This window comes from Myotis yumanensis, unplaced genomic scaffold, assembly GCF_028538775.1.
Source record: "Myotis yumanensis isolate MYYU_CA2020_CCGP unplaced genomic scaffold, mMyoYum1.0.hap1 SCAF_1, whole genome shotgun sequence".
NCBI lineage: Eukaryota > Metazoa > Chordata > Mammalia > Chiroptera > Vespertilionidae > Myotis > Myotis yumanensis.
The window spans coordinates 117,424,274-117,486,681 of NW_027223752.1; the positions used below are offsets into that span (position 1 = coordinate 117,424,274).

The 62,408-nt window shown below is 46.7% G+C and overlaps 1 protein-coding gene across 4 annotated transcripts; it reads left to right on the forward strand.

Annotated features, from left to right (window-relative positions):
* The first annotated feature begins 8,035 nt into the window (after positions 1–8,035).
* Positions 8,036–44,249, forward strand: CELF6 (CUGBP Elav-like family member 6). Of its 4 annotated transcripts, XM_070430887.1 has the most exons (13): positions 8,036–8,349; positions 12,028–12,110; positions 20,742–20,790; positions 34,750–34,878; positions 34,987–35,066; positions 35,235–35,378; positions 35,495–35,627; positions 35,729–35,875; positions 36,091–36,153; positions 36,420–36,497; positions 36,582–36,725; positions 37,346–37,501; positions 38,325–44,249. In XM_070430887.1, exons 1-12 carry the CDS (start codon positions 8,088–8,090, stop codon positions 37,471–37,473), a joined length of 1,440 nt encoding a protein of 479 aa, XP_070286988.1. In that variant the 5' UTR covers positions 8,036–8,087; the 3' UTR covers positions 37,474–37,501; positions 38,325–44,249. The 4 variants fall into 4 exon arrangements, with proteins under 4 accessions (XP_070286988.1, XP_070286997.1, XP_070287014.1 ...); XM_070430896.1 differs by lacking the exon at positions 36,420–36,497; XM_070430913.1 differs by lacking the exon at positions 37,346–37,501 and having other exon boundaries at positions 8,177–8,349.
* Positions 44,250–62,408: the final 18,159 nt, after the last annotated feature.

Sequence of the window (62,408 nt, forward strand, 5' to 3'; positions counted from 1 at the left end):
CAGTCACGCTCAGGGTAGGGTCGATTGGGGGGTTGGGGCACCGCCCCGTCACACTCAAGGCAGGGTCGATGGGGAGGTTGCGGCGCCACCCCCTGTCACTCAGAGCAGGGCCAATCAGGGGGTTGGGGTGCTGCCCCCCGTCACGCACAGAGCAGGGCCCATCAGGGGGGTTGGGGCTCCGTACCCTGTCATGCACAGAGCAGGGCCCATCAGGGGGTTGGGGCGCTGCCCCCTGTCACGCACAGAACAGGGCCCATCAGGGGGTTGGGGAGCTCCCCCCTGTCACGCACAGAGCAGGGCCGATCAGGGGGTTGAGGAGCTCCCCACTGTCACACACAGAGCAGGGCCCATCAGGGGGTTGGGGAGCTCCCCCCTGTCACGCACAGAGTAGGGCTGATAGGGGAGTTAGGGCACCGCCCCTTGTCACACATAGAGCAGGGCGGATCAGGGGGTTGGGGCACCGCCCTCTATCACCCACAGAGCAGGGCCGATCAGGGGGTTGGGGCGCCACCACTGTCACACTCAGGGCAGGGCCGATGGGGAGGTTATGGCTCTACCCTGTCACACACAGAGCAGGGCCTGTGGGAGGGTGGGGGGGTGGGGCGCTGCACCCTGTCACACACGGAGCTGTAGGGTGATCAGGGGGTTTGGGCGCTGCCCCCTGTCATGCTGATCCGGTGCCAGGAGGCCTCTGGGCTCCGCTGATCCTGGTGCTGGGAGGCATATTACCCTTTTACTATATAGGATAGAGGCCTGGTGCCGGCTGGTTTGCCCTGAAGGGTGTCCTGGATCAGGGTGGGGGTCCCCACTGGGGTGCCTGGCCAGCCTGGATGAGGGGATGATGGCTGTTTGCAGCTGGTCACACACCCTTCAGGGTGGGGGTCTCCACTGGGGTGCCTGGCCAGTCTGGGTGAGGGGCTGAGGGCTGCTTTCAGGCTGGTGGTTGTTGACTGAAGCTCCCAACTGCTCCTTTTTTTCTTTTTTCTTTTTTTTTTATTCTGGGCCAGCTTTAGCTCTGGCTCTAGCTCTGAGGCTTCAGCTGCTGATTGCGTTCTATAATCGAAATAATGTATAACTCCAGCTCTGAGACCCCGGCTGGCTGAAAGCAGGTTTCTGGGGTTTTGTTTAGCTTCTATATTTGTTACAAAGTTTCTTAGAGTTGCAGCTCAGAGGCCGGCAAGTCAGGCGGGGAACGTTGGAGTCCGCAGTCACTGGAGCAAGCAAGCCTCATGTTTGCTTCGAGCTGCCTGGCTGCCAGCCGCCATCTTGGCTGACAGTTAATTTGCATAAGGATATGCTGATTAGCCAATGGGAAGGGTAGCGGTCGTACGCTAATTACCATGTTTCTCTTTTATTAGTGTAGATAATAATAAAAGCGTACTATGCGAATTGACCGAACAGCAGAACAACCATCCAGATGACCTTCCGGACAACCGTGCTATGACACGCACTGGCGCCAGGCCAGCCAAGGTGGGTGCGATGCGATTGGTCAGGGGGCCCGGCCATCGCCCCACAATCGCCCCCTCTGCAGGGTGATAGATTGGGGGGGGGGGTGTCCATGGTCTATTGCCCCAAAGAGGGAGACCCAGGCTACCCAGCCAGTGGCCACAAAGGGAGGTCCAGGCCACCTGGCTGGCAGCACTGCAGTGGGTGGGTGGGGCCTCTCTCTGTGAGGTGATCAATCTGGGGCCCCACGATCGATTGCCCCACAGAGGGAAGCCCAGGCCAACCAAGCAATCACACTCCATGCCTGTTGCCTGCAGAGGGAGGTGACTGGTGGCAGGGGGGGTGGGGGGCAGCACTGCACAGATGGCAAGCAGTGGTAGAGGTGGGGGTGGGACCAGCTGCTGGAAGCCAGGGGAAGGAAAACCCTGATAGGCCCTGATCACCAGCCAGGCCTAGGGACCCTACCTAAGGGGTCCCAGATTGTGAGAGGGCGCAGGCCAGGCTGAGGGACACCCCCCCATGCACGAATTTCATGCACCGGGCCTCTAGTAGGATTATAAGAAACAAGTAACCCATAGGAAGGCAGAAAAAATAAGACAGAAAAATGAACAGAGGGAAGAAAAAGAAAAGAAAACAAAAAAGTGTCAGATTTAAGCCCTAACATGTTGATAATTATAATAAGTGTAAATGGCCTAAATACAATGATTAAAAGGCACAAATTGGTGCCCTGATTTTTTTAATGACCCCATCACCCAGCCAGTGTGGCTCAGTGGTTGAGCATTGACCCATGAACCAATTGGTTTGGTTTCCTGTCAGGGCACATGCCTGGGTTGTAGGCTCAATCCCCAGTAGGAGGCATTTAGGAGGTAGCTGATCAATGATGTTTCTCTCTCTTCAGTGTTTCTACCTCTCTCAGTCCATTCCTTACTCTCTAAAAATCAATAAAAACATATTTTTAAAAATGACCCATTATATGCTGTCTACAAGAAACTCATTTTCAAATATAACAGTATAGGTAGGTTGGAAATGAAAGGATAGAAAAAATATACTATGCAAACATTAACCAAAAGAAGTCAGGATTGGCTATCAGATAAAATAGATTTCAGAGCAAGAAATTGATCCCAAATTCAGATTAATATTATAGTATAACTAGAGGCCCAGTGCACGAAATTCATGCACGGGGGACAGGTACCTCAGCCTGGCCTACACCCTCTCACAATCCAGGATTCCTCTTGCAATTTGGGACTGCTGGCTCTTAACCACTCACCTGCCTGCCTGCCTGCCTGGTCACCCCTAACCACTCTGCCTGCCTGCCTGATCGCCCCTAACTGCCTCTGCCTTGGCCCCCACCGGGGTGGCTTCATCTGGAAGGATGTTCGGAATGATGTTTGGAAGGTCATTCAGCCGTCTGGTCTAATTAGCATATTATGCTTTTATTATTGTAGATGATAAAAGAAGACATAGCAATCCTAAATGTGTATGCACTAACCAACAGTTGAAAAATATATAAAGCAAAAACTAATATAACTGAAAAGAGAACTAGATAAATTCACAATTATAAATTCACAATTATAGACTTCAAAATCCCTCTCTCAACAGTTAACAAAACAACTAGACATAAAGTCAGCAAGAATATAAACCTCAACAACACCATCAACCAACAGATCTAATTAGCATTTACTGGTAAGAACACTCCTCTCAACAACAGAATATATATTCTTTTCAAGTAACAACAAAACATTAACTAAGATAGATCATATTCCGAAGGTCGTAAAACCTCAACAAACTTAAAATAATTGAAATCATACAGAGTATGTTCTCTGACCATAATGGACTCAAACTGGAAATCAATAACAGAAAGATAACAGGAAAATCTCTAAAAGTTTGAAAACTACAAATACATTTATAAATAATCTCTGGGTCAAAGGAAATTTCAAAACATGATGAACTCAATGAAAGTTAATTAAGAACTAACTTTTATTACAAGTTTAAAATAAGTTTTTAAAAAATCACAATTTTATTTTCATTTGATTGGTCTATGGGCAGTTGTTATTTCTTTACCTCAACCAGTGTTATTTAAAAGTTGGTTCCGGAGAACCAAGATGGCGGCATAGGTAAACACCGGAGTTTGCTGCCTCGAACAACCACTTCAAAAATACAACTGAAAGGCGGAACGGACATCATCCAGAACCACAGGAAGGCTGGCTGAGTGGAAATCCTACAACTAGAAGGAAAGAGAAAACCATACCAAGACTCAGAGGAGGTGCAGTGTGGAAGTGAAATACTAAGGTGCGGAGGTTGCATGCGGAGTGGGCTGGCGGCTGAGGGCGCGGTTGTCGTTTTCAATCGGGAGGGAGTCTCAGGCTCTGAGCTCCAGTTCCAGGCGAGTCTCTAGGGACCCAGACTCAAACGGGAGAAGTGGGACTGTCTGGCATCGGTCGGAACTCGAGGGCAGCTTTCTCTCCGAGGGGCTTGCAGTGATTACCGGGACATTGAGAAGCAAACCTCTGAGGGCAGGACTCAGAGGAGCCATAACTGCTAGCCTCGCCCTGTTGATCCCGTGGGACCCGCCCCACCCCGCCAAAGCCCTGCAGGGAGGCTTTTGCTGAATAGCCGCAGGCAAAGGCTAGATTAGCACCTCCCTAGAGATCCAGGAGCCAGGAAGCCCAGAGGTCAGAGTGGGACCATCCAGTTTGCAGCTCTGTGGAACCATAAAAGACATACTCAGGGGGCAGACTCAGTGAGCACCAAAGCCCCATTGAAGCAAGTCTTGCCCCAGAGGGGTGTCTCCAGCACAGAAGTTCTCCCACTGCTGACACAGCTGATTCTCACAGCCTATTGGCCTGGAGGTCAATTCCTCCCAGTGATAACTACAACAATCAAGGCGTAACTATAACAAGACTGTGCACAAGCCCACAAGGGAGTGCACCAAGAGTGTCTACCTCAGGTAATTGGAACACTTAACACAGAAAGGCACTCTATCGACACAGCGAAGCATAAAAAATGCCAAGACAAAGAAACAGGACACAAATGACAGAAATGGAGGAAAGCAAAATGCTGGATATAGAGTTCAAAACTACACTTTTAAGGTCTTTAAAGAACTGTTTAGAAGCCAACGATAAATTGAGTAAGGCCCTCGAAAAGACTGGTGAGACCGCCGATAAATGTAGTGAGATCCTCAAGAAATCTAGTGAGACCCTCGATGTTGTGATAAAGGACCAACTAGAAATTAAGCATACACTGACTGAAATAAAGAATATTATACAGCCAAAACCGGTTTGGCTCGGTGGATAGAGCGTCGGCCTGCGGACTGAAAGGTCCCGGGTTCGATTCCGGTCAAGGGCATGTGCCTGGGTTGCGGGCACATCCCCAGTGGGAGATGTGCAGGAGGCAGCTGATCGATGTTTCTCTCTCATCGATGTTTCTAACTCTCTATCTCTCTCCCTTCCTCTCTGTAAAAAATCAATAAAATATATTTAAAAAAAAAAAAGAATATTATACAGACTCCCAACAGCAGACCAGAGGAGCGCAAGAATCAAGTCGAAGATTTGAAATATGAAGAAGCAAAAAACACCCAACCGGAAAAGCAAAATGAAAAAAGAATCCTAAAATACGAAGATAGTGTAAGGAGCCTCTGGGACAGCTTCAAGCGTACCAACATCAGAATTATAGGGGTGCCAGAAGAAGAGAGAGAGCAAGATATTGAAAACCTATTTGAAGAAATAATGACAGAAAACTTCCCCTACCTGGTGAAAGAAATAGACTTACAAGTCCAGGAAGCCCAGAGAACCCCAAACAAAAGGAATCCAAAGAGGACCACACCAAGACACATCATAATTAAAATGCCAAGATCAAAAGACAAAGAGAGTATCCTAAAAGCAGCAAGAGAAAGAAAGTCAGTTACCTACAAGGGAGTACCCATACGACTGTCAGCTGATTTCTCAACAGAAACTTTGCAGGCCAGAAGGGAGTGGCAAGAAATATTCAAAGTGATGAATGCCAAGAACCTACAACCAAGATTACTTTATCCAGCAAAGCTATCATTCAGAATTGAAGGTCAGATAAAGAACTTCACAGATAAGGAAAAGCTAAAGGAGTTCATCACCACCAAACCAGTATTATATGAAATGCTGAAAGGTATCCTTTAAGAAGAGGAGGAAGAAGAAAAAGGTAAAGATACAAACTATGAACAACAAATAAACATCTATCAACAAGTGAATCTAAAAATCAAGTGAATAAATAATCTGATGAACGGTATGAACTGGTGATTGCAAGAGAATCAGCGACATAGAATGGGAATGGACTGACTATTCTTGGTGGGGGAAGGGGTGTGGGGGGTGCGGGAAGAGATTGGACAATAATCGTGCACCTCTGGATGAGGATCGTGGGTGGGGAGTGAGGGCTGAGGGTGGGGTGGGAACTGGGTGGAGGGGAGTTATGGTGAGAAAAAAGAGGAACCAATGTAATAATCTGAACAATAAAGATTTAATTAAAATAAAATAAAGTAATTGTTGATAAATATGAAAAAATAAATAAATAAATAAATAAAAGTTGGTTCCCCTTCCCTCCCCCAAAAAAATCACAATTTAGCCTGGCCGGTGTGAGTCAGTGGTTGAGCATCAACCTATGAACCAGGAGATCAAGGTTGATTCCTGGTCAGGGCATATATCCCGGTTGCAGGTTTGATCCCCAGTGTGGGGTGTGTGAAGCCAATCAATGATTCTCATTCATCATTGATGTTTTCATCTCTCTCTCCCTATCCCTTCCTTTCTGAAATCAATAAAAATATATTTTTGAAATCACAATTTATTTTCGAGTTTGAATTTTGCTGTGATAATATTTTGTTGATTCCAATCCTACTGCTGTTCTTGAGAAGTTTCTTAAAATAATCAGTGGACACAGGTTAGAAATTTTACTTGAAAAGAAAGGCAAGAAAACATTTTCTAAAATAAATTTATGTAATATATAAATTATTTATCTTGATCATATTATTCCTCTGCCCAAACATCACTGGCCCATCAAGAGAATTCTCAGACATGAGCAAGAGTAATAATATTCCATCAGCTTGAATATTTTGCCAACTTTGTCATATAAGAAACAGCTTTATATATTTTTTCATTTTTATTATGAATGCGTAATTGTAAAAATGAGAGACAAACATTTTAACTTGACTTTTAAAAATCCTCACCTTAGGATATATTTATTGATTTGAGAGAGAGAGAGAGAGAGAGAGAGAGAGAGAGAGAAACATCTTGGTGTACTTTTTTTTTTAATCCTCACCCCGAGGATATTTTTCCATTGATTTTTTCCCCCTTTTTTAGAGAGAGTGGGAGGGGTGAGAGAGACATATCGATTGGTTGCCTCCTGCACGACCCTCCCCCCCCCCGCCCCCACACACACACACCAAAAGTCCAGGCGGGGAGGAGCCCGCAACCGAGGTATGTGCCCTTGACCAGAATGGAACCCCGGACCTTTCAATCCGCAGGCCGAGGCTCTATCCACTGAGCCAAACCAGCTTGGGCATCTTGGTGTACTCTTCAACCAATTGAGCCACCCAGGCAGGGTGACAACTTTGAAACATGTAAACACAATTTGTCTGTTTCCATTTCTTCTCTTGCCCTGGGTTCAGCAAATCTTAGGGGTGGGCCTGATCTAAATCTCCTTCACTTTCAGATCCTCAGCTTTCTTGTCCAGAAAAGGTAAATAGCACTCTTTAGTTCACAAATTTGGAATGAACCAGGTATCTGATCATATGGCTAATATAAGTTCCCTCACTCTCCTGAGGAGAAATCGGTGTTCAAGGAGTGTTTTTGCTTTATTCAACTTTTTTCTTTAAAATTAAAAAAAGGGGAGGGGGAGTGGGGGAGAGATGCAGGGAAGACAAACGTGTTTGACGCTCGTGGGTAAGGAAATGGTTGTAGACACCGAAGAGAGGTGTGATGGGGTGGAGTAGGATGGCTCCGAGGAATTGGCCTTGGCAGTGGGAATGGAGAAGAGTAATAACCATCCACCCCTCAGGTTGTGTGCCCGTGTGTGCCAGAGTGTGAGGAAGGGGGTAACTACGACTCCCACAGACATCACCACGCATGACGAAGCTACTTCCCCTCATGCGGTCCAAGGCGCACACGCGCGATTCACGGCCACGCCCGCTCACACTCACAGGGAATCTGAAGGTCTGGTTGCCATGGCGAGCAGGAGCGCGTGAGTCCAGCAGCCCCTTCGCCCCCAGCAGAGCCTTGTCAACTCCAGCTCTGATTGGCCGCTGTTGCCTTATTATGCAAATTATTTGCGTAGACTCCAAGGACTGCTGCCTGACGTCACCAATCACGAGTGTGGAGCTCAGGGCTCGGCTCCGGGAAAGCTCGGGCGGGAGCCCAGAGAGCTCGGGACCCGGACCTCAAGCCAGACCCCGCGTCCCGCCGGCTCATTCTGGGCCTGCCCCGCCCACGGCCCCGCCCCCCTTTATTCCGCCCCACCCTCTTTACGCCCCTCCACCAGGGACCCCGCCCCCTGTGCAGCGTCCCCGCCCTCGCCGCCCTGGCCCCGCCTTCTCCCTCCTGGCCCTCGCCTCCGGTCCTGGGAGGGGACGGCGGGACCGGCGGGACCGGCGGGACCGGAGGGAGGGAGGACTGGTCAGGGAGATGGCCGCGGCGCCCGGAGGGTCAGCGCCGCCCACCGGCCCCGTCCCGCGCTTGGGTTTCAGCACCGCGGACAGCGGCGTCGGCTTGAGCGGGCTAAACCCAGGTCCTGCCGTGCCCATGAAGGACCACGACGCCATCAAGCTCTTCGTGGGGCAGATCCCGCGGGGCTTGGATGAGCAGGACCTCAAGCCGCTGTTTGAGGAGTTCGGCCGCATCTACGAGCTGACGGTGCTGAAGGACCGGCTCACCGGCCTCCATAAAGGTGCGCGGGGTCAGCCCAGCCCAGCCCAGCCCAGCCCTACCCAGCCCTACCCAGCCCTACCCAACCCTGCCCAGCCCTGTCCAGCCCTGCCCAGCCCCAATCCGATTAGAGTTCGGCCCAGCCCAAACTCCAGCCTCAACCACAGCCCCAACCGTAGCCTTACCTAGATCCAGTCCTACACTAGTCTAACACCAGCCTCACTTCAACCCACTATCCTCCCCAGTTCACAGAGCCCCGAACCCAGAATTTTCTCTGACATGCTCCCTCTGATCATCACTCTGGTTCCCTGACATGTTCTGCACTCTAACCTCCAACTTCCTACATCCCAACAGTCCCCGCCTTTCAGTTGGATCTCCCTCCACCCCTCTCATCAGACATCCCAAATCCTGGAATTTGGAAACTTATTCCACCTTCTTGGTCTCTAATACCCTCAATCTCCCAAATGCTGGACCAAATCATTCCTGAATATCCTCATCTGGTGCCACCCTACTCAGACCTAACCATCCACGCACATATCTTGGACTTGTACCACTCATTCTGGCCTCCAAGCCCAGCCAACCTCCAGAGCCTTCTTTTGACCCTTAGACTGCCAACCTGAAATGCCACAGGTCCAAACTCGACCCTTCTTCAGAACCCAGGCCTAGTTAATTCACAAAATTCAATCCCCCTCCTAGCTCCAAATTCCACCCTCATGTTTAATAGTAAATCTCTCCAACCCCTGCCAGAATTACAACATAGTGTTCTTCTGATTTGAGTCCAGAACCCTAACCTCAGCTTGGAACTCGTGCTCCCTCATCTCAGGTTTTCTCTCAACTGAACCCACACTACTTTCATGCTCTAATCTCCCCAGTTCTATGCCTCATCTTTGTCCCTCCACAATCCTCCTATAGCATTCTGCTTTCCCTCCCTTACAGTCTAGTCCTGGACCAGAGCCTGTGGACCAAAGCCTTAGGGTGGGTCAGGTTGAAGAGGCAGAAAGGGTCTTTTCCCTGCCCTTGCTAGAGAGACAGAGATAACATAGTCTTGTGCAGCCACACCCCTTTCTTCCGTAGAGAGAGGGAGGAGGCTGTTTACATGCAGACAAGTCTGTCCAAGCTAGCTGGAGTAAGAGAGTCAGAGTCACATGTCATACATGGGTGGGGGAAGGAAATGATATGAGGAGAAACACCTTTATCTCTCCTTACCTTCACCATATTTGTGGTTTCAGGATTTGGTGAGGAAGGCAGTTTTACCTACTATCCTCCATGATCTTTTTAGAAAAGAAGTTGTGGGCCCTGGGTAACAGCTAAATGTACTTTCCTAAGGGCTGAGAGCTGTAATCAGGCTGCCGCCTCTTTTCCACTGGGACACCTTGGGGAGTTCCTAGGCACACTAATATAGGGGCTTCAGTAAAATAAATGCCCATAGAAGCTCTAGGACCAGCTAGGTAGCAGTGTATCTTCTACCTTTTGGGCTGAGGTTATATTAAATGGGGCATAAAAGGACAAGACTATACCACCCAGATTCCTTCTAATTCAATCCAGCTGCCTGGCTGTCCATATACATAGCAATTTATTTTGTTATTTTCTAGACACTTATATTAGTATGTAAGTTCAAGCTAATCTTTTAAGGCCACCTTTACAATAAGGGCAGTGTATGGAATACCTTTAATTCTCACTCTTCTCACTCTTTTCACCATCAGAGTCTCTGACTATTTCCTTATCCTCTCTCTCCCTCCCTCCCATTTTTCCTCCCTCCTCCTTTCTCTATGTAGCTCTAATTCTTCCTGCTTTTCATCCATCTGTCTTTACATGCTTTCCTGTCTTTCCATCCCTCATTCTCCCATCCCCATCCCAGTAGTCCATATAGGCTCCTTTAGGCCACAACTGGGCCCCTGAACCTTTCAGACTGGGCCCCAGCCCTGCCCAGTTCCGATGTCAGCTGATATGGTGTGTTGACAGAAGATGGAGCAGAGATGTAAGCAGAATTAGGTGTTTGGTGATTTAGCTCCCAACCAACCTGCAACTCTCCAAGGCAGGGTTGCCTTGCAAGATGATCAGGGGGGGTCTCCAAGTCAGCATCTTCCCCCACCCTCTCCCCAGCAGTAGTGACGTCCAAAACCAGAGTGACTCATTTTCCTTTTGGTGGCTGGTACAGAGGGAGGCAGCCACAGTGCTTTGAAAACAACCTTAGCCTAGGAGTTAAGAGACTCCAAATCCAATCCTGCCACTGACACACACTCTGGGCTTCAGTTTCCCTATTGATACAATAAGTGTTTGTCCCAGGAGTTCTCTAAGGTTCCTTTCATGCAACAAATGGCAGATATCCACCCACCTTAAGGGGCCACCCAAATAGAAGACATAGGAGAAAATGTTTCCATTTGCCTTTCTAGTCTGCTGAGATCTAAGTGGAAAATTGCACCAAGCTCCTTCCTACATCTACTTTCTCTTCCTTCAGTCTTCCTCCTTCCTACATTCAAAGACTCTCTCTAGAAACATATCTTATGTCACAACACTGCTTAAAACCCTTTAGTAGCTCTCTACTGCTCCAAGGAAAAAAAGTTCAAAATCCAGACAAGATTATAGATGACCTGATCCCTGAATACCTAACTGGCCACTCTGCCCCCATTACCAATCTTCAACCATACTAGCCTTCCATCCATTTCCCCAACACACTGGATTCTTGACTGAGTTTTTATATGTGCTATTTCCTCGGTCTGAAATAATCGCCACCCTTCTTGTCATCTGGTTAAACTCTATTTATTGTTGAGAACTCGATGTACTCTGAGATACTTCTCAATTCTTTGGACTCAGATGCATGCTCCTCATGATCCTTTACATTATTCCCATGAGGGTGGAGAATGTGTCTGTCTTGTTGCCACTTTATCCCCAAGTCCATCGTAATGTCCCATCAAAATAAGTGAGTGAGTGCTCAATGCCTGTTGGAAAGGAAGAGATCCCCAACCCAATGCTTCCTAGCAGGTTAAGGTTCTGAGGCTGAACAAAGAGGGGTAGGACCGACCCTTTGGTTCAATTCAGATTCCTCCTCCACCCTATTTCTACTGGCCGTTTTAAAGAAGTCAGATTTGAGGCACAATAACCCTTTAAGAGGCCCTATCTTGAAGACTTGGGAGAAGTAACAAGATCAAGCTCCTTGGATAGGATGGGAGAGCACTGGAAGTTTTTACTTACAGGAAGCCCTTAAACCAGCCTCATCTTCCAAACCTCAAATTAACCCATTCCTTGGCTTCAAACTAGGAGGAAGGAAGTGTTAAGAAACTGTGAGGTTCTGGGCTTGGATCCCAACCCTCCTCCTCCTCTTCTGCCTCCTCTCATTGAAAATGAGTTGGGAGACAGTATGATTCCAAAAAGGAAAAGGAAGGCTGGGGTTAAAGCTGAAGGCAAAGTGGCCTAGTGAGGTTTAACCCCAGCACGATTATGGCTGGAGTGGTGAGGAGAGATGTGGAATTGTATAAGCATGTGACTGGGTGTGAGTACACATGTTCCCTAGGCCAAGAGAAAATGAGAAAGAGTCAGAGGCACATGAAGCCCCTCCCTTCAGAGAAGGTAGGAGGCAGAGAAGAAGCAGTGTCTTTGGTTAAAGGAAAGTGACCTTGAGTTTGTCAATTTAATGGGGTCTTTATAGGAAGAGTATTTGGGGGTTTCAGGAAACCCCCTGAGCCAGCCTCTTCCTCCCCAGGCTGTGCCTTCCTCACCTACTGCGCCCGGGACTCTGCTCTCAAGGCTCAGAGTGCACTGCACGAGCAGAAGACCCTGCCAGGGGTAAGTCCACCAGCACTTGGGGGGTGGGGATGGGAATCACCTCAGACTTGGGACATGCCCTACATGCATGTCAAAGCAGCATGTAGGAGCTGGATTGGAACCAGAAACTAGCAGCAGCAGCATCTTTGTAGAAGAGGGCTTACTTGTGCCCTGAACAGCTACAGGTTCTTTTTTATATTCAGTCTTCTGGCTCAAAGAAATGAGCTCAAGACCCTTGCCTCAAGTGTCCCACTCCATCTTTTAGGAGAGGCATCAGTGTTGTGAGCCATACAATTTGTCCACCTTGGCTGAAATCATGGCTTCTAGTGACATTTGTCACTGGTGTGAACATGGATGCAGATACATAAGCAGTGGCTCTCAACCTTCTGGCCCTTTAAATACAGTTCCTCATGTTGTGACCCAACCATAAAATTATTTTCATTGCTACTTCATAACTATAATGTTGCTGCCGTTATGAATCGTCATGTAAATATCTGATATGCAGGATGGTCTTAGGCGACCCCTGTGAAAGGGTCGTTCGACCGCCAAAGGGGTCACGACCCACAGGTTGAGAACCGCTGGTTTAGGGGCTCTGCTGGGATGATATTCCATGTTCTCCAGTATTAGGATTCTTGATGGCAGGTCCCTCTGGTCCTCTTCCTGTAATTTTTTTAGGATACCTTGACTCACCAAGATTGCCTTCCCTCTATACCTTAAACACTTGGCTAAAGTTAAGAGAGACATGATTCTACAAGGTAGCTGGGCCATTATATATCAGTGGCACCTAGCATGGCCTTGGCTAATGGCTAATCACTGGCCAAAAGGCAAAGTGGGATCTACTGACCATGTGGCAGGAAGAAAGTGGTGATTTTTAGGAACTAGCATAGGTTCACCAAGATCCAGTAGTCATAGTACCCATCCTCATTTTCTCTTGTCCAAGGAGTGATGTGTCTAAAACAAAAGCACTATTGAAATGCCCCTAGTCAGGTCAAACCTGGGACTATATCCAGTTCTAGGCTTCAGATTTAAGAGGGTCATTAGCCTACCATAAAGAGACCATGATAGGAAATAAAATATACTAATATATGGAATGATAGTTTGAAGAAATTGGAGATATTTAGCTGAGAAGATAGGGTTTAGTCGGGGAGCTTTATTAGGGAGGCATCATAACATAATAATTAAGAGTACTAGTTTTCTAGTCTCAAAGACCTGGATTTGAATCCCAGCTCTGCCATTTACCAGTTTGGTGTCTCTGAATACATTACATAGCTTCTTGAACTTCAATTTCCTCATGTATAAGGAGTGGGTTATACTAACACTTAGTTCACTAGGTTCTCATGAGGATTAACTGAAGTTTAGCAAGAGTCTGTCACAGAGTAGGATCTTGATAAACATTACTGTTAGGGGTGGGGATAACCATTTTCAGATTCTAAAGAGGGATTTGTTTTTTATATGGCTCCAGGGTCCAGGATTAGGATTAGTGGGTATAAAGAACAGACACAATAATTTCAGTTCAGTATAAAGAAGTCATCCCTTTGAATTGCATATGCCATGAAATGGGACAAGCTTTGCCTAGAGCTGATCAAGCTGTTAATGGGGTGTCATATCCTAGAATCTTAGTGATTGAAGCAACTTGAGCCTCACTCTTGAAGATTCAGTGCCAAGTAATGCCAACATATCACCCTCACCAATCCTCTGTATGCAGGCTCTGGAGTCAGACAGACCTGGGTGTGGATCCGGGCCTCACCACTCACTAATTCTGTGACATGGAGCAAGTCTTTATCTCTCTAAGCCTAACCTTCCTCTCTGTAAAACTGAACTCATAGGGCTGTTATAATAATTAAATAAACTAAGTCATGTAAAGTGCTTAACACAGTACTTGGTAGACAGTAAGCAGTCAATAGTTAGCTGGTGGTAATAGTAGTAAAATGGCAGCATTAGTAGAGTAGGAGTAGTAGAAGTCATTCATCCAACCATAAGAATAAATGACTTCTGCTGCTCAAATTAGTATTATCACTGAGGCAAACTGTAACATTTCATGTAGGAAACAGCATGGTAAAGGTGCAGAGACACAAGGAACAGGCTGGGTGTAAAATGAGGTTGGAAGCATGGAGGAGGGCCCATGGGAGCATGGGCCTGGCCACAGAGAAGATCCACAGAGGGCAGTGTTTGAAGAGGAAACTTTGGATACCAGGCTGAGGAGTTTGGATTTTATCCCGAAAGCAAGTGAAAGCCCCTGAAAAGAATTAAGATGGACTTTGGGAGAATAAAACCCCTCCTCAATGAGCTATAGGACTCCACAAAATAAGGGATACCTAGAGGACTCTATGAACTGAAGGCACCTGATATAAGACTATTGGGATAATTTCTGGGGGAGAAAAAAATAAATAAAGAAGGCAATATTTATTGATTCCAGAAATTTACAAGTTCAAAGTCATTTAGTCCTCTATGAATAAGGTTTTGTTATTGGCACTCCCATTTTACAGGTGAAGAAATTGGACATAGAAAACAAGTGACTTGCCTAAGGTCATGTAGCTACTAATGGGAAGATCTGGGCATTAAGGCCAGCTAGTCTGGCTCCAGAATTCATTCAGTTACCTGAGCCAATGTGGTGACAGACAGAAGTCTAAGATTCTGGAGGGCTTGGTGACTGAATACTTCTGCCCCCTCCGACTATTTCATCTGCAGTCTTCCAGCATAGCCTGGCTTCCTCTGGTACTGCAGGAATTGGCTTTATTCACCCTCCCTAGTTTAACAAAGTGAAAATTAATATTTAATTCTCCTAAATGAAAATCAATGGTTTTGTTGGCTAGCCCCAGCAATGTCTGTGCTATCAATCTTTCCTCTGGGCCTGCCAGGGGCAGTGGCAGCTTTAGTCACCTGGCCTCACCCACACCAGCATGGGGGGAGGTAGGTGCCCAGCTCTCTGCAAGCACTAGGTCTTGGGCATAGCTACCATCTGCTGGAGAGCAGGAATAAGATCAATCTGGGCTCCTGGAGACAGGCAGGACTATCACTGTGACCAGGAAATGTTGGGTCAGCTCCAAAGAGAAACCCCTAGGGTAACTGCTGATCTGGGACCTCTCCTTGGTTCCCTTCCACCTGCTAACTTTTGTCACCTATCAAAGCTTGGCTTCCTTCAGACTTCAGTCATCTGTTCCATCTTCTGCAGCTCCTTCTCCGTGAAGCTAGAAACACTTCTTTCAGTCTCACTTTAGGCTCCAGAATGTACCTGAGGAAGGTGAAGCCCAACCTCCGCCCCACCTTCAGAAGGTCCCCTCTTATTTGTCTCTCTCCCTGCTTATGACCTTCTTTCCCTTGGGCATCCAACCCTTCAAACACTGTGAAGGAGTCAGATATAACTGAGTAGATTTGCTTTTGCAGGTTGTGCCCTGCACAAAACAGCTTGAGTGGAAAGGACAGATAGGGGCTAAAATCCAGCCATGCTCTACTGACCAAGCTATGTGCATTTGCACAGAAATGTGTCATCCAGAGAATGGGACACATTTTTTCTAAGTCACACAAAGGCATTTATGTGCTAGCAGCCACCCAGTGAGTCAGAGCCTTTGTCCTCAAAAAGCTTCAAGCCTAGAAGTAACTCATTGCATCTCAGTGGGGTTCACATCTAAGTGTGTAAAAGAAGCATCAGGAGTGAAGAGGGAGAAGCTTCACAGAGGAGATGCTATCAGAGCTGAATAGTGATCAGATCCTATATAATAAAAGGCTAATATGCAAATTGTCCCCTCAACAGGGAGTTCAACCAGGAGTTCGACCAGGGGGCGGTGCCGGCCTGCCAACCGCCAGTGGCTCCTCTCTCTGGCCAGCCTGGCCTGATAGGCCCGATCAGGGTGGGCCAGCTGGACCCCACCCATGCACGAATTTGTGCACTGGGCCTCTAGTATAATCATATTTGAGTATCTAGAAACCTAAAGACAAAGGCCACTTCTGGAATTCTGGGGTCAGTGTGAGAACTGGTAGGGAAGGTGTCCAGCAAAGATGGCTAAGGCTCCATGTGAATGGAGAGTATTGTGTATCTTGTGCAACAGGGCAGGCAAAACTCACACATTTTGACTGCTGGTCTTGGGATTGGGATCTCAGGCTTTACTGGGAGGTTTGCAATGGAGAACTGTCGGAAGATTTTAAGCATGGGAGAGTGAGGGACTGGTTTTAAAAGATCACTCAGGCTACAGTGTGAAGGTTGGTTTGGAAAGGAAGCAACATTGGAAGCAGGATGACCCTTTAGAGCACTGTTGCTTGAGTGCAAATGAATGATGACACTAACCTGGAGCTGGGGATAGGGCAGGAATGGGAGAAGAGGAGGAACTTGAGGATCTCTATATAGATTCTAGAACCAATGAGACTTGGTAGTAAATTGAATTAGAGAAGGGGGATAAAGTAGAACAACATGCTGAAAACAGTGACGTTTGCTTTTTCTCTGCATTACCCTTCCCTGCACCCATGACACCTCTCTTAGAATCACCAATGGTGCCTTCTTCAGGAAAGTTCTGATAAACACTCTTTCCATGGTAGGGGAAGGGACTGAGGGCATGAGTGCTGAGTGGAGGGAGGATTTGGCATCAGAACAGAAGAGTCTGAAGAGAGCAGTGCTGAGTCTAAAGGCATGAATTTTAGGCAAGTCAAGGAAAAAGAAGGGATAAAGTGTTGCCTTCTCTCTGTTGATGGGGGCAAAAGAACCAGAGTATCATGCCTATCTGTACTGTCTCCAACCTTCCCCACTTCACTGCCTGGAGTAGGTTGTTCTCTTCTCTTTCTGATGTTCTCTCTCTTGGTTTCCCATCCAAGGCTGGTTCTGAAGAAGACATGAGCCTGGACTCTACCTAAGAAACTATCAAGGGAATAGGTGCTCAGCCAAGCTCAAGAGCTCACTTGAGTTTCCATGAGAAGTTCTTGGCCAAGGAAGCAAAGCCTTCCTTTCTCCAAAGGGGAACCATGATTATCTCATCCCACTCCCAAGTCTGTCCCCTGGTTGTGGCAGGAACAAGGCAGGGCAGGGTTGCCCAGGCAGTTCATGTGGGCAACCCTTTTTCTCCTTCAGCCACACAGATTACACCTAAATTGTGGGTGTCCTCCCTAACCACTTCACAGTGGAAACCGAAGGCCCAGAGCTCAATTTTGTCCTCATCCTCTTGTGCTAGTCTCCTGCAGACTTCCCCTGCACCTCCACACTTCCAAACTGCCAACTTCCCCAAAACCTAAGCTATAAACTGAGAGTCAGCCAACATTTTCTCCTTTCCCTCAATCCCCACATCCGCTAGAACTTTAGTCCAGTTAATTCTCCTGAAACATCTCTTGAATCTGTCCATTTCTTTCTGCCCTGCTCTAGGTTACCCTCCCCCTTTACCTGTATCACACTGGTTTTTCTACCTCTAATCTTCCCTTTCAAATCTTTTCTCTGCATGGTGACAGCTCATGGGATCTTTCATAAGATTATTCCCCTAGTTAAAATCCTTTCCTGGATCCTTATTGCCTTTGAAATACAACAAAGTCAAAATTCCTTGTCATGGTTTTCAAAACCTGTCCTGTTCTGGCCCCTGCCTACCTTTGTTTCACACCCCCCCACTAAAAAAAGAAAAGAAAAGAAGAAGAAGCCCCTATTACATTTGATGCACCTACTAAGATGTAGCCATTGTCATTTTCACCACAACCCTGCAAAGTAGGGTCATGGTTTTCCTTTTTACTTATGTGGCTCAGAGAACTTAGTTGACAATGGTTGAGCTAGGATTTAAATCTACGTCTATCTGACTCTAAAGTAATTTGTTCTCTGCTGGCTACCTCCATGCCCACCAGAATCCTTGCTCCTTATTCAGACTGGCAGCTCCCTCTCCATGCCCAAGGCATCTGGAGTGCTCAGCTTGCCGCCCTACCTCTCCCACTATCTCCACATGACCCAATGACTCCAGTCCTGCAAATGACCCCCCAGGTCAAATCTGCCTCCTCCATGAAGTTTTCTCTGAGTCAACCTCTCCACCTGGAGTCAGCTTCTCCCAGAGCACATTACCTTGCACTCCTCCTAAGGCTCCAGTCCCTCTGTGCCCCTTTTCTTGTGTTCATGTCTTAAAAACAGAGTCCAGCAGCTCAATGCAAAAATCAATGACTTCAGTGTCAGACAGAACTGGGGGCAAATTTTAGCTCAACTACTTACCCACCATGTGATCTTAGACATGTGATTATCCTCCCCCACCTTCAGCTTTCTTGTCTATAGTATAGAGACAATGGTATTACCTTGCATAGTGGTTGAAAGAAATTTAGAGACAATGTATGTAAAATGCCCCAGGAAGGGCCTGGTGCACACTAGGCTCTCAGCAAATGGTGGCATTATGTTCCCCTCTGTGAGACTTTGAGGATAGCGTTCCTGTGGTCATCACTGTCTCCCCTAAAGGCCCCAGCCTGGGGATCTTCACAGAGTTCAGAAAATGCTAGTAGCATGCCCAAGTGGTGGAAAGCCTAGCTGCCCAGCTTCTCACTCCTGGTCCTTGTAGGACATGTACATACCACCTAATGCCCACTCTCCATCAAAGAGTGGAGAAGTTGGAGAGGAGGACAGGGGCATCCCCCAGAACACCGATGAGCTCTATGTCCCCAGAAATCCAGCCTGGGGAGGCAGCTGCTGTGGAAACCACTGCTGTCACATGTGCTCATTTCTCTATGCTCCAGACAGAAATGCTCAATATTTATTTAAGCTTCTTTCCTCTTTCCTTTCCCCCTACCACACTCCTCCCTGCCTTTCCTTCCTTACCCCTTGTCCCCTCATTTCCTTCTTATCTCCATCAGTATTTCTCTCTTCCCTTGCCCCTTTCTAGGTCTGTCTCTTACTCTCTCTCATGATTTCTGCCTTCCCATTTCTCTTCATCTATTCTCATGTCTCCACTCTTCTATCTCTTGGTCTCTCCTCCACAATCACAAGTGGCCATGCCAAGGGACGGGTCCTGTCCTCCTGGTCCCTGGTCCAGGCCAGTCCCGACCTGTCCAGCTCATCCTGATCTGCTTAGATTGATCTGTCACCCTCTCTAGACTGCAGCCTGAGTCCTGCTGGTGTCTTGGTCCCCACTCACAGTGGTACACTGCGGGTGCTCCACCACCAGTGATGGGCGTGTCAGAGCAGATAAAAACATGAGCTTTGGGTGAGAGGGTAATAGCACTGATTGAGGCTTGGCCTGTTTTCCTTTCCTTAAAAAAAAAAAAAGCCCTCCTCACTCTCCATCTTCAAATTTTATCAAAGGAAATTGCTCAGCTGCGACTGCCAGGGCATTACCATGGTTACCGGGTAGCACTTGTGGCTATGGTAACAGGAAGTTGCCTGTTGTCTCGGCAACAAGTACATCGGTAGAGGATGGAGTGGCTCTTGATTGGTGCAAAAATAGTGCATGTCCTCAGAGGAGGGAGCCAGATCATAACCTTCTCAGGCCAGAGAAGGCATCAGTACTCCTTCACCATGACTTGGAAGGCCACTGTTCTTTCCTCCTGGCAATCAGCTGTCTGTCCCAACAATAATTCCTCACACCCTATGCACCCAGCTCTTGGACATTTACAAAGACCTTTTGTGCCCCCATTATTTCATGTGATCCACAACACCCATGAGAGGAAAGTGAGGTGGGGATTCAGTCATGAATTCTCTCAGGGTGATTGGGGGGATGGGAATGTGCGGAGTGGAGTATATTTACATCACCTAAGAACTTGTACAAATCCCCCAGCTTAAGAATCTGATTTGGTTCCCAAGTGATTCTTATCCACCTCTGATCAGGGAACCCCTGAATTAGAAGGTGAAATTGGTTGGGGGGGGTGGGGGGCGGAGGAAGGAGTCAAGCTGTTTTTTGGGCTTATAGCTTAGATGACTGGAAGAATCAGGTTTGAGAAAAAGATGAACTCTGGTTTTGATGTGTCAAGTGGAAGGTGCCAGTGAGACTTTCTAGTGGATGCCCAGCAAGCAGCTGGGCATGTGGGTCTGAAGCTCGGAAGAGAGGTGGTTGGATGAGATTATCCAGGAAGAATGAGAGGAACAGAATGAGCAGGGCCGAAGATGATGCCCTGAAGAACTCTAACATCCTCAGGGGAAGGGGGACCCAGGAGGGGACTGAGGCGTAGAAACTATGGTGACACAAAAGCTTGGTAAAGGTTCTCCCCCATTTAACAACTTGAATCAGAAAGTAGCTTACTGGAAATCATACAACCATTAAATGGCAGAGTTGGGAATAGACAGCACTAAGTCTGTCTGGTTCCAGATTGTTTAATCTAAATGGTACAGAATTATATTCTATTTGAGGCCACAAATCTGCAATATCAGTTCTTCTCTCCCATCCAAAGCCTTTAAGGAAGTCCAGGAGCCAGAGGGATAGGCCTCACATGGTCCCTGCCCAGAGCCCAAGGTAAGAGAATCTCATTAGCCTCCACAGTCTTTCCTGCACTTGCCACTGAGCTTCCTAACACCCAACCCTTCAGGTTTTAAGCACCTTGTAAATTCCCAGGTTTACGGAAGGAATCTTGGAGAAAATCTGTAATCCCAGGTGAGACAGGTGGAGTGCAGAGTTCAAAGGTGCCAGAGCTTAGATCCTGAGGAGTCAGGGATGGAGAAGCCGGGAGGCCCAAGGGCCAGGCAGTCATGCTGACTGGGTATGTTGGTCCGATGTCTTTCAGATGAACCGTCCAATCCAAGTGAAGCCAGCTGCCAGTGAGGGCCGAGGAGGTAACTTCCCTACCTGACAAACCTCAGGGTATCACCCATGTAGGGGATAATGGATCCACTCCTGGAGCCAGTTCTACCAATGGTTTATTACTAGGACCTCCTTGGGTAAGGGGACAAGTGGGGTCCAGAGTTGCTCCATTCTAGAAACAGCTTAGCCATCCCAGCTCAGACTAAGAAGGGATGAGACCTGGCTGGTGTGGCTCAGTTGATTGGGCATCATCCTGTGCACCAAAAGGTTGCCAGTTCAATTTCTGGTCAGGGTACATGCCAGGGATTGTGGGGTCCATCCCTGATGGGTGTGCAAGAGGCAGCTGATTGATGTTTATCTCTTTCCTTTCCTCTCTCTCTAAAAATCAATTTTAAAATCTTAAAAATAAAGAAGAAGGGATGAGGCCCCAGGGTCCCCAGACCCAAAAGAGGCTGGAAGAGCCTAAGCAGATGCTGGAGATAGAGGAAGGAGGCTCTTTTCACCTTTCCCCCTGAGAGGGTTCATTCTGTTTTTCCAGGTTCTTCTTTGTTTGAAGAATGAGGCTAGAGTTAGTCTCCTTTTCTAGATTCTTCTGATTGCAGAAAACCCAGTCCACTCTAGGTTGGGCCACTCATTCCTTCATTGTAATTGCCTGGCTATTCATGGTCAAAGATGAGACTGATGTAATGGACTTTGTAGGCCATATTAAGGAATTTGACTCTCTGCTGAAGACCATGGGATGACTTTGAAAGGCTTTTAACTGCACTGTTTCCTGGTGCAGAAAGACCAATGCTCCTTAAGAACAGGAGTGGTTGAAACCTGTGCTTTTTGACAACCAGCTGTGTTCTGATCAGCTTCCATGCTGGAAAAGCAATGCGAACATTGGTGTCAGTTCTTGATGTCTTTCTCCCTCTTTCTTCGCTGGTAGCCCTCCCTGATGTCTGCTGACTATAATCCTTAGCTAAGCCTCTGCCTGCCTTACCCAGGATCAGCCATAGCTTTGTTAGGAGAAAGTAGCTTTCCAAGGTCAAGAAGAGAATGGCATCCAACTGACAGATATTTATTGACCTCGACTCATTCTGCATACCTTCTCAGACTTCATGCTCAGAACAAGGGGCTCTGGTAGCTCCATGGTTCTATTGTAGAGTTAGTTCCTCTAAGAAATTCTTCTTTCATCCTTTTAGATTCTCTGACCTCTGGTCTCCAATTCTCAGTTTCTGGTCAAGATGTTATCACCCCTTCTTTGCCTGAAGAGATATTACCAAGCTTCCTTCCTCCCCTCCACACACATATCTGTCTTTCCCATCTCATTCTTTCCAGCCCGGTCTTTGAGAAGTTCCAGGCCATATACCAAACCTCTGGTTTACTTGTCCCCAAAATTTCCGCTTGAAATTCTGTTAGGCATCGAGACCATTGTTGGCCAGCTTCTATGTCCTACCTACAAACACTACAGTCCCACAGCTGAGAGTACCCAATGAGCTAAGAAGCAGATAGGCTGGGATGCAGTTCATTCAACCATCCAACCAATATCTTCTGAGGAAATACTCCACATTAGAAATACAGATGTGAGCAAGGCAGACCTGGCACTTGGCCTCATGGAGCTCTAGAGCGATGTACAATTCAGTGTGATCAGTTCTTTTCAAGTCCTGGGGGAACTGTGAGGACACAAACAAAAGGCACACAACTTAGGGAGGTCAAGGTGGACTCCCAGAGGTAGAAATATTTAAGCTGAAATGTCAAGGATGAACAAGAAGCAGTCAATAGAAAAGGGAGAAAGGGGGTGGGCAGGCATTTCAGTCAAAGAGAATAGCATGTCTAGAGCTTGAAGAACATGATGCAACTTGGAGTCTGGTTCAGGAACTTAGTTCACAGTGCTGGGGGCTCTCCTGTTGTTTGGAATCCAACACAACTTGTCAGGGTGAGGGCAGTTGCTCAAAGGAAGCCTCCATGCCAATAATGCTTCTTCTTGTTCTGGCCCATATGTCCTGGTCATCTGGGCCCCAACCAGTGGCACCAGCCTGAGTTTTATCATTTTTCTCTTCCTTTTTGTACAGTTTTTCAAGGATCACATTATTGACAAATTCTGTGCATGTGGCATCCCACCTCAATACCTGTTTATATTCAGATCAGCTCAAGAGATCAAGAAAAGCAAATCTAGCTGGAAATAGGTCTGTCTGGCAGTAGAATTCATAATTTTAGTAGTTACATGTTACACATATTTCTTGACAAGTGATGGGTCTTAAGGAATATATAGTCCAAATGCATCCATGGATAATCCTTCTTGCAGGTTTTGATAACAAGATCTCTCAATTCCTCCCTCTTCTCACTCCTAGTTTCTAAATGTTCTCTGCCACATATTTAAGAGAGAGGAGGCATGTGTACTAAGTCTTGGGCCTTTACAATTTCTAAGTATTTTACTACCAACTGATCTGTGTTAGATAATCTTACTAATCAAAATGTGTTCATTTTCTTGAATGTTATCACATATCTCTTCTAAAGTTCTAGAAACCCAACTTTTAAAATGGTATTGGATTTTTCTTTTGAAATATAATATTTGACACCAATGTGGGTCATCTTGTCCCATTCAAGTCTTATCTCTGTGATCTCAAACATTCTATAAATCTTCATAGTTAATGGTCACAGCCTGTGTACCTGCATATTTTTTATTATTCCTAAATTAAATCCCTAATAATGATTGCCTAACAGTAATTTTTATATCTGATAAGAATACTGGAATCATCCCTAGTTGGTTTGGCTCAGTGGATAGAGTGCTGGCCTTCGGACTGAAGGGTCCCAGGTTCAATTCCAGTCAGGGGCACATGCCGGGTTGCAGGCTCAATCCCCAGTAGCAGGCGTGCAAGAGGCAACCAATCAGTGATTCTCATCATTGATGTTTCTACCTCTCTCTCCCTCTCCCTTTCTCTCTGAACTCAATAAAAAAATATATTTTTAAAAAAGACTGGTATCAAGGCATAATCCAAGGGGTATCAAGGCAAAAATAATCTTCCAAAATTCTGCTATTTTTTTCTTCAACAGATTATTAGATTTTTCTTTCCATAAAATTGGGGTCACCAATTCAAATGCTACAGGAGTCAGGTAAGTAACCCTAAGTGGATGAGACTCTCATAATTTAATTAAAAATACATTTTAATTATATTAAATGTTGCCAACTAACTCAATTTTTAAAGTGGACTAGCACTGTGAGAGTCTAACCAAACCTATCAGGTTTGCTTCTTTGACCCAAAGACTCCTATTTTTCCCATTTACCTTCTACACAAAAATACTTACTTTACCTTATGCCAATCAACAGAGTAGTCTTTCTCTTGTTTTTACTGAAGAGACATGAGGTTTGTGGTTGAAATATCCTGCATTTTAAACACATTGTATTACTTATAGAAGATATTGGTAACATGCACATTCAATGCTTGCAACACAATAATAGCAGTAACACAACAGGATCTGCCTTTTAGGAGGTGCTGGGGTCCTCTTCTTCCAAGGCCATCCCTTGCAACCTTGGTAACACTTGGAGTACCAGATGGTCATCCAGGTCTTCATAACTATATTATAGCAGCCTTTTAATGTATCCCAACCAGTTCCCATAAATTTTGTACCTAAATTCACGCTGTTCATATACTCCATGCCTATATTTTATATGCTGGGGCACTGAGCAGTATACTCTCAAAGGAAGATGCATCTAATTTTCCTAAATAAAATTATCTTCTAATATACTAAAGGCATCCACTTCTACAGTAAACATACATAGTGCCAAAACTTTTCCTGCAGCATTTGGATTTATTTAAATGTAAACATTAAAATGTTGGCCTGCATAAAAATTCAAGGTTCATACATTTCAAAATGTTAACCTCGAATTATATGAGGTCAGAGCTAGAGATCCCCAAATCTCTCAGACAATGGTAACTGAATAGGTCTATTTTATTTTGCTCTTTAGCATGAAGACTGTGGTTGATTTTTCCTAACTTATGGTATTTCTACTATGAAAGCACTAAGAAAAATACATTAAATTATAAGCACCAATCTTATAGGAAAAGTATTCTTCAGTCCTAAGGCAAAATCTACAAAATCATTGAACTGTATATTCTATCCTCTTTTTCAAATTTCATAGCATAAAATCGATAAAGTCATAAATCACAATGGTGATTGCTCTGCTTGCTCCATTCCCTAACTTTGCTGTCTTTTTTACTCAGCAAATATTTCTGTATCCAAGATTCCTAAGGTACAGAAATAGATTAAGTAATCAATCCATGCACTCTTCACTTTATTTTTTAAAGATTTTTTTATTAATTTTTAGAGAACGAGAAAAGGAGAGAAAGAAAGAGAAACATAAATGTGAGAGTAGCGAGACATCAAGCTGTCTCCACTAGAGACTGAGCCTGAATGTGCCCTGACCCAGAATCGAACCAGCAACCCTCGGTGCACAGGACATGCCCAAACAACTGAACCACACCAACCAGGGCTACTTTATTTTTTTAACTAAAATTTTAAGCATTCTCTGAGGTGAGCATCTCTTTTTTAATCTTGAAACTTGATTTAACTCAAAATCCAGTCATTTGTCTTCATATCAACCTTTCTATCCCCATCCTATAATTAAGTAATTTCTGCCTGAATTTGCAAGGGCTTGTTTAAATATCAGCCTAGATTTTGAGTAATAGACATATATTATTATCTAACTAGGTGAGCCCTCTTTTCCAAATTTTCCTAAGACTTTATTTAATTCAGTATTTAATAACAACTGAACATTGAGTTCCAGTTAAATTTTAACCTAGAATTTTTAGAATTTCATAATAGTGAGACATGTCCTGTGACTGAAATAAAGTATGAACCTTAGCAGCAACTATTCTGTCAGTTGGCAGTCATCTCTGTCTTTGATCCTTATACTTATTTAATTCTAAAAAGTATTCTTCCGACTAAGACCTGGCTGGATAAGTTTCATAGTACTGCTTAAGACTTTACTCGCCGAAACCGGTTTGGCTCAGTGGATAGAGCATCAGCCTGCGGACTGAAAGGTCCCAGGTTCGATTCCCGTCAAGGGCATGTACCTGGGTTGCGGGCACATCCCCAGTAGGAGATGTGCAGGAGGCAGCTGATCGATGTTTCTCTCTCATCGATGTTTCTAACTCTCTATCTCTCTCCCTTCCTCTCTGTAAAAAATTAATAAAATATATTTTTAAAAAAAGAGTTTACTCAAGTTAACATTTCACTTCCTAAAATGCATTCTACTTCCAAAGGTAAAAAGAAATGCTTTCTGCCCTGCTGGCGTGGTTCAGTGATTGAGTATCGACCTATGAACCAGGAGGTCACAGTTCAATTCCCGGTTGAAAGATCAGAAGGGAGGATCTATCACCGGTCAGGGTTATGGGCTCGATCCCGGTTGTGGGGTGTGCAGGAGGCAGCCGATCAATGATTCTCTCATCATTGATGTTTCAATTTTTCTCTCCCTCTCCCTTCCTCTCTGAAATCAATAAAAATATACTTTAAAAAAAGAAAGAAATGCTTTCCTTCAGCTTAGCTCAGAGTGGATTGGCCAAAGCTGATCGTTGTAACACTTTTAGGCCATGGACATGGTGGAATGTCTTACAAGCCCTTCAGGTACAGTTGCACAGCCTGCAAAAGGAAAAGGCATCGTGGGAGGCTGAAAGTCTTCTCTTTTAAGGGAATCTGGAAGTCATGCTGGGTTTACCTTTCCTATTTCCCTCCTGGATTAGGATGATGACACAATACTTTTTTGGTCTAAGTCCCTAATTTTGGGCCATCCTTAAAGCCCTTCTTTACCTTATTTTTATTTCTTTTTTATTGTGGTAAATTAGAGATAACAAACTTTACCATTTTTAAGTGCACAGTTCAGTAGTGTTAACTATATTCGCATTGTGTGTAACCCTTTACCAGAACTCTTTCATCTTACAAAACTTAAACTTTGTACCATTAAACAATAATTCCCCATTCATCCTCCCTCAAGCCCCTGATAACCATGATTCTACCTTCTGTTTTTATGAGTTTGGCAACTCTGGATACCTTATATAAGTGGAATCCTGCAGTATTTGTCTTTGTGACTGGCTTATTTCACTTGGCATATTGTCCTCAAAGTTCATCTGTGTTGTAGCATGTATCAGAATTGCCTTCCTTTTAAAGCCTGAATAATATTCCATTGTATGTATGTACCACATTTTGTTTATGCATTCATTGGTTGATAGACATTTGGGTTGCTTCCTATTATGGATAATGCTACTGTGAACATGAATGCACAAATATCTCCTTGAGACCCTGTTTTCAATTCTTTTGGATATATACCCAGAACTAGTATTGCTAGATCACATGATAATTCCGTATTTTTTTTAATGATAAATAAGCCAGTCACAAAGACAAATACTGCATGATTCCACTTTTATGAGGTATCCAGAGTTGCCAAACTTATAAAAACAGAAGGTAGAATGATGGTTATCAGGGGCTTGAGGGAAGATGAATGGGGAATTATTGTTTAATGGGTACAATATTTTAAGGAACCACCATACTGGTTTTCATAGTGGTAATATCATTTTACATTCACACCAACAATGCGCAAGGGTTGCAATTTCTCTACATCTTTGCTGCAACACTAGCAGTTTTTGTTTTTGTTTTTTATTTATTTATTTATTATTATTTTTTTTTTAATTAAATCTTTATTGTTCAGATTATTACATTTGTTCCTCTTTTTTCCCCCCATAACTCCCCTCCTTCCAATTCCCGCCCCACCCTCCGCCCTCACTCCCCACCCACTGTCCTCATCCATAGGTGCATGATTTTTGTCCAGTCTCTTCCCGCATCTCCCACACCCCTTTTCCCCCCAAGAATAGTCAGTCCATTCCCTTTCTATGTCCCTGATTCTATTATAATCACCAGTTCATTCTGTACATCAGGTTATTTATTCACTTGATTCTTAGATTCACTTGTTGATAGATGCATATTTGTTGTTCATAATTTGTATCTTTACCTTTTTCTTCTTCTTCCTCTTCTTAAAGGATACCTTTCAGCATTTCATATAATACTGGTTTGGTGGTGATGAACTCCTTTAGCTTTTCCTTATCTGTGAAGCTCTTTATCTGACCTTCACTTCTGAATGATAGCTTTGCTGGATAAAGTAATCTTGGTTGTAGGTTCTTGCTATTCATCACTTTGAATATTTCTTGCCACTCCCTTCTGGCTTGCAAAGTTTCTGTTGAGAAATCAGCTGACAGTCGTATGGGTATTCCCTTGTAGGTAACTGATTTTCTTTCTCTTGCTGCTTTTAAGATTCTCTCTTTGTCTTTTGCTCTTGGCATTTTAATGATGATGTGTCTTGGTGTGGTCCTCTTTGGATTCCTTTTGTTTGGGGTTCTCTGCGCTTCCTGGACCTGTAAGTCTATTTCTTTCACCAGGTGGGGGAAGTTTTCTGTCATTATTTCTTCAAATAGGTTTTCAATATCTTGCTGTCTCTCATCTTCTGGTACCCCTATAATTCTGATGTTGGTACGCTTGAAGCTGTCCCAGAGGCTCCTTACACTATCTTCATATTTTTTAATTCTTTTTTCATTTTGCTTTTCCGGTTGGGTGTTTTTTGCTTCTTCGCATTTCAAATCTTTGACTTGATTCTTGCGATCCTCTGGTCTGCTGTTGGGAGTCTGTATAGTATTCTTTATTTCAGTCAGTGTATGCTTACTTTCTAGATGGCCCTTTATCACACCATCGAGGGTCTCATTAGATTTCCTGTACATCTCATCAAGTTTATCGACAGACTCTAGAAGCCTCTTGAGAGACCTCAAAAGTGTGGTTCTGAACTCAATATCCTCTCTTGATAGTTTTGTCCTGTTTCTTTGTCTCCGCAGTTTTTACACTTTCTTGGTACACCTCCTAGTGGTCTTTGTGTGCAGTCTTGTAGTTAAGCCTTGTTTGTTGTAGATAATACTAGAGGGATTTGACCTCCAGGCCGACTGGCTGTGATAATCGGCTGTGTCTGCAGTGGAAGAACTTGTGTCCTCTAGGGAGGTGTAATCTAGCCTTTGCCTGAGGCTATCCGCCAAATGGCTCTGTGCGGGGGGGCTTGGGCGGGGCGGGTCCCATGGGATCAACTGGGCGGAGGAGGGAGCAGTTATGGCTGTTCTCAGTCTGTCCCCAGGGGCTCTGCCTCTCTGTCCCAGCAACAGCTGCAAACCTCGGAGGGACCATAGCCAGACAGTCCTGCTTCTCCCGTTTGAGTCTGGGTCCCTAGAAACTCGCCTGGATCTGGAGCTCAGAGCCTGAGGCTCCCTTCGGATTGAAACAGACAACCGCGCCCTCAGCCACCAGCCCGCGCCGCACAGCGCACTCCGCACCTTAGTATTTTACTTCAGCACTGCGCCTCCTCTGATTCTCGGTTCCTCCGAGTTGTAGAACTTCCATTCAGCCAGCCTTCCTGTGGTTCTGGATGATGTCCGTTCTGTCTTTTAGTTGTATTTTTGAAATGGTTGTTCGAGGCAGCAAACTCTGGCGTTAACCTATGCCGCCATCTTGGTTTCTTCTGTTTTTGTTTTTTATAACAATCATCCTAATGGGTGTAAGTTGCTAGCTCGTTGTGGTTTTGATTTGCATTTCCTTAATGCTTAATGTTGTTGAGCATCTTTTCATATGCTTCTTGGTCATTTGCATATCTTCTTTGGAGAGATGTTTGTTTAAGTCCTTTGCTCATTTTTAAAATAGATTATTTGGTTTATTATTGTCAGGAGCTTTCTATATATTCTGGATATAAACCCTTATCAGGTATATGATTTGCAAATATTTTCTCCCATTTTTAGATTGCCTTTTCACTCTGATTGTGTCCTTTGATGCACAGAAGTTTTTAATTTTGTTGTCATACAATTTATCTATTTTTACTTTTGTTGCTTATACTTTTGGTGTCATATCCAAGAAATCACTGTCAAATACAAGGTCATGAAGCTTTCCCCCTATTTTTACTTCTAAGACTTTTATGGTGTTAGCACTTATGTTTAGGTCTTTGATCCATTTTCAGCTCATTTTTTATATGATATGAGGTAGCAGTCCAACTTTATTCTTTTGCATGTAAACATCCAGTTTTTTCAGCACCATTTGTTGAAAAGACTGGCACTTGTGTCAAAATCATTTGACCATATATGCAAGGGCTTACTTCTGGGCTCTCTATACTATTCCACTGATCTATGTGTCTGTCTTTATGCCAGTATCACATTGTTGGATTACTATAGCTTCGTAATAAGCTTTTACATTTTATTTTTTAAATGTTTTTATTGATTTTTTTTTTTTTAGAGAGAGAGGAAGGGAGAGGGATAGAGAGAAACATTGATGAGAGAGACACATTAATCAGCTTCCCCTGCATACCCTCTACAGGGGATCAAGCCCACAATTGGGGCATGTGCCCTTACTGGGAGTCAAATGGAGGACCTCTTGGTTCATGAGTTGACACCCAACCACTGAGCCACACCGGAAAGGCTGTAATAGTTTTAAAATCAGGAAATGTGAGACCTTCAACTTGCTTCTTTAAAAAAGAAATGTTTATTGATTTGAGAGAGAGAGAAAGGGAGAGGGAGAGAGAGAAAGGGAGAGGGATAGAGAGAAAAACATCAATCGGCTGCCTCCCCCACACTCCCTAACCAGGGATCGAGCCTGCAACCTGGACATGTGCCCTGACCAAGAATTGAACCAGCAACCTTTCAGTACATGGATGATGCTCAACCAACTGAGCCAGAGCACAACTTGCTTCTTTTTCAAGATTGCTTTGGTTATTCAGAGTCTCTTAAGATTCCATGTGAATTTTAGAATGGATTTTTATTTCTACCAAAAATGCCATTGGGATTTTGACAGAGATTGCATTAAATTTGTAGATCACTTTGGGTAGTGTTGACATTTAACAATATCATGTCTTTTAATCATGAACAGGGATTATCTTCCATTTATTTACATCTTCTTTAAGTTCAGCAATATTTTGTAGTTTTCAGGGTAAAAGTCTTTTGCCTCCTTGGTTAAGTTTATTCCTAAGTACTTTATTCATTTTGATACTATTATAAGTGAAATTATTTTCATAATTTCCTGTTCATATTGTTCACTACTAGTGTATAGGAATACAACTGAGTTAAAAAAATTATTTTTGATCCTCACCCAAGGATATTTTTTCCATTGCTTTTAGAGAGAGTGGAAAGAGAGAGAGAGACATCAATATGAGAGAAATACATCAATTGGTTGCCTCCTGCACATGCCCACTGGCACTGGGAATTGAACCTACAATCCAGGTACATGCCCTTGACCATGAATCAAACCAACACTCTAACCACTGAGCAATACCTGCCAGGGCCACAGCTGACTTTTATTTGTTAATTTTGTATTCTGCAACTTTGCTTAATTTATTAGTTCTAAGAGGGATGTGCATGTGTGTGCAAAGCCCTTCTTGACACTCATCAGATCTTGCCAGAAGACTCTTTGCCCTGGATATTTCCTTCATGTTAATTCCCAGTCTTCCTTGGCTCTTTAAGCTTCAGTTATCCCTAAGAACACAGGGAGAGATGCTTTGCTCCAAATGCTGCCACCAGCGGAAACTCCTGGGTTGGTATTTGGAAGGAAAGGTGGACCAGTATTTTTAGGATGTGTTTGGTGGTTGATAGTTGGTATCTCAATGCTGAAACCTTGCCCTTACATAGTTTGTATAATCATGACATCCTGTATGGAGGTGAGTGGGTATGAGGGAGCTAGAGGCCAGAAACTTGAAAGTACCTCTGGAATTCCTCTGGGACAACTTGAGGCAAGGCCTCCCTTCTTGAATAGCATCTTGGTGCCATTCCTGAGGAAGATGGAGTGGACTGACTCTGGACTCTAAACCCCATCATTTGCTAGATTTGAGTCCTTGACCTGTTTGACCAGCTTCATGGAGATAGGCCTCTTGGACCCAAACAACTTGGTTCGGTTTCAAAAAAGTATTTGATAAAAGAGCAAGGAGTACACATTGGTTGCCAACAGAAAAATGCATACCATTCAACTTTCCAACACCATGTCTCAACTCCACACTGATGCTATCTTTTTAATTCCTCCCACTTCAGGAAGGTTGAACCTCCCTGTCTGATATTCCCATCTTTCTAGGGACCCACCCACCATCCAAGAGATGCTTTTATTCAGCCATTTCTGACCTACCTCTTACAGACTCCTTTTTCTTCTTTTTTCTTTTTTACCAAACTGGTAGAGTTTGACAGGAAGGAAATTGAATTATCTGGACTAAATCACATCATTATCTCTCCTTTGGGGCATTGATCAGCCCTCCCAATCTTGAGGGCTGTGGAAAATGTATTCTACCATTTAAGAATCACCTAAGACTTATGGTCACTGTCACCTGCTGAACACCATTCAGATCCCTGTAAAATGGCAGAGAATATCAAGATTCAAGGTGATACCTGGGAAACAGGCAGCACAGAGCCCAGTCTATATCCTGGCCTCATTTCAATTTCAGTTCTGTACAGTCCAGTAGCCCAGAGCCACAGGGTCAATGCCTTGTAATGGAAATGGAAATTTGAAACTTGGGAGACTCTAACTGGAAAAAAAGGATCATAGAATTTCATGGTCTGTAATATGACCTTGAACTGACAACCACCTACAGAAAAGATCAACAAGAAGAAGAGCAGATAAAAGATAAGACTACTATCGACACAACTCTCTTTCCCATCCTGGAGGTGTTATCCTAGCCTTGACATCTCTTTTCCTACCTATCTGAATGCTGGTCCCTATGGCATGACATCTTACCTAGGTACAATGACTATCTTGTAGACCCTTCCCAATGACACAGCTGCACTATAATTTAAGGCATCATGAAGCCACTTTAAGTTTGGGACTCTGGAGGCCCTAAGATTTTCTCCAGCTCCTCCTGGGCCTTATGCAGCCCCATGGACATATTTAAATGTTCAACCTCAGACCAATGACACAGTCTTCTGGGGTTTGATTCCCTGATCAAATGAGGCTTATCCTCCAATGGCAAGGCAAAGCCACCAACATCATACTGGTCAAGAGATTCATGAAAGACCTTTCCTGTCTTCTCAGGTTCCTGAATAGGATGATCACAGATCCCTCTTCATACACCCTCTGGAACTCTAGTCTCTTTTTAGGTCAATGGTTTTCAAAGAAGTTTCCTTGGAGCCCCATCTAGGGGATATTAGGGGGAAATGAAGCAAGAGGAACTCCAGCATGCAGACACACACACACACACACACACTTCTCTGACCTCAGTCAGAGCAGTTTTGCTTTTCTCCTATATTTTGAACTTCATCCTAATATTTTGTTAGAACAATGGATTCCACTGCTTTTTTTAAAGGTTGAGAAACCAGTGGTATGTTCCAATGGCACTGTTTTGTGGCTAACACTCCCAGAAGTGGAGCACACCCACCAGATTATACTCTCACTACAGAAGGTCAGCACCTCCTCTAGAATTCTGGCCACAAGTACATTATCTATCTCTTCTCCCTCAGGGTTGGCTGGGCAGTAATCCTCTGGACAGATTCTGCTGAAACACACTATGCCTGTCTCACACTATTCCTGCAGCCTCCACCCTCCACACAAACACGGCATTGACTGACAGACACCTCTGGGTACCCAGGAAAGCCTGGGCTGAATCCCACACCATCCAGGTGAAATATGGACATACATTTGGCCTTGTTGGAGATTCCCTCCACTGCTAACTTCAGACAGTCTGTTCTTCCTTTTGACTCTCACCAGCCTTGCTCCGTTGCGCCCGGGATCCAAGAACCCCCATGAGCCTAGCCATGCTTGTGAAGGAGTAAAGGACTTTGGGATGGGTTTTCTTGGGCTCCAGGACCTTGAAGGTGAAGCCTGAAGCCAGATTCCCATCCACTTCCTCTCTCCCAACTTGTATCACCTGGAGAAAGGCCCATCCCAAATTCAGAGACTTACCTTGATGCAGAAAGCAGGGCTTTGACAGCAGGCCCTGTGGATTAGACCTCTCTACCCCAGGCTCCTGGATAGCGCTTCTGAGGCCTGATTTACTGAATGTCCAGCCCCAGCTCTCCAGCTTTCTCCAAGGAACACAGTCCAGCTTACAGTCCCTTTCCTGGTCTCTCTGCCACTCCCAGAGGAAGGGTGGACAAGGGGAGGGATCAGATTTGTTCTCAGGTAGCCATCCAGGTCTATAGGCAGAACTTGTTTCTCCTGGAGAGGGATCGGGACAGGAAAATAGAAAAAGTCAGAAAGGGCTCAGTGAGGGCTCTGGCAGCTCAGTGAGGGAAGGGTGGATGTGGGAGGTAAGAAAAGGGGTCAGGGGGTTAGCAAGTATAGTGGGAGAAATGATAATGCTGGAGGCTTAGGAACCCAAGATTCCTGCCCTCTTTAGGTCTCTGGGAGCACCCAAGTTGAATTCGGTGCTGGGGTTTGGGAGTCGTCATTCCATAGTTCAGTGTCAGGGGATGAGACAGAATGATGAGTTAACTGCTTCTGGTGCTGCTTTTTGATCCAGAACCCTCAATTGGAGCAGGAAGGGACATCGATTCTATCCACTGCCATCAGGCTAACCCACAAGGGTATAATTCTCTTCTCCAGATCCAGTATGAATACAAAGGCCTTCTCTGAGGACCTCCTCCCTTAATAGGACAGAAATGGTCCAAAAAAGGCCTTTTCCAAACTTTAAGAACAGAAAGGTCACACATATAAAAGATGCATACAGGGCTCCACCCAACCAAAGATATCAAACTAATCCATTTCCACAAGAGCAGCAGTGAGTCTTTCCATTTTTTCTAAGACCCCGGGTTTCCTGATGGAAATCTGGGTTGAATTCCTTTACTCTAGATCTGTCTGCAGATCATCCTGCCCCTCAAAGAAACCCAACCTCGTAGCCCTGGACCATCTCACTCCCTACATCTCTTCCTTGCTAGACTGTGGTGGGCTACCTTCCTAAGTTCCTCTGGCTACTCTGGGGAGTCCAAGAGGACTTAGGATCCCTAAATCACTCCTGAATTTGTCCCCAGAGGACCGAAAGCTGTTTGTGGGGATGCTGGGGAAGCAGCAGGGTGAGGATGATGTCAGACGCCTGTTCCAGCCTTTCGGCCATATCGAGGAGTGCACTGTCTTGCGGAGCCCGGATGGCACCAGTAAAGGTGACTTGAGCCGACCCCAGCATTTCCTGGTGATCCTGTCTCTCACTGAGCCACATGACCCTTTGGCCCCTGTGGCCTGAGCCACCCAATCCCTCTGTCCTGCCCCAGGCTGTGCCTTTGTGAAGTTTGGGAGTCAGGGGGAAGCTCAGGCGGCCATCCAGAGTCTGCACGGCAGCCGGACCATGGCGGTGAGGGCGGGCACCAGGGGCCGGGGGTGAGGCCAGTGGGGTGGGGACGGGCTCCTCCTCCCCGCATATGATCAGTGCCCTAGGAAAGGGCCTGATGTGCAAGGCGCTCAGCCCAGGGCCAAGACTGGGGTCTGGACCAGTCACCGTGGCCTCCCCTGCCCTGCCCAGGGTGCCTCATCCAGCCTCGTGGTCAAGCTGGCGGACACGGACCGGGAGCGAGCCCTGCGTCGTATGCAGCAGATGGCGGGCCAGCTGGGCGTCTTCCACCCGGCGCCGCTGCCGTTTGGCGCCTGCGGAGCCTACACCACGGCGGTAGGTGCCCGGTCCCTGGAGGACGCAGTGGGCTGGCGGTGGGCCAGGCCGGGTCGGGAGCTGGAGCAGCTGCCCGCCGCTGGGCCATCCACAGCCACCCCTCTTCCCTCCCAAAGATCCTGCAGCAGCAGGCGGCCCTGCTGGCAGCGGCCCAGGGCCCGGGACTAGGCCCGGTGGCTGCGGTGGCCGCACAGATGCAGCACGTGGCGGCCTTCAGCTTAGTCGCCACACCGCTGCTACCCGCGGCAGGTACTGAGGCGGGGGGGGGGGGGGGGGGGGACACGGGCGAGGCGGGGAGAGGCCCGAGGGCGGCTGCGGCCTTACTCTGCCACCTCCTCCGCCACCTGCAGCCAACTCCCCTCCCGGCGGTGGCCCAGGCACGCTTCCGGGGCTCCCGGCACCTTTCGGAGTCAATGGATTCAGCTCCCTGACCCCTCAGACCAACGGGCAGCCGGGCCCTGACACCCTCTACAGTAACGGGCTCTCCCCTTACCCAGGTGGGCCCCCTCCCGCCCCCGCTCCGCCAAAATCTCCCCGAAATGGAGTGAGGAGCGGGGGCGAGGGTGAGGGGATACTGGGGAGTTGGGGGGGGGGAGCAGGGTGCGTGTGTGTGGGGGGGGTCTCCTTGGAAAGGATTTCTCCTCTCTCCTGTTGCCTTTCACCCTGCCCACCGGCAGGCCTTCACTGTGGCCTTGTGCCCCTCTCTCCCCAGCCCAGAGCCCAGGTGTGGCTGACCCGCTGCAGCAGGCCTACGCTGGGATGCACCACTACGCAGGTTTCACTGGGCTCTGCGCAGCCTGGGAGGGTTTGAAAGGTCCCAGAAAGGAATAGGGAAATTGGGGGTGAGGGGTGGGGGTATTATGCTCTTTTCTGAGGAGTCAACCCTCCCATCCCCCAACCCCTGGGCCCAGAATGGCCTCTCTAAGGGTGAGGGTTACCGTGGACTGGGCTGAATTGGTCAAAGTTGGCCAGGCAGATGGGGCCCTGCTTGGGGGATGGCTCCTGGGGTTCACTGCCCACTCCCACCTCTGTCTTCACCAGCCTACCCATCAGCCTATGCCCCAGTGAGCACAGCTTTCCCTCAGCAGCCTTCAGCCCTGCCCCAGCAGCAAAGAGAAGGTGAGGGACAGGGCTGGACATCAGGACCTGGTGGGGCTGGACTCAGGGTCCCTTCCCTGAACCAGCCTGCTGCTGTTCCTGCAGGCCCCGAAGGCTGTAACCTCTTCATCTATCACCTGCCTCAGGAGTTTGGTGATGCAGAACTCATACAGACATTCCTGCCCTTTGGAGCTGTCGTCTCTGCCAAAGTCTTTGTGGATCGAGCCACCAACCAGAGCAAGTGTTTCGGTAAGCTGAGCCCAATCCCTGAGCCTCCCCCACTGCCAACTTTAAGATTCCTTACAGAGCCTAAGGTTGTTCCTCCATAAGTCAATGATTCCCAAAGACTGAGCATATAGCACAAAGCAGAGTTACAGACCAGTGGTGGAGCTAAGCCCAGACCAGGAACAAGTCTAATTCAGGTTTACCTGGCAAGGTCAGGTATCTGGAAGATGTTTGACCAGGTCAGGCTTTAGAGTCTAGCCAGGACAGGAGGTGTCGGGGTCTGCTTCTTTATTGCTCTGTACCCAAACACAGAGATCCCTTCCAACTCCAACTGCAGTTCAGAGGACAAGAATGGGAGTTGAGGAGGGAGTCAATCCATGCTAGGGAAAGACAGGAAAATACCCCAACCAACACCCACATACTCAGAATTGCTTCCTGTCCTTCCAAGACTCACACTTTTATAAAATTCAAACCATTTGACCATGTAAGTATGAGTTTGTGTACATGTACGTGCAAACAATGGAAGGTAGAGGGGTATATGTTTGATGGAACTGGCCTGAGGGGGAGGGAGAAGAGGCTGGTCAGAGAGAAAGGAGGCTCTGCCAAGCAGAGTTCCCAGCTAACCTCTGTGCCCAAACCCCCAGGGTTTGTTAGCTTTGACAATCCAACCAGTGCCCAGACAGCTATTCAGGCCATGAATGGCTTTCAAATTGGCATGAAGAGGCTCAAGGTCCAGCTAAAGAGGCCCAAGGATGCCAACAGGCCTTACTGATCTGCTCTCACTGACCAGTCACAGAAAGGTGAGTCCTTGGTGGACCCCAGGCAAATGGGGTCTGAGTGACGGAGACCCTCTCAGCTTTCTGTTCTTTTTGGGATGTTGGGGCATTCATTTATGAAAAAGTCTGGAAGAGAAGAGCCAGGAGTTAGGAGAAATCCTTAGTTTGAGACTTTGTGATTTTCCTTCAGTTCAAGAACTGAGATAAAATAGACAACACTTCCCATCCCCATATTCTAGGAGAGATAATTAAGAACTAGATCCAACCAGTTATTTTTACTCCAGAGATAGCCACAGGAGGCCATGGGAGTGCAGGGGGATGGAAAATGAGACTAGAAAAGTAGGTTTGGGCAAGCTTGTGAAGGGTCTTAAAGGCCATGAGTTTGAACTTTATCCTGAAGATGATGGAAAATCATGAAGAATTTAAGCAAAAAGGGAACATGATGTAAGAGCTGGGGAAATGGCAGTTAACATGGAGATAAGGAGAGAAGCAAGTACACTGAAGAAGCAGTACCTGCAGGGCTTGGTGGGTGATGGGGAGGGAGATGACAGGCTCTGTTAGGTTTCTGGTGGGGCTAGCTGCCTAAAACTTTTAGAGATTCGCTATCTCAGAAGGTCCTCATGGCCCTGCCTCACTTGAGCTACCCCAGGGAGCCCCTCTGGGGTGGGTGCTGGGCTAGGGTGCTGACCAGGGCCCTGCTGTAGCTGTGCTCCTCCAGAAGAGAGGCCCAGGCACTCACCCAAGATGTAGCTGATGGGGCAAGCTGCTATTCTTATCTTGCCTCCAGACTGACTTTTGCCTCCCACCCCCTACCTCCCTGTCCCTTATCAATTAATACCAACAACAGATTCAGAAGAGTGAGAAGAAGAAAAGAGAGGAAAAGCACAGAAGCGCTTAAGCAGCCTTTCTTGAAGGAGCAGCCGCAGACGGAGGTGGATTGGACCCAAGGCCAGTGCCTGGGGCTCAGGCCACTTTAAGGATTGTCTTCATCAAGTGGGTTGTTCTATGCCTGTGGCATAAAGCTCAGGCTGGAAAGGCAGCTGGGACTGGCTGAAGATGGACTGTCAAGGGAACCAGCAGAGGGACTTGGTGGTGCCAGAGGCTTCTCTGCAAGGGAAGCTCAGATTTACTTCGTTCAAAATCATATCATTCCTTAGAGTTTAGGGACCAAAGGACTATTGCTTTTTAAAGAATATATATATATATATCAAAACAAAACACATAAAAGAGAAACACAAAGACAGTATAGAGTCTCATAAAAGCTGCCTTTAAATATCCCTAGGAGACAGGGTGAAGGAGACCTTTAAAAGCCCAAGCCCACTCAAAGGGAGGCTGTAGAAAGATTGTTCTGTGTCGCATATTCTCTTAAACCATCTCCCCACACTGCCTTTTTAAAATAATTAAGGACTTGAAGTCTAAGCTCAGATGCAGGTGACAAGAGAGTTATGGAAGCAGTGAACCCACAGTACCCAAACACAGAGCATCACCGAAGAGGCTTCAGGAGGAACTCTGGCCTGCCCTGGCCTTTACCACCAAGAGTGAGAACCTGCCTTTCTTTCCTGACAGCCTTTCCTGTGGAACCACTACTTCTCTGGGCTGGAAGAAAAAGGAAGTTTTGGCCACTCTAGCTTTTCCCTTTCCTCTCCTTTGGCTGAGCCGAGACACCTCCTAATTGCTCTCACCGGGAGCCAGCCCCAGTGTCCCCTTGCTCCAGGCTACCTTCTATTTCTAAGTTTGACCACCTGTAAAGTAGATTCAGGATACATGTAGAGGGCTTTGACAACAGACTTGGAAGTTTGCTACTGTATATACAGCCATTAAGAAGGGAGTAATTTTCAATATCTAGAAGGTTCAGAATTTAAAGTCCCTCTTTACCCAGGACCTGAGAGAGTAGATGTTTTGCCAAAATTCTTCTTCATTCCTTTAAAAAGTATATCTTTCTTATGCAATAGTGTTTCACGTGCTTATCCACGGTGCTTCTAGATGGTGAGCTATGTTCAGCTTAGAAGTGGTGTGTGCTTTGTCTGTCTTTGTCTGTCTGTTGTATACAGTGGGTGCCATATAAAGCTGACCAATGGTGGTACTTCCTGCCTGCATCTGTGAGATGGGCAAAAGATTTCAGCTTAGGACGCCATGATTCATCTTGCCTTTGCCAGCCTTTCCTGGGCCTGCAGGGACTTGCACATATTTTTCTCAGAAGGATAATTTCCTCTCCACCCCATAGACATAGATTAAACTGGTCTGTGGCCCCACCTGTGTGGTGGGCACTCTGATCCCCAGATGTTGCTGAGGCTGGAGGCCTTTGATCTGATAGCAAATCAGAGAGTAAAGGATGCGAGGGTGGGATCAGAGGGTTCGTCCTTTGTAACAGTTTTTAAGAAAACCTATTCCTACCTTTTCCTCTGTCTTTGACTCATTTTTGGAAGGAATGGGATGAAAAATAGATCCATTAATAACATTACCAGGTAAGGTATGGTATATATCAATTAATAATTTTCAACTGAGAGAAGAACCAGTGTCAAGGGCATCTGTACATCAGCACAATGCTGACACATAGACTGACCACCCTAGACACTGATGGAGATAGGTAGCACCTACATATTCAAACAGATGTTCACATAGAGGTATAGAGGCCCCCTCAGTACTAGGTTCTAAGCTCTGTGCTAGGAGCCTGGGCTCAGGCATGTTCTAAGTACTCAAAGTTATGGGGAAAGACAGACCAATAATGTAGTTATAATGGAGGGCCACACATGGACTATGATAAGAAGAGTACCTAATTCAGACTTGATTGGTAATTCAGACTTGATAGATCAGAAAAAGGTTTCCTGAAGGATATTAAAAGAAGGAAAGGGTCTTTGAGGATGAACTGGGACTTTTGGACAAAGACATTTGGACAGTGCATCATTTTGATAAATTATCTTAATTACCAAGAAATAATAACGATTACCATTTATTCAGTGCCTACTATGTGCAGACAATGGGCACCAAGACTCTTTTCCCATTCCTAACTCTACCCTGAACCTTAACTCATTAAAAAAGTCACATTAAGAGACTTGAACCAAAATGGTATTTAAAAGTATTTTGCTTCATAGTTAGGAACTGCCAGATTGTATGCCAATGGCTGCAGAGGTCAGCAGAGTCTAGGTAAAGGGTCAGCAAACTATGGTCTGTGGACAAATCTGGCCTGCAGTCTACTTTTGTATAGCCTATAGGCCTTAGTTTGTAACTAAGAATGGTTTTTACATTCTTAAAGGATTGTAAAAAATGTTTTAAATAATACAGACACTATGTGTGGCCCACAAATTCTAAAATATCTGATCTTTTAGATAAAAAGTTTGCTGACCCCTATAAGATCATGGAAGACTTGTAAAATGTCTAATGAGTTTGAATAACATGGTGTTTGTGTCTCTGTTGTTTGTGCATTTAGTAGTCTGAACCCTTTCAGCTGCAAGTGTCAAAAACTCAACTCAAACATGTTTAAGCCAATAAGAAATTAATTGGGTCACGTAATTGATAAATCAAAGGATATATCTTCCTTCAGGCATGGCTGGAACTAGGGGTTCAAATAATGATGTCTCCATCTTTTGGCTTGGCCTCACTAGTTCTAGCTCTAAAGTCCTAGGGAGAACTTTGGCCAGAATGGGCATGTGCCCACCTCTAGGGTGGAAGAGTAGACCACCATAATTGACAACTTCACCAGGACTGTGTGGAGGGGAGGAATGTCTCCCCAAAGGAAGGGATGATGGACAAATAAGCAGTGTGCATCTACTATATTCCACTTCTTTATTGCTCAGCATCCACCTATAGTTTTCTTGACAAACATACAATTTCAAAAGTGTGCCTGCCTATCAATGCAATGACCCTAAGTCCCCCCAAAAAACATGCTCACTTCCCAATGGAAGACAAAACAGGATCATGTCCAGTTGCTTTATTGAACGAACCCCCAGTCCAGGATCCCTCTGTAATGTGCAATTCTTGATCAGGTCTGGATATAACTTCTCATGATTTTGCAATTCATATCCAAAAGATAAATTTAGCTACTTCTATATAACCAATATAAAATGGGGGAGGAAAATAGGATAACCAGTTTTTAAAAAGAAAAAACACACCTTCCATTTGGAATAGGGGAGAAGAGAAAACAATGGTCACTGATCTATAGCATATAGCACATCCTTCTGGACAGTGGAGCAAGTTTCTTGATCAAAACTGATTGTTCTTCATCCTTTCCACTGGGAAATATCTCCCTTACCTATTTTCCTTTATGGACATCCCTGAGAGGATGCCCCTTCTGGAACTGAAGCTTCCCTCTTCCCTTTGGGCATGATTTTGGGCCCAAAGAATGTCTTAGAGATTATACATTCTCAGAACCTCATTTGCCAGGTATGAGGATTTTCTAGTGATACAATTCCTTTCAAACTGATTGATTTGATTCTAGGGCTCTTGTGAACTAATAACCATCAGCAAGATCCTACTGAGTCCTTGTCCTTGAGTCTGGATCTGGCCCTTGGAATTTCTGTCTCTTAGCAACAGGCCACACTTTGTCCATTTCCTTCTCTCTTAACATCATGGCTTCCATAGGGCTTGTCTGGCAATAAGTCAACCTTAATCTGCTCAACACCCCCAGAGACAGATTCCCTATTCAATACTTGGGTGGCTCATGCTCCAGTGGCCCTGAGCAGATAGTCACAAACCCCTGAGTTGCACTGGCTCCTAAGCCTCAACCCAAGGAGATGCTTAGCACAGGAGTGAGACAACCACACCACCACTCATTCTGGCCAACCTGCAGGTTGCTCTATTCCTCACCCTCTGGCCATGGTCTATTATTACACTGAGGCCAGTTCACCAAAATATTCCTGAAGGGAGTATGGCAATGGACACCAAATTTGGGGAGCCTCAAGAACTTATATAACTTGAGGACCACAGGCAGAGTCTTCAGCTGTTAGCCTTTCTCCTAGAGTAGGCCAGAAATGGCTTGACCTGGCAACCTTGGCACTGGGCCCCTTACAGAAAGCCAGCAGTCTGGGCTAGATTCTCTGTTTTTGAGCAGGAAAAAGTCAGTTGTGTCCTCAGGACTTTCTTGTTACTATTGGGACCAATGTTGAGATGGGGTCTTTGATTGTGGCCCCTGTATTAACCCAAGCACTCTAGAAAGCAGACTCTAGGGCAAAGATTAAAGTACTCATACTTTTTTGGAAGATGGAAGCCCAGGATGGCGAAAGGAGAGACTTGTGAGGCAAGGAAAGATGTGGAGGAATGTAATACAATGCCTTACTGTGTTGACCACAATTTCATATGAGCCAGTGGGAGAGAGAAGATCTGACAGGTTTGTTTGCTAAGCACAAGGTGTTTGCAAGGAAAACCACACCTTGGAGCAGGTCACGAAGAGGAGAATTGAGGGGGACTTTGTCTATCTGTTCCCTTCATGTCTCCTGTTTTCCGTTGGCCAAGGTGCACCCCAAAGGGTACTAACTCACTCTGAGTTGCATCATTGTCCTCTGGGCATCTGCTTGGGAATTCAGATCCCATGGCCTGTCATGTGGCATTTCTACTATAGTCGCAGTGGAAGGGCTACTTGGCATGGGTGGGGTGCCAACTAAGGAAGAGTAAGAAGGAGGTAGCCTAGAGAGTCCAAGAAGGAGTATGAGGTTTGTGACCAATACATCCCACTCTCTCCCACAGGATTTACAGCCAAGGTCCCCAGGCACCAGAATCCTTGGCACTGTCTGAATGCTAAGTGAAATAAATACTGTTTAACTTGGGAGAAAAAAGAAGCATTCAGGTGTGGCTTGGAGGATCAGTCTTTATCTCTGGAACTTCCCAAGCCCTAAGCTCCAGTATCTCCTATTGGATTTCCTATTTCTATGCCTTTATTCTCACTCACTTTAGCTGGGGGAGGAGGATCTGGTTTTATCATCTATAAGACACATGATTACTAGACCCTTGGCAGTCTTAGCTTGCTAGCCACAAGCAGAAAAGGCAACTCTAAACAGCTGTATACAGTTCTGGTTCTGCCAGCATAGAAGAAAGCTGAACTGCAGAACCTTACTGAAAATCTTGAGAAAAGGCCAGCATACTCCCATATCCAGACATCTTCCCAGTGTGTCCCTGAAATCTCCATCTATGATGGATGCATGACCCAAATCTCAAGATAAAACAGAAGATCATTTAACTAGCCAACTTGATACCAGATAACAAGGATTTCCAACTTCTCAACCAAGGACCATCAGATACCCACTGAAATTTCACTTCAGTCCTGACAATTCCACATTCTGGAGTCTGTTCTTTTCACACTTCCATTTCTGTATGAGGGCTGGTTTAATTAGAAGTGATAGGAACCAACACAAACCAGCTTAAGCAAGAAGGGAACTGTGTAGTGGTATTACTGACTTCAGGTAGAGCTGAATTCAGGGCTCAAACAAATGTTACCATGTCTCTCCCACTCCATCTCTCAGGGCTCTGCTTTACTTTGTGCCTTGGTCTCATTCTCTTTCCTGCCATGGACACACATTCTCTATGTGACAAAGATAACTAAATGCTAGCTGCTTCAATCTTATATGCTTCTACCATCATGTCCTCAAAAACAAGAGAGCTTTGAGGGGAAGATTATGATTGGCTTTTTGTTAAAAAATATGTTAAAAAAAAATACACAGTCAGCCCTCTGTATCCCCAGGTTTTGCATTTGTGGATTCAGCCAACCCCAGATGGAAAGCAGTTTTCAATACACACTTGGGAATCTGTGATTGCAAAGTTCCAACTGTATGCATTGCTCTATGCCATCCTATATAATAAAAGCCTAGGTGGCGTCACGTGACGCCCTCATGTGACATCATCACAAGATGGCTGCCGCAAGATAGCTGCCACAAGATAGCCTTCACAAGATGGTCACCACAAGATGGCCAGCAGGGGAGAGCAGTTAAGGGCGACCAGGTCTGCAGGGGAGGGCAGTTGGGGGCAATTGGGCCAGCAGGGGAGGGCAGTTGGGTGTGACATGTTTCTTTGTCTCTGCATTTTGGCTGACTGCGAGGACCCACTGTGTCTATAGTGGAAGAACTGCTGTGCTGGAGACACCCTTATGAGGTAGAACTTGCTTCAGTGGGGCTTTGGTGCTCACTGAGTCTGTCTCTTGAGTGTGTCCCTTATGGATGTGAGGAGTTGAAATCTGGTATCTGACCACTGGGTACCCTGGCTCCTGGATCTCCAAGTCAACCACTGTGTGAGTCCATCCAGCAGTAGCTACAACGATATCAGCAGATTTCTCCTCTTTGTTTGGGGTTTGGAAGTTTTGGAGCTCTCTGATCTAGCTGCAGTTTGTTAGGTTAGGCTGCAAAAGGGCAGGCAGTTCCTTTGCCCTGCTGCGCACAGCTTGGGTGGGGATGTAACTTGAGTGGGGGGGGGGGGGGGGTCTCAGAGAATCACCAGGGTGGAGCAAACAGTGATGGCTGTCGTCAGCCTCTCCGCGACTCCGTGCACATCTCCGCATCTCAGTGTCTCTGTGTTCCAGAGTCCCTGAGTCCCGCACCCCCACAGTAACAATGATCCCTGAGAGCAACTCTGCGAGAAAGCCACCCTCGCTTTCCGACCCACTGCAAGACAGTCCAGTTTCTCCCCGTAGGAGTCTGGGTCCCCAGAGCCTTGCTGTAAACGAGTTCAGTGCTTTCGGGAGCTTGTATCCCCTTCCTATTGAAAAAAACTGTGCACCCAGTTGCAGCCCACCTCACGCACGTGCCTCTGTACCTCTGCTCTTGGCGCCTCTGCACCTCCTACTCAGTCTCAATGCACTTCTTTCTTTCCTTCTAGTTGTAGAACTTCCACTCAGCCAGCTTTCCCGTGGTTCTGGATGATAGCTGTTTTGCCTTTTAGTTGTAGTTTTAATGTGTTTGTGGGGGGCAGCATGTACAGGTTTATACCTTATGCCGCCATCTTGGTTCTCCTCCCAAGTTACGAAATTTTTATTGTGGGCCACATGCGGCCTGTAGGCTGCGAGTTTGATATGCTCGGTTTACACAGTCCAGACCATATAGAGACAGACCCATCTTGGTGCTGGTCCCTTTCCAGTGACATACATTTTAGCACCACAGATGGGACCTGAAGTTGTAATCTCTCCTTTACTCTCCCTTTAATTCATCTTTCCTGTCACATCTCATCATTGGTGTGGGGTAAATCTACCTGTCAGCTGTGGAGTAAATCCTTTATCAAGAGGCTCCTCATCAACACGGGACCATAGGTAAGTCTGTCCTCTGGACCCAGAGTAACCTACCCACAGAACCATCCTCAGGTTACTCCTGGGTTATGGGGTCAGGTGAGTAAGGGCCTGATCACCCCTGATATCCAAATGGACACTCTCCCCCCCCCATTTTGCCTGTGTGGAGTTGAGACCGCTGTCTGAATAGAGTAAATCAAACCTCAGGGTATAAGGCCACCACCATGATGGTTGGTAAGTCTGCCGTCAGGACACAGGATAAACACAGGCCTCTCTCTTAGGAACCTGCCTTTCTTGACTTGGTTCAAGGCACATTAATCAGGTTCCCAAATGATGCTACTATTGTGATTCATACTATAATTCCTAGTTCTCTATTTGGGGCATTTATTACACTGACTTTGAAAACTTCATTCTTGTCATATCACACCTTATCTTCTGTCACCAGGTTTGTCTTTCTGGTTCCAGTCCTCATGTTATGCACCTCAGCTATACCTGGTCAGAGGGGAAACTCATACTCCTCTGGGAAATTCTCCAGAGCCCCTATTTATCCACTGTCTGCTGGACCACCTCCCTAATCACTTCCTGCACCCTCTCCATATTTTCCTTTGTTGACAACCAGGCCACTTTTTACTGGGATCAATCCCTTAACTGGATTGACTCTCCATCCTGGGCCCTATATCCTGGTACTGAAGGTCTAATAATTGGTCACCAGCTGTATTGATCAGGTAAAAAGAGACAAAATGAGTGGTGCCAAAATCATTCTCTGAGATTCCCCCTAGGGTGTCTCTATAACAATTGGATCACCTTTAAGGGTAATAATTAAAAGAAACAGTGCCTCATTTTCTTTTGTTATGTTACCTGGCCCCAATACAAACTCAGGGATGAAGAAGTCTAGCCTGTAAATGGATCTCTCAATTATAATACTATTTTCCAGTTAGATTTTTTTTTTTTGCAAAAATGAAGATAAATGGAGTGAAAAACCTTAAATTCAGATGTTTATGGCCCTTTACCAGGATAAAGGAAGTCTTGTAGGATGTGTGCTGCCGAAATGTCTGGGTCAGATGAATTAGAGGACACTTTCCTCTCAGTCCCAGCAAGAAGCTGGCCTCTGTCCCAAGCAGATCATACAGAACTCATCCCAAGCATGGAGTAGCCTGTCCCCCAGGTCACTTCTCTGTTGTCTCCCAAAATGCAGCCACTGCCTAACCCCTCCTCCACTGGAGAGCCACTGGCACCTGCCCCTGCTTGTAGTCCTGCCATTACCAGGAGCAGATTCAATATCACCCAAACTCTAACATGTTACCTCTGAGGGAGTAGCAAATGGGGAGCCTGGTGGGAGAATAAGCCAGGTATATGTTCCCTTCTCTATGTCTGACCTGGCCCTTTGCAAAGAAAAATAGTTCTAGTAAATTCATAGAGGGGTTTAATCACTTGACACTGACTTATGGCCTAACTCGGAGTGATTTAGATTGTTCTCTCCCACTACTGTATTGTAGATGAAAAGCAGTGCATAACAGGAGCTGCTAGGGCCTATGCTGATGAATTAGCTGGTCATCATGCTCAACATCATATACTAGTATACTGACCAGTGTTATGCCCAGATTTCAAGATTCCCAAGAAACCACATCAGGGAGCCATCCAATCCGATGCAAAAGGATAAGAATCTGTATTTCAAGCTAGCTTGAGCTCTCCATTCACCAGACCCACCGACACATCGGCTAGCCAAGTGGCCAAGAGAGCCAACCCCGCCCAGAGACCGGTTATATAGGGGGGGGTCGGAGTAAGGGGAGGAGAAAGGACTGTGCTCTGCCGATTGGCCAGGCGCAAGCCAGGTCCTGTTACACAGGATGTGGTCATATCTATGGCGCGCACTTCCCTTGATTGTCATTGGTTAGTTTAAAATCCCGGGCGTGGCCAGAAGAGGCCTGGGCTTCTGGGAAGAAGGCCGCACGTGGCCCCAACATGGAGGATACAGGCAAGATGGAGGGCATAGCCCTCGCCCTTTCATTCCCCCCTTTGTCTTGGAACTTCCGGCTCAATCATGAGACGGACTGCTTTTCCATTCCACCGTTGCTAGAGGCCCATATTGGACATATCTTAACAAATGGTCTGGTGGAGGGGAAAGAAACTATTTTAGCTTTAACAACTTCTATTGAAATAGGATTTTTCTTCTTAAAATTCCTCCATGGCTATCAAAAAGCCAAATCAAGATTAATTTATCTACTGTCCTGATGTTTGCATAAACACAACAAGAATGGTAACTGACTACCTTTGCTGGAATCTCATGGTTGAATCTTAATGTGCCCTGTAGGGCCAGGAAGCCACGCCACCCAGCTGCCATCAGGCCCACCTGCAGTATCTGCTGAGTTAGGTGAATCCCTCACCTGTAGCAACTCCACCTGAGCCCATGCTCCAGGCTTTAAGCTCATCTCAGTAGCCCTCCTACTTGTTGCGGCCCAGAGTGTGTGGGGGTTCCGCAGGGACGCAGAGGCATCCTTACTGCTCCCCTTCTACTCTTAACAACCACCAGTGATGGTAGGGCATCGGCCTGACACTCCAGCGCCAGCCATCTTCAGGGCTTCCAAGCAGGATACCAGGCTTTCTTCGTGGCATTTTTACTGGCTTCAAGTCTTTAGAGCTCAGACAGGGCTCTTTAAAACATGATACTCCAGTCAAAGTTTTCCGTTAATAAAACCACTATTAGGAACCGGTCTTATTGAATCTATGCAAAGAAATGTATTGCCATGTTAGCATTGCCAAATTTCGGAGGAATTACATAAGAAGAAAGACATACTGATCTACTCTAAGATTTTCTGACTTTCCTTGCCAATTCCTTTTAATTGTTGGCATTAAACTTTCTTTCTATGCATAACCATGCCTCAGACCTTCTACTCTAAATAGGCTTTTTTCAGACTACCCCTGACATGGGCATGGTCACAAAGGCCTGCAAGCAGTACACAGGCTGCCAACTGTTAGCTGTCTCTCAACAGAGACCAAAACCTGATGGGCACTGTTCCCTGCCCAGGTGGGCACCTGCCCTCTTGGCAGCTAGGCACCCTTTACTTTTTGGGGTTCACCCCACATAGTACCCTTCCAGGACAGCCAACATACATTCAAACCTGCAAGAGAATTAAAGGTCAATATAACACATCAATACAATGAAACATAATATAGGCATCATGGCCGCTTTAGGCAGCCACATCTTCTGCTACTAAACATGTGATCCTATAAATTGTCCTTGTCTCTTTGGAGCCATGTCCATGAAGATGCAGGCATTATCTAAGTCTATTCAATGTTACCAGCATCAGGCAGGTCGATCACGCCGTAGCTTGAGCTTGAGCGGGTTGCTTTGATCTTGATCGACGCTCCATGTGGTGACGAAGTCTTTCCGGATCATGGATGGGTCCGCTGACCGGACGTGGGTGTGATGGACCCAGGTCGCGACACCGTCTATCTTGAGAGCGGTGGGGGTCGTCAGCACCACGGAGTTGGGTGTAGGGACCTTTCATCGAGGCTCCAGGAGGTGCCTTTTGCCTGGGTGGCGCCAAGGCGCAGCCAAATGTCCTTGTGCGCCCTCTGGAGCCCTCTCAAGAAAAGAGACAATTCTTGCAGCAAGAAAGTCAGGAATGATAGGGGGTGGGGCCTGACCAGCTTCATTCTCGCCTATCTTTACAGATTTCAAGGCCCATTGTCTTCCTTCTCAGGCAGGGGGAAGGGCCCATTAAGTCTTTGCCTTGAGGAACTGTGAGCCCCATCCTTAAATGTCCCAATCAGACTAGAATTCCAAAATCCCAACCCAGCACAGAATATCACATAGAAAATCAAAGTTCCCAGTAAACAACAGAGATGCTTATAAACATCAAATAAACATTTACACTTACACCTTTTCAGTGAACAAGTATTTTTACAGCCTTGGGCTCTTGAGCAGATAACAGGGACACCGCCCAAGTCCCCTGATGGGGGCCTGACAGGAACAGATGTGGGGGTCTTCCCTTTCCCACATCCCAGGACAGGATTCTTGACCTATGTCTTATTCAGATAGAAACGGTATTTAGTACAAACAAACAAAAGACTCTCTCTAAGATCAGATGAAATTAGTTTCTACCTGAAATAATTGTACCAGTCCCTTTTAAAGAGATTAGCTTAAAAATAAACCCGAGAGGCAAGTATAATTCCTGCTTCATAGATGATTTGAACTTAAAAGTTTTAAGTTTCCAGCCAATAAGCCTGGCATAGCTGCTAAATTTCAAAATGGTCACAATTTTCCTGCTGGGGAAGTCAAGAAGTAAACCCCATAGCTATTCACATGTAAATTTGACTATCAACTTCCTGGTGGTATTTGCCTCAGGGCGGGAAATTTTCTCCGCCACTTTTTAAGGCCAAAACAGTCTCAGGTTTTTATTCTGTACACAGCAAAAGGTCAGGTTCAGCTCAAAACTATGCGCACTCGTTTTTAAACTGGCCTTTTCCCTTTACACGTGCACAGAAATCCCGGATGCCTTTTAAAACTTTTACATTTCTAGCTGGGGCGATCTCCATGGGAAGAGGCCGGCTCGCATCCAGAGCCGCAGCCGCCCCCAGCCTCCCGGGTGTCCAGCCCTCAGGCTCCGCGGGGGGACCTTCCCCCGGACCCGACACCGGACCCGATGCCGACGGGGGCCTCGCTGCTCCCGCCTCCCGTGAGCGACGCGCCGGCCCCGCCCCCCGCGCTCCACCTGGCTCCACTCACTCGCCACAAGCCCGGGGCCAACGCTGGCCAATGCAGGCCGCTGCCGCCGCCAGGCTCCGCGAACGAGCTTGTCCGTGCCCGGCCCGAGCCCCCAGGGCCGCCCCCGAAGGCACGCCACCGCTCATGGAGCCGAGTGCAGGCCCAAGCTGCGGGGCTCAGGCTGCCTGGGCTGCCGCCGCCTCTCCTGGCCTCCGGCCTCTTCCAGGCTGCGCTGCTCGGGTTCCGGCTCTGGCCCAGCGCCCGCCGCCGACCGGGCCGGAGGCCGAGCCCCCAGGGCCACTGCGGCAGCCGAGCCGCCCGGGCCCGCGGCGCGGCCGGGCTCCGGGGCAGCCGCGCGCCGCGCTCCCGGGCGCCCCGACTGCGCAGCAAGCTGCCTCGGTGCACCAGCCTCAGCCTCCGCGTCCAGGCGCATCTTTCCTCTCCTGCAGCCCGAGGCACAGTGATCCCCCGCTCACCTTCCCTGCCTGGGATGCGCTCGGGCGGGCGGGGACCCCTCCCCTGCCTTTACACTCACATACTTTCACCAGACATTCATTCAGAGTTTAAAGAATCCATTCAATTCCTAACAACTTCCCAATTCCTGAGGGAGCTCTAAAGCCTCCCGCAATCTCCTTGAACTGATCAATCACAATACCCGAAGGACCAGTCTGAGTCCGTCCCACAACATCCGTCCAGTAAGTCCACAGAAAACAAAAACACAGACAGACAAACAGGGCCCCAAAGAACAGCCTTTCAACTCCATGGAAGTAACTAGACGATGGCATTACGCCAAACCCGGCGGGAGCTAACCGCCTCGTCTCAAATCCGCGAGAGGAATACACATCTCTCATGAAAGGAATACACATCTCTCATAATCCGCGAGAGGAATACACATTCCTCGTGGGGAGCAGAACGTCTTCTAACTCTCCCCCGCCTGTGGTCGTTCACGGGCGTGTCCGCCCTAGACCCCTCAGGCACCGATTCCAGAAGTGAGCTCACACAGAACAAAATACACAACATACAGACACTTACTGCGGCCAAGCAGACTCTACGGATTGAGGATCCCTGCATGGTCTTGGGAATCCCGGACGAGCCCCCAAATGTTATGCCCAGATTTCAAGATTCCCAAGAAACCACATCAGGGAGCCATCCAATCCGATGCAAAAGCATAAGAATCTGTATTTCAAGCTAGCTTGAGCTCTCCATTCACCAGACCCACCGACACATCGGCTAGCCAAGTGGCCAAGAGAGCCAACCCCGCCCAGAGACCGGTTATATAGAGGGGGGGTCGGAGTAAGGGGAGGAGAAAGGACTGTGCTCTGCCGATTGGCCAGGCGCAAGCCGGGTCCTGTTACACAGGATGTGGTCATATCTATGGCGCGCACTTCCCTTGATTGTCATTGGTTAGTTTAAAATCCCGGGCGTGGCCAGAAGAGGCCTGGGCTTCTGGGAAGAAGGCCGCACGTGGCCCCAGCATGGAGGATACAGGCAAGATGGAGGGCATAGCCCTCGCCCTTTCAACCAGGGGAGATGCAATCCCAGATCAAGACCCTAACTGGGTCTATCAAACCCAGTCAGATGATGGACGAGAGGGAAAGGACTGCTGGTCCCATATGATTATGTGCCTCATAGAGGGGATGAAAAGACGCACAATTAAGCCTGTTAATTAAGATAAAATAAGAGAGGTTATTCAAGAAAAGGATGAAAACCTCTCCCTTTTTCAGGGTGATTAACAGCAGCTTTGCAAAAGTATATAAATGTTGACCCCAAGTCTGCTGAGGGCCCAGCACTTCTGAGGATGCATTTTATCCAGCAGGCAGCCCCAGACATCTGGAGAAAATTACAGAAACTAGCCTTGGGATCCCAAACTCCCATTGAGCAACCAGTATGGATGGCTTTCAGTGTTTTTAACAACAGAGACAGGGCAGCGGAAACACAAAATGCAGCCAAATGGAAACAAAAGGCTCACTCATTAGCTTTAAATCCTAGGTCACCTCAGGGTTACCTGGCCCCCAGGCTCCAACGGACATTGAAGGAACAATGCTACTCCTGCGGACAAGAAAGGCACATAAAGGAGTGCTCATAACTGACTCTGGCATGACTGCCTCCATGTCCCCTCTGTAAGGAGGAGAGCCATTGGAACAATGAGTGTCCTAGGCTCAGAACGAAACCTAGTACCTCTAAAACAATGAAGGTGAAAACATCAGAGAATTGATGGTGCCTAAGGCCTCCCACCAGAGCACCTGGCCATCACATCAGAGTAGCCTCAGGTAACCCTTGATGTGGCAGGTACACCCATTATATTTTTACTAGAGGCCTGGTGCATGAAATTCATGCACGGGGGAGGAGGGTGTCCCTCAGCCCGGCCTGCGCCCTCTCACAATCCGGGACCCCTCAGGGCTGGGGGATCTGGCCTAAACCAGCAGATGGACAGCCCTCTCGCAATCTGGGACAGCTGGCTCCTAACTGCTCACCTACCTGCCTGCCTGATTGCCCCTAACCCCTCTGCCTGCTTGCCTGATCTCCCCTAACCACCTCTGCCTCAGCCCCAACACCTGGGACCCAGGCTTCCCTCCTCCGGCTGGCTGCAGGCACCCGGGACCTGGGCTTCCCTTCCTCTGGCCGGCTACAGGCATCTGGAACTCCAGGGAGCTTCGCCTGGGCCCCAGCTTTGTCAGGAAGGATGTCTGGAATGACGTCCAGTCTATCAGTCTAATTAGCATATTACCCTTTTTATTAGTATAGACTAGAGGCCCGGTGCACAAAAATTTGTGCACTCGGGGGGGAGAGGGGGTCCCTCAGCCCATCCTGTGCTCTCTCGCAGTCTGGGACCCCTCAGGAGATAATGACCTGCTGGCTTAGGCCTGCTCCCTGGTGGCAGAGAGCAGGCCCAATCCCTAGGTGCAGCCCCTGGTCGGGCTCAGAGCAGGGCCGATTGGGGAATTGGGGCGCTGCCCCCTGTCATGCACAGAGCAGGGTGGATCAGGAGGTTGCGATGCCACCCTCAGTCACGCTCAGGGTAAGGCCGATTGGGGGGTTGGGGCACCGCCCCCTGTCACACTCAAGGCAGGGTCGATAGGGAAGTTGCAGTGCCACCCCCTGTCACGCACAGAGCAGGGCTGATCAGGGGGTTGGGGCATTGCCCCCTGTCATGCACAGAGCAGGGCCCATCAGGGGGGTTGGGGCTCCGTACCCTGTCACACACAGAGCAGGGCCGATCAGGGGGTTGAGGAGCTCCCCCCTGTCACGCACAGAGCAGGGCTGATCAGGGGGTTGAGGAGCTCCCCCTGTCACTCACAGAGTAGGGCTGAGAGGGGAGTTGGGGCACTTCCCCCTGTCACACACAGAGCAGGGCGGATCAGGGGGTTGGGGCGCTGCCCCCTGTCATGCACAGAGCAAGGCCCATCATGGGGGTTGGGACTCCGTAACCTGTCACACACAGAGCTGCAGGGCGATCAGGGGGTTAGGGCGCCTTCCCCTGTCACGAACAGAGCAGGGCAGATAGGGAGGTTGTGGCCCCACCACCTGTCACACACAGAGCCGCAGGGTGATCAGGGGGTTTGGGTGCTTCCCCCTGTCACGCTGATCCCAGTGCCAGGAGGCCTCACTGCTCCACTGATCCCGGTGCCGGGAGGCATATTACCCTTTTACTATATAGAATAGAGGCCTGGTGCACGGGTGGGGGCTGGCTGGTTTGCCCTGAAGGGTGTCCTGGATCAGGGTGGGGGTCCCCACTGGGGTGCCTGGCCAGCCTGGCTGAGGGGCTGAGGGCCGTTTTCAGGCTGGCGGGTGACTGAAGCTCCCAACTGCTCCTTTTTTTCTTTTCTTTTCTTTTTTTTTTTTAATTCTGGGCCAGCTTTAGCTCTGAGGCCTCGCTGCTGAAAGCAGGTTTCTGGCCTTTGTTTAACTTCTGTATTTGATACAATGTTGTGGTCCGGCTGGCTGAAGCCTGGCTAACGCAGGTTTCTGGGGTTTTGTTTAGCTTCTATATTTGCAACATAGTTGCTTAGAGTTGCAGCTGAAAGGTCGGCAAGTCAGGCGGGGAACGTTGGAGTCCGCAGTCACTGGAGCAAGCAAGCCTCCCTGTTCGCTTCAGTGCATGGCTGCCGGCTGCCATCTTGGCTGGCAGTTAATTTGCATATCTCCCTGATTAGCCAATGGGAAGGGTAGCGGCCGTACGGCTAATTACCATGTTTCTCTTTTATTAGATAGGAAGGATTAGACATAGGGGCTGCTTACTCTACTCTGACTTACTCACGTGGACCAAAACTTGTTTGATCTCTGGGGTAAATGGGCATCCTCAATGCTCTATCTCTCACTACAACCTCAGAAATCTTGCTTTTAATCATGCTTTTCTTGTAGTTCTAGGCTTCTCCATCCTCTTATTAGGGAGGGACATCTTGTTCAGTCTAGGAACTACCATAACCCTAAGAACATTTGTTGTATCGCAAATCAGTGAGGTGGACAAGACGCCTCAACAAGCCAATTAATTAGGAGTCATTTATTGCGCACAGGTTCAGAGCAGATTACCTCTGTCAAATTCTGAACAGAGAAAGAAGCATTCTCTTTTTATATTTTTTTAGGTCCTTGTGCAAGTTATTTTTACAGACAATTTGTAACCTTGAGTACATATCATATTTATACAGACACCTGTAACCTTGAGTATCATATCTATACAGGCACCTGGCATCAATATCAGTGTATCAGTTAGATGGCTAGCTTGCAAGATCAGACAATTAAATTTATCTTTTCTATTCAAGCAAAAAACAAAATTATTTTACAGTCTAAAAATGACAGAGTTGACCTACAGAATAAGAGACTGTCTAAGAATAGCAGAGTAGTTCAAACAGCAGTTTCAAATAGCAGTTTTCCAAAGGAGGGACCACATGTTTCATTCCCCACTGGTTTTACGTAAATGAGTCAAATCATGACTCTTGTGGGTCACTGTTGGGTAGGAGGTCATACCAGCTCCTGAGGACCATAAGCTTGATGGAATTAATTCTATGTTTAATAAATTTAATAAGCCAGTTTATAAGACAGGGGCCCAGAATGAGGGCCAGGAGTACGTGCGAGAGAGTCTCAGCTTTAGTGGGTCTGATGAAGAGTCCTGGGTTCTCTGTTCTGCTGGTGCTGCCTTAAGCCGGGTGTGATGAAGCCACGTCGGAATCCCGTCGACCTTGACTGCCATGTGGGTGGTCAAGATGATGGTATGTGGTCCCCTCTAGGTGGGAGTCAGTCCTTGGGTGACAAATTTCTTTACCCAAACAGAGTCACCAGGTTGGAAGGGACGGACTAGATCAGAAGTTGGTACAGGCAGAGCATCTCAGATATGCTTCTGGAATGCTCTTTGAGTGGACTGTAAAGCCTGTAAGGACTTGAGTAAAGATTGGTTATGGATGCAGTTTTTCTAGATTGGGTTTCTGTGTAAGCTGGTGAGGTGGGTAGGTCAGGTTCTGGAAGAGTCACTAGAATCTGTAGAGGCCCCACTGGTTTTAGGGCAGCCTCCTGGGCTGCTTTATCTGCAGCCTAGTTTCCTCTTGCTTCTGGGAAGTCCCCTTCTCTCTCATAGGTAAAGGTGGAAAGACTTAGTTACATTTGGTACTTGGCCCATCGTCCTTGCTCTGCTCATGGCTGTCTTACTGCCTAATATATTACCTCAAGGATCCTGGCTCTGAATTCTTTCAGGGAAAATGGACATCAGTGGGCTCTTCTGACTACTTCCATGCTGAAGGGGAACAGAGTTTTTTTTCAGAGCCAAGAGTTCCTTGCTGTCTGTCAGAGGGACGATGAGGTCTGGGCTTGTGACCTGGCAAAGAAAAACTGTATTATAAAATTTAGTATTATTGAGCAATGAGAACAGCAAGAGTTATAACAAGTGGTCTGGTGGAAGGGAAAGAAAACATTTCAGTTTTAATAACTTCTATTGAAATAGAATTTTTTTCTCCTTAAAATTATTCCTCTGTTTATTAAAAGAGCTAAATCAAGACTAACTTATCTATTTTATTCAATTTGGCCTGATTGTTTTCATAAATATAATAAAAATGGTAACTGACCACCTTTGCCAGAATTTCATGATTGAATCTTAATGTGCCCCATAGGGCCAGGAAGCCAAGCCATCCAGCTGCTGTCAGGCCTGCCTGCAGTATCTGCTGAGTTAGGTGAATCCCTTACCTGCAGCAACTCCACCTGGGCCCATGCCCTAGGCTTCAACACCCATCTCAGCAGCCCTCCTACTCATTGTGGCTTAGAGTGCATGGGGGTTCCACAGGGACGCACAGGCGCCCTTATTGCTCCCCTTCTACTCTGACCAATCACCAGTGATGGTAGGGCATGGGCCTGACGCTCTAGCGCCAGCTATTTTCAGGGCTACCAAACAGGATACCAGGCTTTCTTTGTGGCACTCTTACTGGCTTCAAGTCTTCAGAGTCCAGACAGGGCTCTTTAAAACATGATACGCCAGTCAAAATTCTTGGTTAATAAAACCACTATTGGAAACCGGACTTATTGAATTTATGCAAAGAAATGTACTGCCATGATTTATTAAGAATTGCCAAATTTGCCCTGGCCAGCTTGGCGCAGTGGATGGGGTGTCAGTCTGCGGACTGAAGGGTCCCGGGTTCAATTCCGGCCAAGGGCACATGCCTGGGTTTCAGGCTCGATCCCCAGTGGGGGGGTGTGCAGGAGGCAGCTGATCAATGGTTCTCTCTCATCATTGATGTTTCTATCTCTCTCTCCTTCTCCCTTCCTCTCTGAAATCAATAAAGAAATATATTTAAAAAAAAAGAATTGCCAAATTTCGGAGGAATTATATAAGGAGAAAAATATACTGACCTGTTTTAAGTGTTTGTTTTTCCTTGCCAGTCCTTTTTATGGATTCTTCAGAGTAATATTTTTCTAAATGTATTATAACAAAACAGTAACTGTCTTTAAATGACAAGAAGAAATTTAAAATGTGTCTATACTCAAATAGATAGTTACAGCTGTCCCTGTAGTAGGGTTCCCCCTACTTGACTTGTCCTTAAACTATATATGGTCTCTGGGAGGGGTGACTGCCCTCTCAGAATGGATTAAGGGAGTAGCTCTTCCACATGAGCTTTATCCCTTTGCAGGGTCTCACTGGTCACAGTACCTCACAGGATCTGTAATTCCTGTAACAGAGGGCTGGTACTTACCACTCCCCTCTGTTCCATACAGGCCTCCCCCAGTTTCCTAAAGTTGAGGTTTGTGCCACCCCTGACATGGGCATGGTCACACAGGCCTGCAAGGCAGTATACAGGCTGCCACTGTCTCTCAATAGAGACCAAAACCTGATGAGTATTTTTCTTTGCCCTTTTGGGCACCTGCCCTTTTGGCAACTGCATTCAAATCTGCAAGAGAATTAAAGGTTAATATAATATATTTACATAATGAAGTATAACATTGGCACTGCGGCCACTTCTGGCAGCTAAATCTTCTGCTACTAAACATGACACATGGTAGGGCTATTCTATACAAACATCTTAGGGAGGTGACTAAAGTCCATTTTTGACCTTCCCACACATAGCAAAACTGTCCTCGTCTCTCTGGAGCCATGTCCATGTAGATGCAGGCATCATCTAAGTCTATTATACAGTTTTCTGCAGGCCACTGTCAGGGCTGTGCGTGGTGGCTGGTTCTTCTTTCTAGTTACAAACACAGTCTGTCCAATTTCCCTAAAATTTATTCTAGCACAGAAGAAAGTTGTTTTTCTGTACACAGGCAGCTTAACCCATATACTGTGCCGCGCCAGCACAGCCAAGGGTGATCCTGAGTGGCGGGGGGGGGGGGGGGGGGGGGGGGGGGGGTGAAAGGATTGAGAAAAGACAGACAAGAGAATGAAAGCTGGGTCTCGGTGGGACGCTGCTCCCTGATGAGGAGACAGCGCCAGCGCCCACAAGCCGTGTCTTTATTTTATAGCAGATGCCACGAGGCAAAGTAGGAGTGTGATAAAGTTGTTTACAGCATTCTCGTGAGTTTCAACCTCACTCAACTACATGCACCCGAACTCTATCACAAGGCATGTGGGGCTATGTGTTTGGACCATAGGTTCAAGCTTACAACCACAGCCGTTGGCTATAATTGTGCTGGGAGGGCCCTGCCCTGCCCTCCAGCTGGGACTTGCACGTGGCAATGAGAGGACCCTGTCTGTCGTAAATGTTTCCCTCCACGTCCCGCGTGGTTCAGGGTTCAGGATCTGGAATAGGAGCCGCACACAAATGAAAGAGAAGAAACAAGAGATAATTTGGAAATAATGGGGGCCAGGCGGGTAAGTCCAACTCAAGGGGAAGGACTTCCCCTAGTGCTCAGGCCGCACCAACCTTTTATTGATCTGGGATACACCCATAGCATAGCCCTTAGGCAGGCAATTTCCAGTAACACACAGACTAGCCCATCAGCAGGCAATTTCCAGTAATAGGCAGACTGTCTTATCAATAAGGATTTACAAGACTATCTGGTGGGGAAGTTGCTTCAGCTACCATTGACTGGACTAACTGGGTGCACAGCTCTGACCTTGCTAGGGCTTCAAGGGTCACCAGCCTTCTGGGTTCTCTGTTTATACTTCTCTGCCAGTGAAGACAATGGGCGGTCTCCCACACCTGTCCTTTCATTAGTCCGAAGCTTGAACCTGGCCAAAACACCGTAACCTCGCCCCACAATATACAACTGGCAAACTGGAGTCTATAAGTTCAATATGTAGCCTCCGGTCCTCCTAACCCAACAGGGTCTCGGCCAGTCCCTCAGTCAGACTCCTCCTCTCTAGGAGAGTCTGAAAATCCTGAAGGCTCTCCAGTCCATGGAAAGTGCCTTCCCTTTACCCTCTCCTGTTAACCCTGTTTGTCAGTTACAGGGCCTTGCCATCCCTGTCTCTCACCACTGCTTGGTTCCTAGTGGCGAGCCAAACACAGCTGGGGCTGCAGGGAGAGACAAGTTTTTACATAGCAAAGCGCTCCCGTGACAGCTTGGGCATCAGGCCCTTGTCTTCCCACCTGTCATCTTTCCTGGCAGGGACCTTGACCTTTCCCACAGGCTTCTCTGTAAGTAAGAACAGGGCATCTGCCCCCCTTCCCCCCGACTGGGTGTCTTGGCCTACCCCTTAGTCCAGTGATGGCGAACCTTTTGAGCTCGGCGTGTCAGCATTTTGAAAAACCCTAACTTAACTCTGGTGCAGTGTCACATATAGAAATTTTTTGATATTTGCAACCATAGTAAAACAAAGATTTATATTTTTGATATTTATTTTATATATTTAAATGCCATTTAACAAAGAAAAATCAACCAAAAAAAATGAGTTCGCATGTCACCTCTGACACGCGTGTCATAGGTTCGCCATCACTGACCTACAGTTTTCAACTTGAATCTAATTCTACTATCAGTGTCTCCCAAGGATTTCAAAAAGGCCAGTCCTTTTTTTAGTAAATCTCCTTCCAGTTCCTGGGGGCTTTCCTTGCACCAATCTCACCCCAGTTATCAGGCAGACTAGTAACTGGTCAATACAGATACTCTTATGCAAGACCCTGAAAAAACCCTGTTGTCATTGTGTTACAGCCAATAAATGTATCAATAAGCCTGAACTAGATGATTCCATCCCATCTCCGATATATCCAAAGATGTTTTCTAACCATGTCTTCTGAAGCAGACTGGTGTTTGTCCGCTAGTCTGAATGGGCCAATCAGGTATCTGGGAGACTAATTCTCAAAATGACCCCAGAACACCTGCAGCTATTGGCAAGGAGAAATGAATATTAACTAGAAATTCCTTTACCAGATCCCCACAGCACACAGAGCCCCCACAGGGCCATGGGACCCACTCCTAAAGGGGGATCTCTCTCCCCTAACAGCAAGGGAGACACCTACTGGGGTCTAACTCTACGAGGTTGTTATTTAATAATATATACCAGCAAGGGTACACCCTTCATGGATTCCTCTTCCTTTGTGGACACCCCCAAAATAGCCTACATTATGAAGGCAGACCTTATACCAAGTTCTATCAGCCATTACCTGCTCTAGCCTACTCATATGTCGTCAACACATAATTTCAAGGCCAGTGCACTTTAGATTTTCTTGGCCTCAAGGGATTTCTGTCACTGCTCATAATACCACTTATCCTCAAAATAAAAGGGCCGTTGGTCTCATTGTAGCTGGCACAGGGACAGCCATCAGCCTAGAAGCCCCATAGGGAGGATTTTCCTATCATGAAGCCACCTTAAGAAATTTAACAGACAGTATAACTGCCCTAGAAAGAAGTACTGTGATGCCCTCAAAAACTTACAATTTCTCTTGCTAACTTTGTGCTAGATAAAAGATTAGACCTCAGTTACCTACTAGCAGCAGAAGGACTGGGAGCAGTCATAAGCACAACCTGCTGCACTTGTACTAACTCTTCAAGTCAAGTAGAGGAAGACATAAAAAAAAAATTATGACCAGGACCCCTGGCTTCATAACTTTGGAAAGGGGAACCCTTCTGCTAGCTCAATCTGGGATTCTGTAAAGTCTGCTCTCCTCTCCATTACCTGGTTTTTATCCCTCCTTGCTCCTCTAGTAGTTATAGCTTTCCTCCTCATCTTTGAACCATGTCTTTTTTTTTCTTTACCATTTATTTATTTATTTATTTATAAATCCTCACCCAAGGATATTTTTCCACTGAACTTTCAGAGAGAGGGAAAGACAGAGAGAAACATCGATATGAGAGAAACACACTGATTGGTGCCTCCTACACGAGCCCTGAACAGGGCCTGGGTCAGGGAGGAGTCTGCAACCGAGGTACATGCCCTTGACTGGAATTGAACCCGGGACCCTTTGGTCCACAGGCCAATGCTCTATCCACTGAGCCAAACTGGCTAGGGTTGAACCATGTCTTTTTAAACTTCTTGTCAAAATTTTCACCTGTAGGATACAACAATTCCAAGATGATAATGCTTCAGGGATTCTGGCCCATCCCTACTTAGAAGAATCAGCTAACAGCCTCCCTGTTCCAGTCTCAGATTCCAGTCCCTTATTCCCTTTGACCAGGCAAGGAGAGACTTCCATACCCTACACAGGCAGGAACCATGACCCTTGTCACTAGGAAGCAGTTACTGAAAACAGACCCTCCTCCTTCATCACCCCTAAAAGACTTCAGGGACGGAAGTCTCTGAGGGGTAAATGAGGCAGGTTAGTAAGAAGCTAGGAAAATTGCTTGACAAGTGAAATTGGGAAAGTGAGACAGATAGCTGAACAAACTGGTCGAGCAATTTACAGCCAGTATCTTTCCTAACCAAGTACACTTAGGATCAAATAGTTTACACATTCCAGACCATGCTGGGGCAGACCCTCCTGATCCCAGTCCCTCTTTAGTGGCATGCTTTGGAGGTAAAATTGACCAGACAATGACCCTGACCCCTCTTTACACTCATTTTGATGAATCAGCATATTGAAAGGCACACCTGGAAAGCTGATGAATATTCTATTAAGATCTTTTCAAGACCAACCCTAAAATTCCCACTTTTAGAAAACAGATAAAACCCCTCAAGGTAACGGAAGCCACCATGTACTCTCTCTAGAGCAGGAGTCCTCAAACTACTGCCCGCGGGCCACATGCAAATAAAAATATTGTATTTGTTCCCATTTTGTTTTTTTACTTCAAAATAAGATATGTGCAGTGTGCATAGGAATTTGTTCATAGTTTTTTTTTAAACTATAGTCTGGCCCTCTAACGGTCTGAGGGACAGTGAACTGGCCCCTGTTTAAAAAGTTTGAGGGGAGAACCAAGATGGCGGCATAGGTAAACACTGGAGTTTGCTACCTCGAACAACCACTTCAAAAATACAACTAAAAGACGGAACGAACATCACCCAGAACCACAGGAAGGCTGGATGAGGAGAGATTCTACAACTAGAAGGAAAGAGAAATCCATACCGAGACTCAGAGGAGGCGCAGTGCGGAGGTGAAATACTAAGGTGCGGAGTGCATGTGGAGTGGGCCGGCGGCGGAGGGCGCGGTTGTTGTTTTCAATCCGGAGGGAGTTTC

What these genes read in the sequence shown, in the direction of transcription:
- CELF6 (XM_070430887.1), top strand. Translation starts at nt 8,088, where the DNA reads ATGGCCGCGGCGCCCGGAGGGTCAGCGCCGCCCACCGGCCCCGTCCCG. An exon ending in GCTCACCGGCCTCCATAAAG is followed by an intron (nt 8,350 to 12,027) that starts GTGCGCGGGGTC and finishes CTTCCTCCCCAG; the next exon opens with GCTGTGCCTTCCTCACCTAC. An exon ending in ACCGCTGCTACCCGCGGCAG is followed by an intron (nt 35,628 to 35,728) that starts GTACTGAGGCGG and finishes CGCCACCTGCAG; the next exon opens with CCAACTCCCCTCCCGGCGGT.